A 55,045-nucleotide genomic window follows, 5' to 3' on the forward strand; every position below is an offset into this window, starting at 1 on the left:
GAGAAAAACTGGAAAAATATAGACCCCAAACAAGCAAACACCCAAAACAGGTGGATAATATGAGGGGAAAAGGTAAACAATAATGGGTAGATGTTTTTGACCTATTTTCATCAAGTGGTCATTATCTCAGCTTAAATGAATGATCCCCACGACCCAAGGGAAATTTGGTGACTCCTGCATAATAGCGACAAGCTGGACTATGCCTGGAACCCAGAGAATTCCCCGGGATGTGTTCCTCTGTCTGATATTTCTAGATAACAAAAACTGCAGCCACCCAATGAAGCTGGGACCCCATAGACTCAGCCCCTCTGCCTCTGGGAATGAAGGCATGATTCATCCCAAGAAAGAACTCTGTCCTGCTGAGGTGCCAGTAGAGATAGAGGGAAAGTGGAATGGAAGAAGAAGGTCACGATGACTGTGAATGCAAACCTCGTGACCAGCTACAGAAGCCAGGATCATGGCAGATGTGTTTTGTGTTCTTTCATGCTTTCTCTACCTGCCTTCCCTGAAACATACACGTTATAGGAGGAGCCCGTTGACAGTGGCTAACACTGTAGGTTTCAGGTGCGTCCAGTTCAAACTTCTGTTCAATCTCCTGGCCTCCTAATACAACTCAGATATCTGCTTTCTCTGATCCTAGGACACCAGCATCCACATAAACAATCTGTTTCCTCCATGCACCAACCGAGGACGTCAGGGACACATTAGCTATTGTCACCAACAAATTCCAAACTTCATAGTTGCACAGGCATGGTAGAAGTTTATTTCTTGCTTTTGTAAAGTCCTCAGTGGTTGTTTCTGGTTGACCGGAGTCACCTCTTCAAGGAGTAATTCAAAGACTGAGGAGTGGCTGTTTTTTCCCACCTGCCTTTTTTAAAAAGGTAGCTTCCAAGGTCCTTCTACTCATCTGTATCAAGTCGGTAAAAAGAAAAGAGATAGATATGCATACCTGTCTGCTAAGCTTCTTGACCTGGAGGTGACCGCAGGTTATCTGTATGTGCAGACACTGCGGAAGACTCGTCACATGGCTTCCCCTGGAATCTCTGTCTCTCTCTCTCTCTCCATCTTCCCCCTCCTCACATCTTCCAGCTTCACTGTGTCTTATCTATTTCCAGATCCTCTTCCTTCTAGCTCACATTCCACGTGAAAATCTCCAGGTAGCTCTCCAGGCAAAGTTATATGGTGATTTTTACATTTTTTGGGAAAAAGAATGGACGCCTTCATTAACAGAAGATAATCATTATCTAAAGAAAAGTAACTCAGGGTCATTACATCCTTTCCTTCGAGATACTACCAATGCTTTCTGTAGGAACCTTGTTTGCTTACGCTTCTGCTTCAATTAGCAGGTTAGAAAGGAAGTTATCCTTTAATATCTCAAATAAGACAGAAATCTTTGTTCATGGATTTTCCCACAAGACTCTTGGAAGGGAAACATAAGGTCCTGCCCCAGGGAGAGTAATAATTATGACCATGATACACCTTCTCTTTTTAGGTAGAGTAGGAGCCTATGAAGGACCAGGCTCAGGCGGCCACCGAGGGGTCACAGATGCCTCCGCGTCATTTCTCGCCGGTCACCGAGGAAGCCCGAAGACCCGAACTAGTGGAGGGGTCCACTGCATCTCCTTCGACTGCTACATTTTATTGAGAAGAAAGGAAGTTCGATCCCCTTGACAGCTCTTTTTTCATTAGTGTTCAGAAATTTCCATCCAATTGCTATTTGAAAAATAATTAAACACAAACCCCTAAACACTCCTCCCTTTATAATGTAAAGCAGTTCAGCCCCACTCCCACCCCTATATCCAAATTTACATATGCACACAATACTCCACCAAAAAAAAAAAAGTGGGGGGATGGCAGTCAACCCCACAAGGGACAAGCGCTGGACTGACAGGGCAGGGGGCAGCATCCTGCCTACCTGAGCATGCACGCTGCCCTCGCTAACCCCCCAGAGCTAACCAGCACATTTCCTCCAAACAAAACCAAACAACTTTCCCCAAGGAGAATATTCTAAGCAGCTGCTAAGAGGAAAAAACCAGAAACATTCCCTATCTTATGATACTAACTTCTATTGCTTGAATGTTGTCTCTCTGCCAACCAGTTTCTTAGCAGCCTTTTTTTTTTTTTTTTAAATTATTCAATGGCATTTAACAGATGGAAAAACCCCAGATCACGGAGAAATGCACACATCATAATCATACACAAACTTATCAGTCTCAACAAAAACAGTCTTAAAGGCCTTAATCATTTATTTACAAAGACATGAAAATGTTTTCCTTGGGAAAAATAGGCTAAGTGACATAACTGAAGAATACACTTATCAGTAACAAAGCAGATCAAGTAGGAATAGACACATGGTAAAATAACTTCAATATAATTAATGTAAACTACAGAAATTCCCCATTTTAAGTAGCACTGAATCCACCATTCTCTCCACTATCACTACTACTTAAAAAAAGAAAAAGAAAAAAAGAAAAAGTGTTTGGAAGGAGAGTTGCTTTGTAAATACGTGGACAGAATAAAATTTTGTCAATCTTCTCCTGGGCGTTCTGAGTCTAAGGCATTCACCCAAGAAGCTCTCCTAATATCTTAAATTTTTGAGTCAAACAAGAAAAGAAAAAGAAAAGCAAACCTCAATTTTTAGTTTTTCCTCCCTTGAACTATTAGCAATTTGTGAAAAGTTATTGCAGGTTATTGGATGTAAGAGTCTGTAATACTTCCTGCTCTGCTAGTTTATTTGAAATCCACTACAAGACATGTAGACTCTCATAGGAAACTTCATCTGCCATGATTATTCGTTTTCAAAATGAATTACCAAAAATCGGAATGTGTTACTGTGCCTTTTGCTAGTTAGCTACCTCACTCAATTCCTACCAAATTCAAATGAAAGAAAATGATGGCTTTTGGAGGCCATTAGGAATAATTATCCCTTCCACAATCTATAATTTGATCAGGGATAATTATGTGATGTAACAATAGAATAATTAGACCTGCTTCTCTATCTGTGTTTGTGTGTGGCCTCGTCACGCCACGTTTGCTAAATTATATTTTTATATGACCTATTAAACTTTGTTGACTTACAAATGTCATGGCTAAAAAGATATAAATAATTGCAATGTATGTGATACTCAAGATTGTATTTTAGTGTCCTTCTTTAGTACTAGGAAAATTAATCCAATACAAGCTTTTATACCAAATTATTTCAATGGGCTAGACACTGACAGGAGATAAATAACCAAGCCTGACATGGAAATCATCATGGAGCCCACCATCCTGGGGAAGAGAAAGACATTCTCAAAAATGACACAAATAAGTACATATTTACAAACAAGGGTAAATATGATGAAAGAAAAGCACAGACCCTGTGAGTATAATAGGATTTCAAAGTTTTTCCTGAAAGAGCAATCTGTGAGCTGAGGTGTTTTTTTAATTGTAGTAAAATGCATGTAACTTAATATTTATCATTTTAAGCACAATTCAGTAGCATTAAATACATTCACAATGCTGTGTGATTACCACCACTATCTATATCCAAACATTTTTTTCATCTTCCCCAATGAAAACTCTGTACCTGTTAAACAATAACCACTTCTCCCTCTCTCCTCCCTCCCAGCCTCTGGCAGCCTCTGTTCTATTTTTCTGTCTTTATGAATTTGTCTGTTCTAGATACCTTATAAAACTAGAAGTGTAGAGTATGTGTCCTTCTGGATCTGGCTTATTTCACTACGCATAATATTTTCAAGGTCCATCCTTGTAGCATATATCAAAATATGGTTCCTTTTTCTGGTTGAATAATATTCCATTGTGTGTATATACCAATTTTTGTTTATCCATTCATCAACAGGTGCTCGGATAGTTCCCACACTTTGGCTATTGTGAATAATGCTTCTATGCACGTGGCTGTACAAATATCTAGTCCAGTGCCTGCTTTCAACTCTTTTGGATATATACCTAGGCGTGAAGTTGCTGGGTCATGTGGTAATTCCATGTTTAACTTTTCTAGAAAACCGACAATATGTTTTCCATGGCCGCTGCACTATATTACACCCTCGTCAGCGATGCACGAGGGTTCCAATTTTTCCACATCCTCACCAATACTTGTTATTGTCCATTTTCTAAATTCTAGCCATCCTAGTAAGTGTGAAGTGGTGTCGCATTGTGGTTTTGATTTGCATTTCCCTAACTGAGAAGAGAGGCTGAGCATCTTTTCATGTGCTTATTGGCCATCTGTGTGTCTTCTTTGGAGAACAAAAGTTCTTAATTTTGATGAAGTTCAATTTCTCTGTTTTTTGTTTTCATGCTTGTGCTTTTGGTGTCATGTCTATGAAATCATTGCCAAATCCAATGTCACGAAGATTTTCGTCATTGTTTTCTTTCAAGATTTTTATAGTTCTAGCTCTTAAGTTTAGGTCTTTGATCCAGTTTGAGTTAATTTTTGTATCTACTGTAAGATAAGGTCCAACTTCAGTCTTTTGCATGTAGATACCTAGTTTTTTCAGTACCACTTGTTGAAAAGATTGTCCTTTCCTCCTTCAATGGTCTTGGCACACTTGCTGATAATCAGTTGACCATAGATGTGAGGATTTATTTCGGGGCTGTGAGCTGAGATTTTAAGAATAAACAAGAGGTAACTAGATGACAAAAGAGAGAAAGTCCCTCTAGGTAGAACGATTAGTTTGAGCAAAAGTATGCTTTTCTTTTCCAGAGATGTAAGCATTAATATATCATTTTTCTATTTCTCTTCACATACTACACTAAATTAGTCTGGTATTTAAAATCTCCATTGGCGGGAATCCTGAATTATTTGCTCTACTCTGGAGTCTCTAAGAGAATAATACAGGGTGGCACTAAATCCATTTTCCTTCTTCATCTTATAACCAACGTGAGTCATTAATATGCCACTTTTTTCTTCTAGTATCCAACAGGTAGCAGGGATTCAGAAAAGCACAACTCACAAGGCCAAACATTAATCCTTATAGATAGTACAGAACAAAATTGCAAGGAGGAAAAACCTAATTATCTAACAATTAGTGAAGCCCACCTTGCCTGTAATAAAATTAGTAATTACGCTATTATGGAGGACAGTGGCAGCAAAGCTGCTTCTGGGCGATAACAAGACCGGGGGAAGGAGGAGAGGGGAAATTGGTATTGTCAGTAGAGATTTAATGAGATTTAATATGGGAAATTTCTGTAATTTACACTAGTTTTATTTAACAGTTTATGTGTCAAACGTCTGTACGTCGTTAATCTACCTTGAATGGAATGAACGAATATAATCCAGTTAAGGAACATATTCTCTCCTCCAATATAGAAATAAACAATTTCGTGTTTTAATTTAAAATGATTAAAGTCTTTAAGCCTATATTTTGTTTGAATTTGAATGTGACTATACCACGATTTAAAAAAAAATCATCTCCCACCTTCACGCTGCATCCTCTTGGGTTTATAATAAATAAAAAGGGAGCTCATTTCTAAGTTTTATCTCTTTTTGTGATTGCTACTTTAGCTACACAAAGACTCAGATGAAGCCTGAAAGTTATTGCTTACAAGAGCCTAATCAACTTTGTAGACAAGTCAACATCTTCTTCCCATCTCTCCTTGGGTTATGAGGGTGTGGGGAGGTGGGAAACAGGGGAAGAATGGCAATTTTCAATTTTCTCCTTCCAGTTGTGTGTGCGGAGGGGTATGTATTTCTATTTCATGGCTTAAATATTTCAAAATTATATATATGTTATATATATTATATATTATTATATATTATATATATGTCACTGAAAGTTCCATTTTCATTTGAGAAATTAAAGGGTCAAGTTCCTCCAAATACTGTCTCATTTATATAAATATTTTTAGACATGCAAAAGACAGGAGTTGTTTCAGTGTATTATAAAATGTAGAAGAGACTTTCTGTTATTTGCTGCATGGAGAAATTTCACAGCGTACTTATTCCACTGACTTACCGTAGAAGTTGGTCTAGACTATTACGTTTATTAGGACATTGTACTAGGCTTGACATCTGTCACTTTAATTTTCCTTTCTATATTTTAATGCTTCTTTGTGATCTTTTATCTATGTTTCCTTGGATAAATGAAATATATCCATTTACTTACAGCTTTTATCTATGATTTAGAAGGTTAACGCTCTATTTTAAAGATAATCTTGCATGATTATCTTAAAACATTAAAGTTCTTTTTGACTAATCATGCCAACAATAACTATTGACTTCTTTTGATGGGCATCAAGGAAATTAACACCAATGATATCCACATCTTTGCTATTTCCCTTTCATATTTTGCAGGCTGCTAATTTGGAGTTAAAAATCTCCTATAAAAACAAAGACTTTCTTACTATGTTTACATTGAGTATTTTACTTCTGTTGCCATAATTACCCTCAATTACTGAATTTTCCTGTTGTTATTAGTGTTTTGCAGGTTTATATTTTGTTTTGTATTTTATTTATCCTACAATTTTAGATAGTTTCAGTGATTATAAACACTTTTTCTCAATCACAACCTCCCTAATGAAGAAAGCAATTGCTTATTCATCTCTTAATTATTCAGAGTACATTTGTTGTGTGTCTTAATGGAAAACAATCTCGAGTGGCAAATGTTCCAAGAATTTGCAGATCTGAGAACGACCCCAGCTTGATGTTTAAAAAGAATAAGCCTTTGGCTGGGGATATAATGTTTGAGTCTGTACCCGATACAGATATATGAAGCTAAAGGTAACAAAACCCACAGTTACAGATGTTTATTTATCTCATGTAACAAAAAGTGTACATCGTTGCTGGCTTTGGCTCAGCTGCCAGTGTGGATGCTGACGCTCCAGCCATCATGTCTGTGGTAGGCAGAATAGTGGGGGCGTCCCCCCAAAATATCCACATCCCAATCCCTGGAATTAGGATGTTATGTTAGCTTACATAGTGATGGGGAGTTAAGTCTGCAGATAGAATTAAGGTTGCTAATCACCTGACTTTGAGGTAGAGAGATTTTCCTGTGTTATCTGAGTGGACCCACTACTACCACATCTGGAAGAGGGAGACAGAAGAGAGTCAGCAAAAGAATTCAGCTCCACATTACTGGCTTTGAGTTTAGAGAATATCAGTTAAGGAATGCAGTGGCCCCTAGAAGTTGTACTAAAAAATGCAAGGAAACAGATTCTCCCCGGAGCCTAGGTAAGGAACACAGCCCTGCTACAGCTTGATTTCTTTTTTTAAGGTTTTATTTATTTATTTGAGAGAGAGAGAGAGAGAGAACATGAGTGGAGGAGGGGAGGAGGGGAGGAGGGGCAGAGGGAGAGGGAGAAGCAGACTCCTCACTAAGCGGGGAGCCCAAAGTGCGGCTTGATCCCAGGACCCTGGGATCATGACCTGAGCTGAAGGCAGATGCCTAATGGACTGAACCACCCAGGGGCCCCTCACCTTGATTTTTTTTTTAAAGCCCAGTTTAGACCCATTTCGGACTTCTGACCCAACTTCAGAACTGTAAGATAATATATTTCTGTTGTTTTCAGCCACTAAGTTTTTTTTTATGGCATTGACATCCCTATACAATGTCCAAGGGAGGATTTCAAAGTGGGACAAGGGAGAAAGAGCCACATCGGTCAAATCTGTCTCTTTATAGAAATCCAAAAGTTTTCTCAGAAGTGCTGCCAGCAGAATTCTATTTTCTTCTTAAGACCCAGAGTCAGGCCTGGTATTCACCCCTAACTGTAAGAAAGACCAGGAGGACAGTTAGTTAGCCCCTCACCTCAACACTGGTGGGGAGCTAAGGAGAAGAGCTGGGAATGGTCTTTGAGAAACTGATCAATAGCATTTTACACTTTTCTTCTGAAAACTCTGAAGGTATTATGCCACTACCTTCTCATTAATCAGTGCCCCAGAGAAGAAATATGAAGGGATCTTGATTTTAACTATTGTTAAATATAAATTCTGTGTGTGTATAAACTTATAAGTTATTCACTGGAAAACTTTCTCCAGAATGTATGTTGGCATTGATTTCTGCTTTTTGGGTTTGCTTAAAAGATGGCAAAATCCCTAAATTTTCAATCTCACAATTTTTTTTATTTAATTCAACTATTTAATAAATATTTATTAAATACTTAATATGTGCCAGATGCTAAAATAAATTTTGTTAATTTTGTCTTTTTTTCTCTGTTGTGTATTTGATCTTTCCCATTCTGGAATTATTGTTATTTCAAGGTTCAAATTTCCTACCATATTTTCCAAACCTTTTACCATCTCTGCTATTTAAAAACTAATCAATTTATTTCTCATATCTTGAGTCTTCCAGGTTCATGTTATATTTCACTGTTTGTTTTTTTCCAGAGTTTTGTCGTTTTTTTTTTTCTTTCTGCATGACTAAGATTTTATTTTGGCTGTTGTGCTTTTCTTTTTTTTTCCACTCCCTTTTTATTCCAACATTTTAAAATAGTTTTTGTGTCTGCTTTTAACTCAGCAAGAATATAAGGTGAAAACATGTTCTTTAAACTCTTACACTGTTATTCCTTTTCCACTTTTCCTCAGATTTCTTAAAAGGCTCGAGTTTTGTTGGTGGTGTTGTTTACTCATTCTTGATATTGACTTGTTTCCTTTGTTGGTGCTTAAAGGTCTGATGTGAGACGTTCCCGTATAAATGGAGAGAGAGCTTTCATCTACGACAGGGCACATCTAGCAGCCCAAGAACCAGAAGATGCTTCAGCCAGGCTGGAGGCAGATCTTACCGTAACACAGATCACCTTTCCGATTTGGGAGGATGCGGGTGTCTTCAGAGAACACTATCCGGGACCAGAGCGAGAGGACAAGACTGCATTTGACTGGAAGAACAGACGAGGCGATCATCTGCTCCGTGTCGCGGATCATCACATCTCCTGTGTGGATCTGAAGAACGAAGATGAAGCGGACAAAGGAAGGAGCAGTGTGGTGTGGAGTGCTTATCAACCCCGTCTTGCCCATGGGGACTGCCCCAATTCCCATTAAAATGTAGAATGTTTTCAACTCTGATTGTTTATATGAGTAACTGCGGAGGATTTGTTATTTTTCTTTTGAGATGATGTCATGGTTATTTTAGGGATAGGAAGCTCTTAGCATTTCCATTCACTACAGTGACTCCCTAGAAATCACCTTTGAGCATTAAAAATATGTATTAACTATGATGGTCTGGGAGGAAAATACCAGCAGAGATGCCCTACAAAAAGCTTCCGTTTTATAGATTGCAGGAAAAGATGTACATAACTGTGATCATCTTTGCTCATTTGTGGCAGAGCCTGTTGGCTGCCTGTCCAGTGTTCTTTCTCGTCTCCCCTCTCACAAACAGAACTTGAATTTTGTTTGGTGCAGCATGCATTTCCCTGTCTCTTTCCGTCAGGGGTGGTCACACAACACAGCGCCAGCCAGTAACATACAAGGAGAGGGCAGTGGGTGGGGCTTCCAGAAAGGTTCTTTAAAGGGTTCTGATTCAGCCAAAGCTCTGCTCTTGGTTTTGTGTCCATCTTCTCATTCGGGACTGAAGCGCTGCTGACGTGCTGAGACCCGAGAACAAGGCATTGCCTGAAAGATAGAATGGCAGGAACCTAAGTCTTGTTGACCTGGATCACCCAATTTGTTTAAACCGCTGCTGTATGATTTTGCATTTATTCTGCACAATTCCGCTGCCGCCTCATGCAGCTGAAGTCAATCTCTGAGAAAACATTCCATTATGAGAGAAGAGCCCTCCTTTCTCTCTCTTTGCACTAATACTTCTGAATGTCTTTTGGTTATTTTTTTTAAAAGACATTTATTTGAGAGAGTGAGAGAGAGCACATGAGAGGGGGGAGGGTCAGAGGGAGAAGCAGACTCCCTGCTGAGCAGGGAGCCCAGTGCGGGACTCGATCCAAGGACTCCAGGATCTTGACCTGAGCCGAAGGCAGTCGCTTAACCAACTGAGCCACCTAGGCGCCCGTGAATGTCTTTTGGTTATTGCTTGGTTAAAGTAATGTCAGAGTTAAGGCTCGCATGGGGAAACTTTGAAGATCACTCACTTTGACTGAGCGTCCAGGATGTCAATCACCATCAGTCTAAAATTCAGTTGCCAAAGCTGTACTGTAGAAAAACCCTAGAACTCTCTAGAAAGTTTCTGAACAGAGGGGGTTAAAAAAAAGGTTGAGTTGTATAAATGGTCACTTGACATTTTGATTGGGCAAATATTTGGAGACCAGACACCAGCTTTTGGGAAATAAGACTGCACTTAGAGGCCACAGGGCCTCGAGACAGTTCAGGGAAGTGCCTGGGCCCTGTGAGGTTGTGTATCTGGAGTCTCAACTAATGTTTTGGGGTAAGAGATGTGGGGGCTTAGCAAATTCCTTTACTGATTTTTACTCAAATGATAATCATGGAAATTACTTATAAAACTCTTGGTTTATAATAACATCCGCCTGCATTAGTCGTTCTAAAGGGAAATAAGGAAGAAGGAAGAAATGGACCATCCTTGGGGATTGAAAGATGTTGAAGAGAAAAGCCTGAGAAGGGGCAAAGACAGAAAAAGAAAAGACGCAGAATCAAGGGCCCTCCCAAGCCACCTGGAGCTGTGTACTCTGGAGCTTCTTTTGGCTGCAAATTTACATTATAGATGATTGTGTCTCAAGATAATGAATTCTGTGAGCCACAGACTTTATTAGTCCTGCCCCTCAGCACAGAACAAGTTTAAATATTATTATTTTTTATTCACTTATTCTGAAACACTTCTAAGTACCCAATGTGTGCCAGGCACTGAACAAATTATAGCAAAGATTTATGTTCAACTTTAAAAAGGGATTCACTACTTTGCTTTTTAATAGCTGCAGATGACAGCATAACTTAACAATGCATTCTGTGCTACCCACCTACCTTTAAAACTCAGTTTAACACATAGGAGATGATGATACAGGGCCAATTGTAGTCACATATTGAAACCTCATTCCTTCCAGAGTACAATGGAGCTTTCTTTGAAGACTGGATGTCTCTCAAATGTTATCAACAAAAGAAAAATACTCATTACATAAGCCTTGGACAACAAAAACTTAATTTCATATTATAGGCACCTAATGGGCAGTGTAAACAATGAGATATATCAGACAATAGAAAAGAAGAGGTATTTTTTCTATAATGTCAATATATGGCGCACTGCAAATTACTACCGGAATTTCTGGGGTTTATAAAGTAACTGCTGTTTTTGCTTTGTTGATACTTTTAACGTAATTTAATCATATGCTTCTTCTAAAAAAGTTTCCAATTTACCCAAAGCTTTCTGGCAGTCATGTTGTTACTGTAACTAGGATCATGAGTTATATAATATCGTATACAATGTAAATGCAGGTTTCTTCACAAAAGTGTTTCAAGGCCTTGGAGATAACTGATTTGGAAATGAAATGAAGGCAGCTCTCTACCACTGAATTTCAGAGCCAGGGGAAGAAACAAGATAGAATTAGACTCACCAGTGCAAATGGACGTATTAAAAATGCCCAAATGCAGAATCATTCAACATCATTAGGCTTATTAATTGACTGCAGATATCGAGAGTGAACAATCCCTCTGCCAAGTGGGGACTAGTTCAGTGGCCTATTTCCATCACTCATTCAGCCAATTCATTAAAGCCTGTTTTTTCTCCTAGGTGCCTCCTAATGAGTTTCATTGTTTTGTTTATTGTGCCTGTTGGCTCACAGATCTCTTTCACATTTTTCCTTGGTTTCTGAATGCTCCTTAAGTACCAGTTTTGATCAGCCCATTTCCAGCTAGTGCTTTACCTGGTCTTGAATAAATGAAGTAAGTGGGAGAGTAAGAAGCAGCACGGTGATATGGGGAGGGGGAAAGGCCCGAGGGAATTCCACCAGATGCCTGTGTTCCTTGAAAGAACCAGCAGGTGGTAGCAACACGTCGTGGGAAGGCCCCAGCTTAGGGCTGTAGGACCGGAACAATAGACCCCAAATCCCGTCCTCGTTGGAGAAAAGGCTAGGGGTGGGCGGAAACATTTTTCCTCGCGGCGGCCCCTCGGTTCCTCAAACCTTCCAGGCACCCGCTGAGTACCTCCTAACGCCTCAGATCCCTGTGTTCTCCCCGGGGAGTGGGCAGAGGGAGGAGGCACCCAGAGGTGCATGACTTGCCCGGGCAATGCAAAGCCAGGCACCTACATCTGGACTTCCCCGTTCAGACCCAGGCTTCCCAGCCCTTTGGGGAGGGTGGAGTCAGAAGCCCCAACGTTGACCAAGATCCAGGGTCACGAAGAGGCAGAAGAGTTTAAGGCTAGATCAGAGACACTTTCATAACCTAGATGCCCCCCCCTCCCTGCTGCTTACCCATCCCCACCCCACCCCCGTACCCTCTGAGATTTCTCAGTTTGTCTTTCCCTCCACCCCCTTCTTTTCCTTCTTTCTCTTCTTCACAGCTCACGCCCACCTTAGTTTAAACCTGAGTAAGAACTAAAACAGTGGGTTTAGTTCCTAGAGTTGAAGCAGAAAAGCAGGGGTGGGGAGAGGGCGCGGGTGTTCGGGCCGGCTGCTGCGCCGCCCTGCCCTGCCTCGCCGTGCCCCGCCGTGTCCCGGGCATCGGCCGCCCGCCTGTGCGCTTTCCCTCCCGGGGAGCGGAGCCCGCGCCCGGCCCGGGGGTTTGAACACCTCTCCCCGCCGCCCGGCAGCCCGCCCCCTCCAGGCCCCCTCGCGCGAGCCTCCCTCGGTGCCCGCCCTGCGCGCCCGGGAGGAGGAGGCGCCCCCGCCCCAGCGCACAGGCGGGCCCAGGGCGAGCCCCGCGCCTCCAGCCCGCTCTCCTCCGCGCCGGGCGCCGCGCATCGCCGCCCAGGCCGGGAGGGCGGGCTCGGCTCCCCGGAAGAGGGGAGAGGGAGGGCGGCCGCAGGGGCCGGAGAGGGGCGGGCCGGGCTGGGAGGGACGCGGAGGGGGCGGGCCGGGCTGAGCTCGCCCCTGCCGCCGCTCCAGAGCCGAGCAGCGGGCGGCGGGACCCGCGACCAGGCGCGGCGACGGCGAGCGCGACGCGGGCCCCGCAGGATCCCCGGGAGCCCCGCCTCTAGAGCAGCCCCTGCCGCCAGCCACCGCCCCCCGGCCGCCCCGGAACCCCAGAGACGCGCCGCGGCGAGCGGACCCGGGTCGCGAGGAGCTGGGTCCCCGCACCCGAGCGTAGACTCGGGCGGCGCGGCTCCATCGCGGGGCCTCCGGGGGGCGCAGACCTGCGGAGCCTGCGGCCGGCGGAAGGTGAGCCCCGGGGTGCCAGGCGGTCTTGGGGGGTGTGGGGGGCGGTGTGCCTGGGGACAGAGGCATCAAGGTTTGCGAAAGTAGAGGGGCCCTCCAGACTGGGCCTCTGCAGATCCTTGGGGGCCTCCTGGGGTAGTACTGAGTATCCTTCCCCAAGGCGACGGTGGGTTCGTGAGTGGTGCGAAACTGGCCAACCTGGCTCCCCGACCTCTGGCCGGCCATCATTGACACCCCCATTACCCTTGCTGCTGCGATCCCCCACTGTGTCTCCAGAGATACTGCTCTTCTCTGGCTTGGGTGGGGGGTGTCCTGATGTAGGGGTCCTTGCCAAGGCCGGACTCCCAGCGTTCCGAAAAGGATTGCCCACCCTTCTGACTCCAGTGGCATCTCTCCAATCCCCGCGGAGCTGGGAGGAGCAAGGAGGTTGATCCCACACCTGCCCCCAGCTCCCCCACCCCGGTTACCACCCATAAGCCTTAGAGTGGAGACAGGGCTTGGTTCATGCTCCCCAGCCATAACCCCCAAGTTGCAACCAAAGTCGGCTGCCTGCTGCTGCCCCAGCTCCACCCCCTCGCTTTACATCTGGGTGCTTGGCCCTACCTGCCCTACCCCCCCATCCACCAATCTTGGCTGTCTGGCATCCTCTCTCCTCCCAACCCTGGGGGAGCTGGCTGGGGCCCAGCATAGCCGATGTTGTAATGTCCCTGGCAGTGCCCATGGAGAGAAGCGGCTGGGCCTGTTCCCAATAAGTTAACCAGGGCCAGGCCCTCTGCCCGCCAGGAGAACTTGACTCAGGTTCTAGAAGGAGAGATGCTGGTTGGGTGGGAAGGAGCTGTGACATTGTTGGCAGTGCAGGGAAATCTCCAGGTAATGGGGCGTTGCAGGATTGAGAGTTGTTGTCATTTGTTTGGTGCCGTTCAGAGGGGCCACTTGGTTCTCTCGGGGCAATGGACCTTTTTTCCTCGCAGGAAGATTAGGGTGGGGGGCTTCTGTGTAGCGACCTAGTGGCCGAGAGAGGAGGACTCCTTTGGTTGGTTCCTTTGGGATGCAGAAAGAGGGCTGGCAGTGAGCACTGTGTCCCCAGCGTGCCTAGGAGCACGAGGCAGCAGGGGTCTGAGCATGGCAAGGGCAGGAACATTCCTCCTCAGGGCCAGCTGCTCTCCCAGCTCATCACCATCGCCCGAGCTGGGGGGCCCTGAGTCCTGTGTCCCCAGTGCACTGCCCACTAGCGGGAAGGGGGATGGTGGGGTTTGGGGGCTGGGGCAGCCTCGGGTTTCCCTTTCTCTACTTCCCTGTTCAGCTCCCTCTCCCAGCCCAGATGTTTCTGCAGCAGCAACTCCTGGGGCAGAGAGCGGTTGACAGGCTGGCTAGGGGGAGAGTAGGGACAGACCCGGAGTGAGGCGAAGGGCTCATGGGCGTCAGTCACCCGTATGAGAAGCACTCAGGGTCTGCTCTGGCGTGCATGCTCACACACACACACACACACACACACACACACACACATCCGTCCCAGCTTGCGTGCTGCTCCATACCCATCTCACCTCACGCACATTCCCTTACATACTCTCACACTTGCTCCCACGGGCACTGGTCCTGGCTCTTGGGGACTTCCACAACCTTCCACTTACTCATCTCTCACGGACACGTACTGACTGTCCCAACACCCCCCCCCCCCCATGCCCTTTTCCAAAGCCACGCATATCCCCGGTCAGTGCACAGCGACAGCGGCTCATGCTAAGTGGCTGCCTGCCACTCCCAGATACTGCCTGCATCTTAAAAGCCTCCCCCAGCTCCACAGCCTGGGAGTGGGAGGCACATTCGTCTGCATCTGCGTGCTCTGGGGGACATTCCTGGAGGCTAGAGGCCTCAAGGGACACAGGACTCTCCTCTGCTAGGTAATCCACAAATTGGCTTCTCGAACCAGGGCAGCAGGGGCCAGAAGCACCGGAGGACGGCCACCCCCTCACTGTCTGCTCTGGATGCCGCTGTAAGGGCAGATGGGAGCCTTTTCGAGCGGGGCGGACAGAGCTCCAAGAGACGGAGACCATCTCCAAGGTGGAGATTAAAGGGTAGCAGCATTAAGCTGAGCAAGGATTATACTGGAATTTCCTGGGCGTTTAACAGCTGCAGAACAGGACAGAGGACAGGGCCCTTGGTGCTGACCCCTCCCACGCTGACCCTGTGGCTGACAGGTGTGAGGGCCAGCTCAGCAGCCACACCACACGTTAACCATTGGCCCCTTTGCCCTTGGGACCTCCTTCGTCCCGCTGGTCCCTGCAGCCTGCTTCGCCTCTCTGAATGTTCCTGCCTGGGCTCACTTTGCAGTGATGCCCTCGTCAGGTGTCCCCAGCCCCCCTGGTGCCCCTCGCCCCTTTAGAGCCGAAGTCCTTTGCTTGACGCCGAGTCAGAGAAGCATGATATCATCAGTGGGGCCATTTGAACTTCTTCAGAGAGAAGCTTAAAGAAAATCCAGGGATAAAAGTTATTTTGCTCATTCATTCCCAACTCCTACTGCCTCTGTATCTCTGCTTTCTCCTTATAGATAAAAATTTCTAGATTGTTTTGAAACCTAGAGAGAAAAGGGAGGGGAGGCTAAAATGTAAACATACGCTATGCTAGTCTAGGTTTTAAAAATATTTTCCCTTTTTTTTGTTTAGATGATAATCATGAGATTTTGTTTTAATTGTAAAAATAAGATATGCTCGTTGTAACAAGAAAACCCATTCAAACATATGTAAGACAGAATTAATAATCCCCCCCTCCCCGCCCGCCAAACCTTCATTTCTGCCTCCTACAGTAACCAGTTTTAATGGCCAGTATATTTTCGGCCATACCTTCCTCCAAGCTTATTTGGCTTGTATTACTTAACTTTTTTAAAAACTCATTTTGTGGATTGAGGTGCATAAACTATTTTAAACCATCTCTGTTCATAAAATTGTCGTATTTAGCATTTCAATTTGAGGACAGTTAATTTTTTAAATTCCTACAGATTTACTCATTTAATTTATTTTTAAATCTTTCATTCTTATAGATAACAGAACTCAGAAGCTATGATGTATAAGCTAAGAGTCTACACATCTTTAATCTTTGCCAGTTTCTGGAAACAAAACACAATTTTGATGCCTACGGACTGTCATATTTTTATAAACCAAAGAAATGTAGCAGGCTTGTGGATGCAGTGTCTTTACTGTAGCAAAAAGATGTAAAGTGATATATGTAGAAAAGAAGCTGAGAAAAAAAATGTGAAGTCATAGAATGCAATTTTTGTCATCTGAAATTTTGTCAAATCAGTCTTATTTTCTGAGCTACCATTTTCCATCCACATTTCTGCTGCTTCTGGTGTGTTATATTTTTAAAACCATATACACATCTGAAATTTGAATGTTTTCCTGATTGAAGTAAGTCTTCAACTCTTCGTGGGTGAGAGGATTTCTAAACACTGACCAATGCCTTTCGCAGGCTAGAGAAGACAAGAGGAATCTGAAGCAGGCCTGTCCCCCTCTGTGTTTCAGGAGGGACACATTGGCTGCTTCCAGGACGCTCTCCTAGACTAAGCTCAGACAGATGCCCTAGTCCTCAACCATTGAAGGCACCTTTGAAAATCAAGTTCTAACTCCTGCTTGTTCAGTATTCCAGGCATGTGGATGGAGCTGCGTGTTCTTGTCACTTACGTTTCTGCCTTTGAAACTTGTTTCCAAAAAATCTGCAGGAGTAGGAATTAGCTGACAGCAATTTCTTCCACATCTTAAAGTTTCATCTTTTCTTGTTTTTATTCTTGTTGTAGAGGTACACCCGAGTTCTTTTTATATATATTAAAAAATAAAAGGCTCGAATTTATCTGTTTTGTTTGACAGGCAAGAATTGACCTCACTTCCTAGTCTCACTCAACCACAGTTGTGTTTTTTTTTTTTTTTCCCCTGAAGGAATTTGTTTATAACCTTCAGTCTCTGGATCTAAATCTAAAAGCGGTCCCTTCAAACAGCAAGGAACACTTCTGGGCACTTGAAGAGCCTCAACCATTTTTTTAACTGAATATCTTGTTTCTTGGTAGAAAAATTTTAACAATTATGAAAGTGGCAATCTACACGCAATGTCTCCACTTAATTCTTTTCTTTCTGATGCCTCTTGAGGACAGAAGCTGAGTGGCTTTAACATGTTTCGTAATTGCTTTTGCCCTTTTCTGGATCCTCTGGAGAGAGGCCAGCTTCATGTTGTCATTAAGATGCATGCTGAGGCTATGCATACACACCCTGCTGCAGCCACAAGCTACTGTGTTGCTTGTATTGTGGGTCATCAAAGCAAATACTTTGCCATGCCTCATCTTCTAGAATGTTCCATAGAGCACAGGGCATAGGATCTGCAGTACATATCTTCCCTCTTGGTTTGCTGTCTCTCAAAAAAAAAAAAAAAATCATTGAGATGCATCCGAAGTGTTTATTATTCCTTCTCCATGATTATCTGTCTAGTTATAAGTTTAGGAAGATGCAGTGCTTACCGTCTCCTTTTTGTACAGATTCCAGAATCCATCCATCTTCTGACTGAAAGAGGCTATTTTAGAGCGTATCTGCTGGGCAAATGATAGAATAGCTTTCATTGTTTAAAGACATTTTTCTGGCATTTTCAGTTCTTGATAACAGCATTCCTAAAGACCCTATGGCTCTGGGTGTGTCAAGCATGTCTCCAGCGTAGGCCACTGAGCATTTGGGGGGTACATACAACACCTATGACTTCAGGATATTTATTAAACAGCCATTGGTGATGGGGCTGTGCTTTGTTACTTCACGATCTCCCTGTCCTTCTCTGAATCATTTCATCTGTGAATGATTCTAGGAGCATTCGGGACAGTATTGGCAAAGAACCTCTGTTACTTAGGAATCGTTTGCCATATAGAAATGCTTCCTTTTTTCTGGCCTTATGGAGATACAGTTGACATATAACATTGTGTAAGTTTGAGGTGGACAACCTGGTGATTTGGAAATGCTTCTTGCTTGCCTCCATACACTATAAGTTAAACTCTGTCTCGCAAGGAGGGTTCTAATGGCATGAAAAGTGCATTTCAGTGGACAGTGGCCTGATGCCCATTATACATCAGCCCACCAGCTGTAACATCAGCGCCTTTCCGTGATAACCACATACAGGTGACACCGAAGGCTTCATCTCGCAATAGAGCCTGTGTTACCAGGAAAAGTTAGATTAGCAGGAACCCAGTTATGATTTTCTGATTGATCAAAGTCAAATAGTGTCATAGTTTGGTTTCAGCTTCATCGAGAAGTGTGCAGTTTTCAGGAATGCTGCAGGCCACGTGGCTACAGCTCTCATGGTGGAAACAGATTCCAGTTTCCAACTGCTGTCTTTCCCCCCTCTCTCTCTCTCTCTCTCGCTCAGGTTCATGTCTTTGAACAACCTGCCTCTTATTTTCTTCTCAACAGAAATAAATGGAATGGACTGCTCTGGTCCATGCAACTTACAGACTTTTGAGACTCAGTCACAGGGGGAGAGATCGGCCACCACTAATCTCTAGACCGATGAACAAAGGAAGGTCTGAGCCCATTTGTCTTCACTGTGGCCCTGGAAGCAGCCGTGCCCCCACAGTCATATGCCTGTGAGCCAGAGGGGGTGCTTGTATGTGGATGGCCTTCTTAAATTAACCAGCGGGGACCATACTTGACACTGTTCTGCATGGACTACTTTCACTTGGGAAATCCTTTTCATAATCAGTGCATAAGCAGTAGCCCTCACTCTTTTTTAAGGTTGTGCCGTAATTTATGAAATATCTTCCCGTTGACGGACAGTTGCTTCCCAGTCTTTTCCCTTACAAACAATTCTGCAGCAAATATCCTTGTTTGAACATCTCTGCAAACAGACCTAAGGATGCAGTACCTGAAGGACAAACTCTTAGAAGTGAAGCTACTAGACAGACATCAGCGACTGTCCCTCTAAGAAGATACACCAGTTTGAAACTCATAAGCCCTGTGAGTAGAGAGCCCAGCTCTCATACCTTCTTCAACCCAGTGCATTATTAATCTCATAGGACAAGATGGCACTGTTGTTTCCACATTCTGTCCTTTCATTGTGAGCAGACTAGAAGCATTTTTTCACATACATCCATTTATTTTTCTGTAAGCCATCGAGGAAATGTGCCCCTTGGGGAGAAAGGACCATTGCTGACAAAATGTAGGCATGCCAGACCCATGTAGCTCTACCCTTTCTCTCTGCTGGCGCCCTTATCAGGTGGAATCTTTGCGCCCATGTTCTTCTGGCTCCGGTTCTCCCATCTTCCCTTGCATCATACCCCACAGCTCTCTTCCGTGGTCCCTCTCACTCCACTGCCTCTCCGTATTGTCCAGCGTGTCCAGGTCTGAGGTGGGTCAGGAGGTGTTGGGGAGGGGGGATCGTGAGTCCCCAGGGAAGGAGTAGCTTCTACTCTGCTTGTTTTAATGAGAAGAATCTTCTGACTTCCAATACAGGGTGGCTCTAGGAGGAGGAGGGAGAGTTAAGTGGAGAGAAAGAACTGAAATAGCTCCTCCCAGAAGAAAAGGGTAAGACTGGCCCAGAACTCGCCTATGCTCTAAGAGGGAGGGGCTGTAAGAACTGCTCAGAGATGCGGCACCTGCAGGACGTAGGGAGGGAGTGCCCTAGCACATGGCCCTCTAAGATGGTGGACTTGGCACAGGTCAGGAGAAAGTCTGCTTCCGACAGGACCTTCCCGTGTGGTTGGTGGTTTGTGAGCTATCTGTGTAGCAGTGTAGTTACCTGCCACCCGCTTCTTCTGGTCCTGTGTGTCTCCCTAGGAAGCAAGCTTGGCTGCAGACCCCAGTCTTACAAAGCAGCAGCCCTGCCTGGGAGCAGGGTGGTGGCCAGGGCAATGGTGGGAGCCCTGAAGACGCCCCATGGCTGCTGAGGGGGCTGCCCGGTCAGGGAGCGGAGTGGCGGGCATGGTGTGCAGTCTCTGGGTCCTGGTGCTGGGGTCCTCAGTTCTGGCACTGGAAGGTAAGAGGGAGGGGAGACTGAAGAATCCCTAGCTGCCAGCACAGGTGGGGAATGGGAAAGACTCAGAAAAGGCAGAAAAGAGTGAAGACATCAAGAAGGGGAAAGGAATGGGGAGGGTTCCAGGGAAAGGCTCCTGACACAGAGCTGTGCCCCTGCTGGTGAATTGAAAGGACCAGGGAGGGAAAATTCCTGTTTTCCTCCTGGGGTGGGGTGAGGGTTAGCAGCCCTTGCTGGAGGCTTGGCCGCTGAGTACCCCTTCTTATCTCTGGCCAGAGGTACTGCTGGACACCACTGGAGAGACATCGGAGATTGGCTGGCTCACCTACCCACCAGGTGGGGTGAGTGTCACTTTCATTCCTTACCCGGTGCACCTCCTCCACCTGGCTCCTTGTGTGGGATTTGGGAAGGAAGCCCCGGGTAGAGACGAAAGGAGCAAGACTCCTTCCCCCAGAGGAGCAGGACTTTGGGGTCTACTTACCCGGTTTTGCCAGCTGACAGGGTCTCCCCGCCCTCCCTGCAGTGGGATGAAGTGAGCGTTCTGGACGACCAGCGACGCCTGACTCGGACCTTCGAGGCATGCCACGTGGCAGGGGCCCCGCCAGGCACCGGGCAGGACAACTGGCTGCAGACACACTTTGTGGAGCGACGAGGCGCGCAGAGGGCACACATCCGACTGCACTTCTCCGTGCGGGCATGCGCCAGCCTGGGCGTGGCCGGCGGCACCTGCCGGGAGACCTTCACCCTTTACTACCGCCAGGCCGAGGAGCCCGATGGCCCCGACAGCATTTCCGCCTGGCACCTCAAACGCTGGACCAAGGTGGACACCATTGCAGCGGACGAGAGCTTCCCCGCCTCCTCGGCGTGGGCGGTGGGCCCGCGCGGGGCCGGGCAGCAGCGCGCCGGGCTGCAGCTCAATGTCAAAGAGAGGAGCTTTGGCCCCCTCACCCAGCGTGGCTTCTACGTGGCCTTCCAGGACACGGGGGCCTGCCTGGCCCTCGTGGCGGTCAAGCTCTTCTCCTACACCTGCCCGTCCGTCCTCCGCGCCTTCGCCTCCTTCCCTGAGACGCAGGCCAGTGGGGCCGGGGGCGCCTCCCTGGTGGCAGCCGTGGGCACCTGTGTGGCTCACGCAGAGCCAGAGGAGGATGGAGGCGGGGGCCAGGCAGGGGGTAGCCCCCCCAGGCTGCACTGCAATGGGGAGGGCAAGTGGATGGTAGCGGTTGGCGGCTGCCGCTGTCAGCCAGGGCACCAGCCAGCCCGCGGAGACAAGGCCTGCCAAGGTGAGGTTCTGCTCCCGTGCACTTGCCCAAGACCTCCCCACCTGGCCCCCAACCTTGGGACACCTCTCCTGAACACCCCAAACTTCATTTTGTCCCCGAAAGGTCAGGAATAAGCTATTTTAGGAAAGGACTCTTGTTTTCTCCAGATTTATTTTCTAAAGCACACAAATTTGGTGTCATATGCTCATCTCAAATTTCTGGAACCTTCTGGAGACTTCCACAGCCATTGCTGAGCATCCTAGGGCTGCAGGCCCGAGAAGGGATGGAGATCAAAAGGAGTTAAACTCCTCGGTCATTTTGGGATGGGTCCTCTGTCCCTATTTGCCATCTAGTTAGGAAGGGATCATCACTGCGCCGGGTGACCAGGATGCGGGTAGGAGCAGGCAGTGGAGACCAGCTAAGGGGAATCCTTCTGCTGCAGGGTGGAGGCTGCAGAAGGCCTCTGCACAGGGAAGTCATACAATCAGGCCAGACGCCTCTACCTGGTGCTTGGCTTGCCCATAGCCCACTGCACCTCACTTTTTCCATCAGCAGAAATGCAGTTCTGCCCCAGTAATCTCTGCCTGAGGGAAGGAAAGAGGGAAGAAGGGAAGAGAGGGGGTAGGTCCAGGACGATTGGAGAAAGAGCCCTGGGGAATGGAAGGCTGGGAGCATGTCTGTGTGCAGGCGTGGTGGGGCTCAGGAGGCGGTGGATGGAGTGAGCCTAATGTCTCTGCCCCATTCTGTCCCCCCAGCCTGCCCTGAGGGGTCCTACAAGGCCTTGGTTGGGAACATGCCCTGCTTACCGTGCCCTCCCCGCAGCCATGCCCCCGATCCCGCAGCCCCTGTTTGCCCCTGCCGTAAGGGCTTCTACAGGGCCAGTTCAGACCCCCCAGAGGCCCCCTGCACCGGTGAGTCCCCCACCAGCCCCAGGGATGGAAATGGGACTGGGGGGCGGGCAGAGAAGGGGAGGCTGAAGGCAACACGGTGGGGCAGGTTCACATTTGCAGTGACTTTTCTCCTGTTCATTTTCTCCCTCCACTCTCCGGCTTCTCTCCCTGACCCCATCCACACTGGCCCACCTCCTGCCTGTTTTCCCACCCGCCTCCATGGCTTTCTGGTCCCCACCCCATGCTCTCTGTCTCCTCCCCTCTGGACCACCCCCCTCCCCTGCCTCCTTCCTTCCTCCATCATCCCCACCCCTCCTCCTTCACCTCGACTCCCACCACTCCCTCCTTTCCTGGCCCTTCTCGCTGCCCCCCCCCCCGCCGGCTTCCCCAGGCCCTCCATCAGCTCCCCGGGAGCTTTGGTTCGAGGTGCAAGGCTCAGTGCTCATGCTGCACTGGCGCCTGCCTCAGGAGCTGGGGGGACGAGGGGACCTGCTCTTCAATGTCGTGTGCAAGGAATGTGGAGGCCACCAGGAGCCGGGCACGGGCACCGGGGGCGCTTGTCGCCGCTGCAGGGATGAGGTGCACTTCGACCCCCGCCAGAGGGGCCTGACCGAGAGCCGAGTGTTAGTTGGGGGGCTCCGGGCACATGTGCCCTACATCTTGGAGGTGCAGGCTGTGAATGGGGTGTCAGAGCTCAGCCCCGACCCTCCCCAGGCTGCCGCCATCAATGTCAGCACCAGCCACGCAGGTGAGCCTTCCGCTCTGCCTGATGCCTTACTTACCTTGCCTCCTTAGAAGCCCCTCCCCTACTGCTGCTGCCGGGCCCCTGGAAACCCTCCCGCTGACCGCCCCCCCCCCCCCCCGACCCCAGTTCCCTCTGCAGTCCCTGCGTTGCACCAGGTGAGCCGGGCATCCAACAGCATCACGGTGTCCTGGCCACAGCCGGACCAGACCAACGGGAACATCCTGGACTATCAGCTCCGCTACTACGACCAGGTGGGGAGGTGGGGGCTGCCCAGCAGGGCTGCTGGGAGCTCGCAGGGCCCCACGGTGGGGCTAGAGATGGAGGAGGTGGGCCAGGACAGAGAGGCGCCAGGAAGCCTGAGGGTGATGGAGCAGGGGTCAGGAGCTGGGGTTGGGCAGCAGGGAGTGAATGGCTGTCACCCCCAGGCAGAAGATGAATCCCACTCGTTCACCCTGACCAGCGAGACCAACACGGCCACCGTGACACAGCTGAGCCCTGGCCACATCTATGGCTTCCAAGTGCGGGCGCGGACTGCCGCAGGCCACGGCCCCTATGGCGGCAAGGTCTATTTCCAGACGCTGCCTCAAGGTGAGAGGAAGCCTGGATGAGGTGGGGAAGCGCCGCGGGGTAGGGAGGAGAGGCCCAGCCCCGCCCCCCCCCCCCCCCCCGCCCCAGGCCTTGAACCCTGGTCCAGCACCCTCCAAATTAGAGGCCGTGTGGGACAGGAGGCTGTGAGGAGAGTCTCCTGGCTGACTAGCTGGCCTTTGGGTCTGTGGGTGGGTGTGAGTGGGCGCATGGGGGGGGCGGTGTAGGTGCACGTGCTTGTGAGGCCTTGGCCTCGTGTGATCTTGGCTGGCTGCCTCCTCAGGTGAGCTGTCTACCCAGCTCCCAGAGAGACTCTCCTTGGTGATCGGGTCCATCCTGGGGGCCTTGGCCTTCCTCCTGCTGGCGGCCATTACCGTGCTGGCTGTTGTCTTCCGGAGGTGAGGCGCCTCCCAGCTGTGTCCCCACCCCACTCACCCTGCTGCACCACCCCACATCCTGGCAGCCCCAAAGCGCATTGCAGAAACCACGTCCAGGGCCCACCTCCCACCACCGGGCCCCTTCCCTTGGGCCCATGCGAGGCGGGCAGGAGGCATCCAGCAGCCCTCACTCCACAGATCCCTGGCTGGAGAGTCGCCTGCATGGGGGTGGGGGATGGGAGTGTCATTCCAGGACTCTGGTTTGTCCCCAGGAAGCGGCGTGGGACAGGCTACACAGAGCAGCTGCAGCAGTCCAGCAGTCCAGGTGTGGGGGTGGGGGGGCTGGGGGCTGAGCACAGCAGGAAGCCTAGGTTCCCCGAAGTCTAGGGGAACCCCTCGGCCCTGCCGATGTAAGTAAGAGGGCATGCCTGGGGTGTGGGGGCAGCCTGGCCTCGTACCACACTCTCATCACGCACCCCATTTGCCTACAGGGCTTGGGGTGAAGTATTACATCGACCCTTCCACATACGAGGACCCCTGCCAGGCCATCCGAGAATTTACCAGAGAGGTGGATCCTGCATATATCAAGATCGAGGAGGTCATTGGGGCAGGTGTGCAGGGGGTAGAGGAAGGGGACCGGAGGGACTGGAGCCCCCGTGAGACTTCCCCAGCAGGAGCCCCTCTACACAGGGCATGACGCCGCGAGCCCAGGGTCCTTCCTCAGTACCCTCCCTCCTACACCTGTTCTCCCAGGCTCCTTTGGAGAAGTACGCAGGGGCCGCCTGCAGCCCCGGGGACGGCGGGAGCAAGCCGTGGCCATCCAGGCCCTGTGGGCTGGAGGTGCTGAGAGCCTACAGATGACCTTTCTGGGCCAGGCTGCAGTGCTGGGCCAGTTCCAGCACCCCAACATCCTGCGGCTGGAGGGCGTGGTCACCAAGAGCCGGCCCCTCATGGTGCTGACGGAGCTCATGGAGCTGGGCCCCCTGGACAGCTTCCTCAGGGTCAGTGCTGGCCTGGGGGTGGGCGGGGGGGGGGGGCCTTGGGTCCAGGGGCGTCTGCAGTTCTCAACTGTCCCGGAGACAGGAGACAGAGCCCTGCATCTGTGCTGCCCCACCTGCGTTGGTCTTCAGCCTTCCTTCCCAGGCCATTTTCTGACTGCCTAAGCCGCTCTCCCTCTCCTGCTGATGTCCACGGCGCAGTGTGCGCAGGCTCCCCACCTGGCTGCTGGCGGCTGACCTCTGCCCCCCGCCCCCCAGCAGCAGCGGGAGGGCCAGTTCAGCAGCCTGCAGCTGGTGGCCATGCAGCGGGGAGTAGCGGCTGCCATGCAGTACCTGTCCAGCTTCGCCTTCGTGCACCGCGCACTCTCCGCCCACAGCGTGCTGGTGAATAGCCACCTGGTGTGCAAAGTGGCTCGTCTTGGCCACAGTCCTCAGGTGAGAGCACATCTCGGGGGCTCAGCCTTTTCCAGAGCGTGCCGGCGGATGAGCCAGGCTCCGGGGAGCGTACCACTTGGGGGGGGGGTGGTGTGTGTCGTGGTGTCTAAGGGAATGGAGCCCGTGCGGGCTCCCTCCAGGAGCGCACCCTGGGCGGACATCGGAGCCCATAGGAGTTGCTCAATAAACGTGACCACTGCTGTAATTATTGTTATCGTTCCTTCTAACCCCACGCCTCAGGGCCCAAGTTGCATGCTTCGGTGGGCAGCCCCAGAGGTCATTGCCCACGGAAAACACACCACCTCCAGTGACGTGTGGAGCTTTGGGATAGTGATGTGGGAAGTGATGAGTTATGGAGAGCGGCCCTACTGGGACATGAGTGACCAGGAGGTGAGCTCTTGACCTAGACATTGCAATACCCCAGCCCCATCTTTCCAACCCACCAGCCTCACAAGCTCCTACATTCTTAGCTTTTCTTCTCTGATCCACTGAAATTTTAAGTGGTCTTGGCTTCTGTATTTTTAAGTTCCTTCCCCACTCCGACTGCATGTTCCACCTGATCCCAGCCCACCCGCTGACCTAACAGACAGAATACGCCTTTCCGCCAGCAATAGCTTCCCATCACCATGTTCTTCTACTAACCCCCAGGTGCTAAATGCAATAGAGCAGGAGTTCCGGCTTCCCCCACCTCCAGGCTGTCCTCCTGGACTACATCTGCTTATGCTAGACACTTGGCAGAAGGACCGTACCCAGCGGCCTCATTTTGACCAGCTGGTGGCTGCGTTTGACAAGATGATCCGAAAGCCAGACACTCTGCAGGCTGACGGGGGCCCTGAGGACAGGTCTGGAGGTTGGGGCTGGAGCCCGGGACAAGCAGGGAGGGTAGATGCAAACCGTAAAGCAAACTGAGGAGAGGGGGCTAAGATGAAGGGGAAATGTTGACCCCCCCCCTTCCCCCACTTAGACCCTCCCAGGCCCTTCTGAACCCTGTGGCTCTGGACTTTCCTTCTCTGGACTCACCCCAGGCCTGGCTTTCGGCCATCGGACTGGAGTGCTACCAAGACAACTTCTCCAAGTTTGGTCTCTGCACCTTCAGTGATGTGGTTCAGCTCAGCCTGGAGTAAGCGGGGAGAGGCGGGTGGGGGTTCCGCTGGGCTCCAGGCTAGGGGGTCCTGCCGGGGATCTTAGAGAAGCCGGCGCAGACTTGACCCACTCCTTCCCCACCACCAGAGACCTGCCCGCCCTGGGCATCATGCTGGCTGGCCACCAGAAGAAGCTGTTGCACCATATCCAGCTCCTGCAGCAGCACCTGAGGGAGCTGGGCTCAGTGGAGGTCTGAGGCCTGGGCGGGCAGCTGTGAGTGGACGATGCCTATGTCCCAGCCCCAGACACAGGTCCAGGGAGTGACCGTGCAACACTAGAGCCCGTCTCCATCATGGCCTCGGCAAGAGGACCCCGCCACACTACACCCAACCCTCTGGACACTTCACTCCCTAGTCCTCCGCCCTCCTCCGCCCTCCCCCCCGCATTAAAGGGAAAGAAGAAACTTTGCAAGTTGGAGGTGTGGTGAGACCTCAGTCTGCAAGGAAGGGCTGGGAAGGCCTTGGAGGAGGAACGCAGGGCCATTGCCAGCAGGCGACACCACCCAGCTGAAGGCACAAGGGTGCAGAGCAGGGAACGACTTTATTGGAAGGTAGAAGGTGGCAAGGCTCAACCAGCTTCACCCCACCCCCAAAGCGGTACCTGTCCCCCCTCACTCACGCTTTCCACAAGTCTCCCTCCCAACTGTCTGGAGCACCCTGGGAAGGGCTCTCCCCTTCCCACCGGAACACTGGGGTAGAGACGGCAAGCCTGTCCTTAAAGTGCTTTGCTCTGACAGTGCAGAGTACTTCCGTAAGGCCGAAGAGCCACGCAGCCTGGTCCCCCTGCTGGCACCAGCCCTGTGCACGGGGTGAGGTGAGGGCCACCTCCCTCCTTGGTTTCTGTTCGCCCCAGAGCTGAGCGAGTAGTGGTACGTGGGGCCGTTACTCCCAGCCGGCGTTCCTCAGAGTGCATTCTGCTTCCCCCTGGACCTGGGAGATCAGACCTCTAGGTGTCTTGGTGGTGTCTTCTGATGCCCCCAGGAAAAGGAGAGCAGCCGCCGGGGCAGCGCACGCTCAGATCTGATATTCCCAGCCTTCCCCATCTTCCAGAGCCCTGTTGGTCAGCCCCCTCAGTTCCCTCCTCAGGGTGCCTTGCCGGAGCCTCTCCCAGTTGGTGCTGCTGTGGGACGTACTGCGAGACACTGAGGGGGTAGAGAGGGACAGGTGGGGGCTGAAGGGGTGGCCCAGCTGCAGTTTTTCTGAGGCTTTGTCCAAGTCGTCGGAGCCCTGGCTGTGGAAGGCCTGCACATAGCGCCGCACTCGCTGCCGGTTGAGATCCTGTCTGTCCTCCACCCTGTGGAGCAGGAGGCCATGAGAGGCAGCCGGGGATGGAAGGGCTGGTTCCGAGCCCTGCCCGTGTCCTGTGCTCACCCCCTCCCGCCATGACTGGCCTTCTTCCTCGTGTGCGGCTGGTGTGGGCACAGGAGCTCCAGCCCCTCACCTGCAGCCCCAAGCACCTCGTGGGGCCCCTCCCTTAGCAGCAGGGATCTGGTGTGGGGACCTCAGGTCAACACAGGTCAGTGGGCAAGGGGCCCAGGGAGCGGACAGCCTGCACAGGGCCCTGGGGAGCGGGAGGTTGTCTGAGCAGAGGGGCGCCCGGCCCTGCCCCGGTCACTCACCGTAGAAACCAGCGGTCCCCCAGCCCATACTCGCGCCCGCAGATCCCCGAGCGAGGCCACAGGCAGCGAGGCAGCTTCCGCTCCAGCATCACCGTGGTGGCCACCACCTGTGTGTGGGGACAGGTGGGGCCGTCAGAGGTTGGGTACAGAGAGCGAGGGGTGGGGACAGGATAGGGTGCTGGGCAGAGGAAGGACCGTTCAGCAATCGCTAGGAAAGGCAGGAGCTCATGGTCTCCAAGAAGGGACAAATGACACCCCCAAGCTGCGGGGAGTGGTGGAGTCAGCTTGGTTGACCCTCTTCTGTGGGAGAGAGTCAATGGGACATGAGCCCCACAATTCTCTGCCCGGTGACCTGACATCCGTACTGATCCTGCAGGAGGTTGAGAGAACTTGCTCCAAGGAGACAGGAAGGAGGGCAAAACAAACAGAAAGGGATCCTCAAGGCCACAGGATATTTTGACCCTACCGACATAAATGCCATTTAAAAATGCTAACATCCTCCTGAGAAATCTAATATCAATACATTTGCATGGAAAACATATTTTCCTGAGGAAACCCCATTTAGCCAATTTAGGGCCTTTTAACTCTGTTTCCTACACAGCATAGCTAGGCGCCATTCAATTTAGGGGATTTTCATTTTTAATTCTGCTGAAATTATTTTCTAAAGTATATTTTCAAATGATTTGATTCATGGAACGGCCTTCTGTCTCCATCATGATGATCTGACTGAAGATTACTTCTGCTACTCTGGGAAGTTTTTGTAGCATTTTTTTTAAACCCGTCCAATTTTTCTGGGTCCGATTTTACAGACTAATTTACTAAATGTCCTTTTAGTCACCATTAGCTTTATTTCTTGTTGGTTGATTTCTTGTGGACTCTTCTAGAAAAGCCTGAGGTTTTACTTTTTGAGAAAACTATGAGGATTCTTTTCAGCCATCCAAGTACTGCTCCGTTTTAGTGCCAGTCCAGCTCTTTTGGACACTCTGCATTATTCTGTGTACTGCGCAGCAACCACGTAGACACATGTCGGGTCAAAATATCCTGTTTCTGTGTGAGCTCAGCCCCGGTCCCTGGCTGGGAGGGAACCACCTGCAGTAACCCTCCCGGCCGCCAGGGGGCTCACCTGTGCCCTCCAGAGCTCATCTCGCTCGTGGGCCACCCGCCAGTGAGTATCACCCATCATGGCTATGAGGAGGTTGAGCATGAGCAGCGTAGCAATGATGGCGAAGGCAGCGTAGGTGATGCTGTACATGAAGGGCAGATCCACGTCGTAGTTGGCAGGCCCATCGATGACGGTGAGGAACAGCTCGAAGGTGCTGAACAGTGCCATGGGGTAATCGTAGAAGTGGCCCAGCTCGTCGGGGTCCTCTGTCTGGAAGATGATATAGAAGGCTGCTCCACCCAAGGGGATGGAGAGTTACCATGGCAACCATATACGGGACTGGACCGCGGCCAGCTCTCTGCTGCCCAGTTCAGTGCCGCGCCCCTCATCTCCGGCCCTCCATGGCTCCGTCCTTTGCGTTCCGATATTCCCTTATTTTCAGGATGCCTTATCCTGATCCCAGGACCCACGTCGCCAGAACACTCCCAGCTTTGTCTCCCCTCCGAGGGATGTTCCATCTTCAGACATAACAGCCTTGTATCTTGGCCTTCCCTCCCACCTCCCCCCAGGTTTATCCACAGCCATTCTGCGCTCTCTGGGCTCCTCTAACCTCTCCCCGCCAGGGCTCCATCCCAGACAGATGACTTACCTGAGGCAAAGCCCAGGATGACTACGGCCATCAGCCAGCAGAACCGCATCAGGTCGCCAAAAATCATCTAAAGGGAGGAGGAGAAGGAAAATACCTCCACCCAGGTCCCCTGAGCAGTTGCCCCTTGCAGCCTCTCACAGGTCTAGCCCCGTGAAGCCCAGCAGCTCCACCCTCCAGGGGTTAGACACTATGGCTGCATGCCAGATCCACTTGGCCTGTTTGGGCACGGCCCTCGAACTAAGAATGGTTTTTACATTTTTAAAGCATTGAGAAAACAACAAGGCGGAGGAGAAGGATATGCAGTAGAGACCATATGCGGCTCGCAGAGCCTGCAAATCTGTTATCTGGCCCTTTACGAAAATGTTTGCAGCAGCCCCTGCTCTAGGACCTCTCTCTAGAAAGCTTGGGGGGAGGCACAGACCTTCTGGATCATGATGGTGAAAGGGCCCAACATCTGGAATCCTCGGGCGAAGTACATGACATTGCACCAGCCCAGCACCAGCGCGAAGGACATGGGCACCACCTCCCCATTGGCGTTCGTGAGCCGCATCACCATGGTCACCAGCACCATGCAGGCGTAGGTGATGCTGAGGGTGGGGAGCAGAGGGGGGTGTGAGAGGACACTGGGATTATCTTGGGGGACGTAAGAGCAAGAGCGACTGAGGGAGGCACCACCCACACACTCAGATTTGGCCTTCGCAAGTTCAATGACACAGGGCAACACGCATCGCTGGAGAAGGCTCTCTGGACTTAATTTTCTCCAGGGATTGTCCAAGGGGTCAGGAATCCAGGGAGGGAGGGAAGGGATTGGGGGAGAGACTCACATGAGGACGTGAAATGGTCCCCCAAGGATGGTCTGTCCAAAGAAGCGAGTGACCCCCACCCTGAAGATGTCTGGAATCTGGAGAGGGGCCAAGAAGACACTAAGGTACTTGCAGCCTGGGGCTCAGGCTGGATCCCTGGGGCAAGCAGCCTCATCCTAGATCCTGCCCACACCTCACCTCTGCAAGCAGAATGATCACAGCTCCGATGACGGTCACCAGCTCCCCCACCAGGCGGATGTCATCCTTGCGGGTCACGTAGGCCTCCTGAGAGGGAAACACGGTCAGAACACTCAGGGCTTCCATACATCTGCCCTGCCTGCCTCTGGGCACAAGTCAGTGTCCAGTGTGTAGGGTCACTGGTCCTGTCAGATTCTTTATAACCTGTTAGGTTTGGCTATCTCGGACTCTGCTTTTTGAGCGCAGGTGTGTTTCCACCTGTATGTTGAGTCTGTGCCTAAGTGTTTGGGAGCTGGGCATGGGGAGAAACGGGGGTTGTCAAACAGGAACGTGACGCAGGTCTGAGAAAGGGCAGAGGGCTGACGCCTGCCCTGAAGCTCTGCTGCTCCTCGGATGTCACCTGAAGCAGCTTCTGCTGTAGGATGGTGTTGTCCCGGGGACTGGTGTGGTTACTGGTCCTGGGCTTGAGTGGGCGGTAGATGCAGCACATGGTGAAGCAGATGATGTACAGCAGGTAGATGGCGCCCAGCATGCAGAAGTATGGCCGCCCATATCTCTTCCACTTGAGGCTCACCAGCTCTTTCACTGGTGTCTGGTCGAGGATCTGGCGAGCCTTCAGCGGAAAGGAAAGAGAGCAAGCAGCTCAGAGACCCCGACTCCCCTCCCTGGCTGCTTTCCCACCCAACCACCCCTACCTCCCGCTTCTTGGTGGTGATGATAAGTTCCAGCAGAGACTGCTCATCCCCGGAGGAGTCGATCTCCGTGAGGTCGTAGAGAGTGGACGTCAGCGGCCCGTACGTCCACTGGATGTGCTTCCGCTTCTGCATCAGGTGCTGGAACATCTGGGAGGACACAGCGGGGAGTCCGAGCGTCAGTGGGAGAAGCGGCCGCGGGAACCACGCCACCCGAGGGGGCTGCTGCCCGCTCCTCGGCACTAACGGGCAGTCAGCGATGCCCACGCCTCTGCTGCGTGAACTCCCTTTAGTTTCTGCTTCTCCTTCTCTCCCACAGACCCTCTAAGGACCGGAGAGAAGAGGACAGGCCAAGGGAACAGCACTTCGGGTCACCAGAGCAGAGCTCCTAGAGCGCCACTCTCCAAGCTCCCGGTCAGGGAGGCTGCGCGGTTAGCGGGGGAGTGCGCGGTAAGGGACGCCGCCCCGTGGGGAGCTCGGGGAGAAGGAAGGGTCTTTAGGAGGACGCCCTAGGGCCAGGGCAGCATCCCTCACCACAGTGTTGCCCTCCACTCCGGCCAGCTTGAACGGGGTGAGACCCTGGTGATTGGGCACGAGGTCCAGGGACTGCAGGTGGTCCCTGCGCCCATCGTACGAGAGCAGCAGGTTGTACATCTGGCAGGCAAAGGTCTTGTTGGGCTGGAGGATGAGGATGTGCAGCACGGTGTTTCCTGCGGGCAGGACGCAGGTGTCGCGCGGCCATTGCACGGAAGGCCCCGCTGTTGCCCGGCCCACCCGGGGCCCTGCCCTCACCGCCCCCGGCATCCCGGCTCCCCTCCCGACCCCAGCTCTTACCCAGGGAGTCCTGGGCCCGGATGTCAGCTCCGTGCTCAATGAGCAGCCTCACGATCTCCTCACTGCCCACGCAGGCAGCAAAAGACAAAGGGTGCTCCCCTGTGGACACACAGGGCTCCGTGGCGTGAGTGCCCGATGGGACGGGCAGTGTCCCTGAGCGACCGCCTCCTTGCCCCCCACGTCTCAGCTCAGGGCTTGGTGACGCTTGTCAGCAGAACCAGAGGCAGGGATGGAGCGAGTGCCGGTGGGGAGAACTGGCTCTGGCCTTAAGCCCTGTAAGGCCTGACCCCTTCCAGCTTTCCCAGGGCCTGGAGCCCGCCTCAGCCCCCCTCCCTTTGCTCCTGCCCGCCTCCCCGCGGCCCCTTCCTCCCAGCCCTGGCCCTGCTCCCACCAAAGTAGATGAGGTTGCGGGGGCTGCGGCGGAAAGCTGTGCCTGTAGCTCTTGCAGAGACGCAGGCGCCGTGCGCAAGCAGGGCTCGCACCAAGTTCACGTTCTGGTTCACGATGGCTATGTGCAGTGCAGTCTGACCTGGCCCAGAGACAGCTCTCAGTCACGGGGTGTGGCCCCAGGACCCTGCAGGGGTCCCTCCCTTATCTACACCCTGTGCTCCTCACCAGGGCAGCCTGAGGGGGGGGAGGGAAGAGGAGCCCCTGGGCTGGCAGGGTCCCCGGGGAAGCCAGCTGCTCCCTTCTCTTCCTGCTCTAGGCCCCTTGCTAGGTCTCAGGGGGCTGGTGCTCTAGTGGTGTGCAGTGAGGATGATGAGGAAAAAGGGAGACGGAGAGAAGCATGGAAACTAGGGGTCTCAGACGCCCTCTTTGGTTTCCCCAAATGATCCGCCACAGAGACTGACTTGAAATATGCAGCAGGTCACCCCTTCCCACCACCCTGGGCCCCTCGGCCCCTCACCCTCATACAGCTGGGATGTCATGGGCTCGAAGACCAGCTCCGGGGCGGCCTCCATCAGCGCCATGGCAGCCTCCAGGTTGTCATAGAGGGCTGCTACGTGCAGTGCCGTCTCCCCCATGGCTCCTGGCATTGACAGAAAGAAGAGTCATATGGCTTCTATGGAGCAGGGGGATGGTGACAATAGGGACTTGGCGGCCCACAGCAGAAGGTGCTGGGCCATCCTGGGAGCCATGTGTGTGGGTCTGACAGGTGCAGAGGGCTCTGCCTCTTACCTCTCTGGTGCACCTCGCACGCCTCATACTTGAGTAGCTTGTTGAGAGCCTGGACATTGTTCTCCTTGGCAGCTAGAAGGAGAGGAGACTCCCAGATCCTACAAGGGAAAGGGATCAGAAAGGTGGCAATGGCGAGCATGCCCAGTTGTACAATGAGGGGTGATGTCTGGGCTCCGTCACATACAAACATGTGCACCTCAGCGGCATTGAACTTGATCCAGGGAAGTGAGGCCATCGGGCGCAAAGGGCTGTCTGATTTTTTTTTTTTCTTGACCAGTTAGTTAACCCAAACCAACTATTCCCCCTTTCTGCTTGTGGAGGAGAGCATCAGCACTGGTTTCCTATCCCCTGGGTGCTGGGACCAGAATGAGTGTGAATGTGTTATCTGTGCATATCGAGCATGGAGGGGAGGAGTTTTACGTAAGTATTCATTCACCTCCTGACCTACTGACCTCTGGAGCAACCCTGTTTAGCTTCACTAAGTGCCCTGTGATTACCCCCCAAGATAAGCCTTGTTTTCATGGACTAAGGGTACAAGGAATTCCTCCCTCATATTTGTGAAGGAAGTCAACATGTAGAGGCTAGCAGATTTCCTCCAGTGGTGCGATGCTCTCCTTTCTAGACCTTCTCAGCAACGCCCCTTGATCCCGGCACTTTCCTCCTGACAACAGCCTCCTCAGAGTTCCATCAGAAAGGAACAGTGGATCCTTTCTGTTCTGACCCCTAAGTCAGAGTATACTCTCTTCCTACTTCCTGTCTGCTTCTCCCTTGTTTTAGGCCAAAAAAAAAAAAAAAAAAAAAAAATCGTTTTCTCTGACTCACCAGATCCTCTCTTGAGTTTTATTCCTACGATGAACTAAAAACCTAGATTATAATCACAACTTAGCCCAACTAAGACCCATGGGGCCCCCTTTATTCAATTTCTCTCTTGGCCCAAAGCCATGGTCTTTTTATGGGAGCTAAATGAAATAACCCCATTTAGCCATAGATGGCCCACTGTGTGAATGGGAGCTCACACACTCAAGGACTGGTGGCAGGAAATCAACTCCAAGAGCTGGGATTGGGGGGCGGTCAGGAGAGGAGGAATGAGCACAAGACTCACATCTCCCCAAATGTGGGCCCCAGCTCCCCACCCCCCATGCCTCTGTCACTTCAACATTCAGTGTTCTCTCCCCACCCAAACCCTACCTCCTGGTCCCTGCTGACCCTCATCAGTTCATGTCTTCATTCGCTATTCTGCCCCTTGTTAGCAAAATATTCCAACTACAGTTTCCCTGTGCCCTATTTGCCTCCGATCCATCTTTCTCCATGCTGCCAAGGTGCCCCCTCTAAATGGCAGTACCATCATGGCATAGGAAAGTCCGCCCTTAAATGCCCACAGAAAAGGAATACAGAGGTCCTTTCTAGACTCTGTGCGCCTGCCTTTCTATTCTCTCCTCCACCCATTCACTCCCTATGCCTGATGCTCCAGCCTCACCGCCCCCGAACACCCTAGTCTCCCGATACCTGCGCCACACACTCTTCCACCTGGAACCCAGCGCCTCCATCTCACCCTGTTCATTGTCTGTTCTGTGACCCCAATGCCTCGGACTGTGCTCCGCACGTGGTAGACACTCTCCCACTATCTGCAGAATGAATGAATTTGTAGCAGTGCCAGAGGGTAGTTTGGCCTTACTGCCCCTCCTTATTATCCCCATTGGCCACCCCTGAAGCCAACCTTAGGCAAACATAGAATCTAAGTAAAAACCAGTATGCTTGATATATAAACACAGCTGCAAAGAACATTTTCTACACCCCCTTCCCCACCGCCGCCGCTGCCTTTCCGACAATTTGCCCAAACCCCTCCTCTATAAATATTCGAGAGCCAGCTCTATCCCCCAACACACACAAGCACCCACAGGCACCGTCCCCAGGAAGTTTTCCATACTATTCTCTGGCCTTTCATTTTTGCATCTTTCACTGTGTGTTGTGATTAGACTGTCTCTTCCTCTCTACTAGGGGTGCGTAAGGGCAGAGGTCAGTCACTTTCTCATCTTTATATCCTTTCTCTGCCCTCCTTCAATTAGCTTCTGGCTCTATGCCCTATTCGGACTAAAGTTAACGGCAAAGTTAGAAATGGATCCAAGGGGGCTTCTTACCCTAGTGCAGAATTCTGCTCTCTGCTCCCTAAGACATGAGTGGGGAGGCTAGTTGGTAGCCTGACTACAGACACCCCTTTTGGTCCCTACACATCTCCGAAGCCCACAAATGTCCCCCACAAACCTCCCTTCCTACGTGCTCTTTGTCTTGCCTTGCCGACCGCCCTAGTGACCTGGGGAACGAGGAGTTACTGTCCGTCTGGGCTTGCCAAATAAAAATTCAGATGCTCCATTAGATTTTAATTTTAGGTATGCAAACAATAATTTTTTAATATAATTATGTTCCACGTCCAATATTTGGGACATACTTACACTAACACTTTATGCACCATTGATATGAAATTCAGATTTAACTCCGTGTCCTGTACTTTATCTGGCAACCCCAGTCAGACTACACTCTGGGTGAAGAATCACCTTATGACCCAACCCAGCAAAGTGTGTAAAGAACTGGTCTCTTCTGGGTGGCAAACTCCAGAATCCAGCAAAAAAGGGGGCAGCCTATGTATGAATGGTTCTGAGGGGCATCAGAGAAATTACTTGTAATAGCATCAGGGGACCACCAGGGGACAGCAGAGAAAGCCCTCGGTCCCGTTCTTGGCAGTCAGGCTGAGCTCCCAAAACCTGACTACCCTTGGGACCCATAAAAAAGGCACAAGAGCAGACTCATCCAAAGATCCCTGTGCCTGAGATACGAGTGCCTTCTACCATAGCAACCCAGCACAGAAGTTTAGATCTGGAGCAAAATCTATGCATCTTCACAGGGTCTCTGCCACACACCTCCCTAGGGCAGGAAGAGGAGATACTGATTAAAAAAAAAAAAAAAAATGTTCTGGTTTGAATGGTTAAATTATACTCATTCCCTTCCAGGGGAAAATTTTACTTCATTTAGTAGAATACTTAACATTACTGCCAGAATCTCTGATTCACAAATGGTGGTTTGGAGCTGTGGTTCTCAACCAGGGGTGAGCCCCTTTCCCCTCCCCCAAGGAATTTGGCAATGTCCAGAGACATTTTTGGTTGTCACAATGGGGGTGGGGTGGAGGGGTGCTCCTGGTGTCCGGTGGGTAGAGGGCAGGGATGCTATTAAGAAGCATCTGACACAGGCCAGTCTCCTGTAACAAAGAATTGTTTTCTGTCCAACATGTCCATCCTGCCAAGGTAGGGAAACTCTGAGCTACAGGCAGAATTATTCATAAACCGTCTTTTTGAAAAGAGGATTCTTCACATTAAAAAGAATGAGAAATTCCCTATATGTGTTTTCTTACAAATGGTTAAATATTTAGCTAGGAGAGAAACAAAAAGGTAAAGTCTTTTAAGCACTCACTGATTAAGTAGCAAAAATAAATTACAAAGAAAATCTGAAATTATAGCAGTGTGGATGTAGAATGTTTTATTTTCTGACCATTAATTATGAAAACGAATGGTTTAGTTTAATGTTAAACCGGTAGAAATTGTACTTCAAACCCTCACCCATTCTTTTGACAGTACGTAAAACCCCGTCCTTCCCCCTGAAATTCCCTCTGGGCCACCACATGAGCATCTCTCCCTTCCTTTCTCCCTGTTCCCTGCACTTTGTCCTCTCCGCTGCTCTTCCTCCTTACAGATGTGTACACGGATGTGTACAGGTCTATGTGCGCACAAGCAAAGTTTTCTATTTGGTTGCTGGAAACAAGACAGAATCCAGAGTGCCTGGGAGGAGAATTCAAATCAGAATTTTAGAGCTAGGAAGTTGCTAGAAACCTGGTCTATCTGTTCATGCCCCAGATGGAGAAGGAGGGCTGGAGTCCCGAGGTGACCTGTCTAAACAAGTCAGAGGCAGAGCTGGGAGTGGGACCCCCTTTGGCCATTTCTCTGTCCCTGTTCTCTGGGTTGATCAGGCTTTGGAGAGGGCTGAGAGGCACAGGGGGTTGTGTCCATGGGCACCCCTTCAGACAAGCATACCATTTGGGAAGGAGAGGGCACACACAAGGCGGGAGCTCAGGGTACAGGTTCCCGGGTGGATACAGCTCTGAGAGGAGAGGTGCCCAGCCCCTCGAACTCCTGCCAACATCGGGGGTTGCCTTTTGACTCCCATGGTTGTTTTCATCACAGTAAATCCCATTTGTTAAGTGTGCTTTTCAGCTTCCAAAGCAGCATCTTCCTTATTATCCCTCTTGCCCCTTACAGCCCTGTGACACAGGCTGAATGATTCTTTCATTTTTCAGAAAAGGAAACTGAGGTAGCACAACCAAATTGCTGCAAGGAGATCACGCAGAGTTAAAAGCAGAATGTTTGGCCAGGAACCTAGCCTCAGGCTCTCACCACTCAATTATGTGGTTCTTCTAGTTTTATGGCTCTTTCCAGTCTTTCTCAGGGGGAGGGGGTCAGCCCAGAACCATGACCACAGACGCAGGAAAGAGCAGTCCTGTGTGAGGAGGAGGCATGCACCGGCCACCTGTGGGCCACTTCCCCCCAGCTCGGGCTCTTGGCGACTGGATGAGGAAGCCAAAGCTCAGGGGGAAAGCGGTTATTTGCAGACTTGGAGTCGGGCCGTCCTTCTCAGGGCTGCAACTCTAGCCCATGTGCCTGCAAGCATGCATCTGCGTGTATTTACTGAGGCACGAAGTCCCAATAGACAGGAGAGCCCCAGAGCTTACTTTTCCCAGACACGTCACTTCACACATATTTTTACAGGTATCTATCCAAACAGAGAACTTCCAGTGATCATCACTGCCTTCCCACCGTCTAGAGGGAGAGAGAAGGTGCCAGCAACAGGGTTGGGTGTGAGCCTCCGGGAGCCGGCCAGCATACCCCCCCACGGGGCAGAAGCAGATACCACAGCATCCTCCCCTGTGGCCCACGGCACTTGCTTACACCCTTCTTGGTGAGGACATTCCCCAGGCTCCCATGTCACCCGAGCAGATGCATACTGGTGCGTTTTGCCCAAGAGAACGTGAGCTCCTGGAGAGCAGGGATGTTGTGTTCATTTTCTGCACATCTAGCAGAGTGCTTTATGCTCAATAAGTAGTTAATACATTGAATCTCAGGAAATAAGACAATTCGAGGTCCAGGGAGAGAGGAAGAAGAAATGGGAGAAAGGTATCGTTCAGCTTGGGTCTGACAATGTGGATTTAAGCAGAAGTGGTAGTGGGACTAAGACCCAAGACACATCTGCTAGAGAGGGAGAGGGATGCTGGGTTCCTAATCATCCTGGAGAGACCATAAAGCCTGCCCCTCTCACTGGACCATGCTCTGGATTCCCCCACCCCACCCAGAGGCCCCCTCTGAGCTGTTGGCACGAATTCTGACTTCATCACTAGCTCACTCTGGGCCTGCCTTATTCCCCAGGGGATAACAGGCCCTGCCTCCCATAGGTTTGGGGTTATAGAAGGTGAGGTAGGTGCTCGTCATGTTGTTTGCTGCTTTCTGCCATCAGCCCACCTCCTCGCCCGTCAGTACTGTCCTCACTTACACGGTCCTCTATTTATCTAGTTGCCTCCAAGTCTTCCCTAAGGTTGGCTCACCGCACAGCCTAGGACGCTTCCCTTTCCGGCCATTTCAGTTTCCTTCCTGGGAGTGCCCAGCTAGTGGGGAGTCAGTACCCCAGGCTCTGACGGGGAAGAAGAGGGCCAAGACACTGTGGAAGCAGGCAGGGAGATCAGGAAAGGAGGGGATCCCTCCAAGTGGCAACATCAGGCCTTCCTGGACCAAGGCTGTTAGAGCAGGCCCCGTTGATGGTCTGGAGAAGAGACAGGGGCAGAGAAGACTAGTGGAAGCAGCCAGGCTGTGGTCCTTCACTCGGTCTTTGCTTTGTTGGCACACAGAGCAGCTCTGCCGCCCCTTCCAAGCCCCAGGCCTTTCTGTGCTCTGTGTCTGGCTCCCCCAGCCCCGGGGTCCTGAGTGGGAAGGGAGGAGTAGAACCAGGGATGGCCTATTCTCCAACAACAGTGCCATTCTGTGCCTAAAGACGTCATCAGCCAAACATGCGCTCAGCCCCTACTCTCCCAGGCCCGGGGGGAGAGAAGTGGGCGGCTGGTGTGAGAGTCAGGGAAGCCAGCACTCAGAAAGGAGCACGCCCCCCAGCCCAGAATCCTGGGGCAAAGGAAGAAGAAACACAGGCACTCCCATCAGGCTTGGGCAGGCCTCTGCTCTCGGAGATGGAGAAAGACCCTCAGGTACAAAATCCTTGGGCTTTCCTCTATGAATCCCACGTATTATCTGCCTTGTTAGGGACCCTGGGAACGCCCCCACAGGAGCACTTCCTGCTAGCCTGCCAGGTCCGGGCTGGGGAGGCCCAGGGAGTCTTCGGAGAGGACATCTCATGCGGGGAAGGCCTCAAGCTTTCCCCTCTCCTCTCCTCTCCTCTCCCTGCTGGGGAGGGGGGGCGGTGGGGACATCAGAGTTCAGGGACGTTTTCAGGGGCTGGAAGCAACAAGTGCAATATCCTTGGGGCTCAAACTTTAGAGCCTCCTCTCCCATTCCTTGGCCTGAATGAGAGAGTGGGTGAGCACTCTGGTAACGTGGCCAGGCACCCACACCCCTCCCCCCAGTGGAGAGTCACGAACCCCAGGGCTGGGTCCCAGCTTTGTTCGGCTCCATGTCCGCCCAGTGCCTGGCATTCAGCAGGGCCCTGGGCAATGGCTGATGATGGTGATAGTGCACAGGAATGACAACTGCAGCCGCACTTTGTTGTCTGTGGCTCCTAGTGTCTGCAGTTCCTTCCTGCCTCATTCATTCACTCCCGCACACGTCCATGTATGTGTTACGTGTTTCTGCAGGAAAGACTGCTCTAGGGGCAGGGAGTAGAGATATCGGGCATTGTCCTGACCCACCAGCACCTCTGGGGTGGTGTTTCCATGATGCCATAATCTTTCCAAGGCCCAGCAAGGTGGCTGGCCTTTAGGGAAGTGCAAGAGGCTTGCATACTTGAATTGGACCTTAAAGATAGTAGGCACCTGTGTGGGTGCCAGCCCCCTCCCCTTCCACCGGGCATCCTGGGGAGCTAGCCCCACAGGCCAAGACCTTTGAGGCAAAATAATCCCAAGGAGCCAGGCCTGGAAGCACAGTCTGTTCAAACAGAGGTGCCAAACAAAGACTGGGGGAAGGGGAGGGGGAAAGGGGTGGGGAAGGGGGAAAGAGGGGGAGCTGGGAGGGCGTGAGGGGCACGCCCGGGGGGTGCAGGGGAAGCAGATTGAAGCTTACCTCTTCTGCTGCTGCAGGTTCTGCTCATCTCGGCTCTGAGCCCACGACTCCTGTCTCTGGAACCATCTACAGAATTTTCTCCACAGGCAGAGAATGAGCCCCTTCTCTTTGGGCAGCGGCAACCCCATAGAGTGTAGGGCCGGCTCCTTGGGGGGCTGAGGCCGAGGCCAGACTCTGACAGGACTCAGCCTTGGGGCCACATCAGCCCCCCCAAGGGCCGGCCTGCCCTCTCCCTGTAGAGGTCCCGTCTCCTAGTCTCCTACCTCCCGGGGTCCCTGCGGAGTCTCCCTGAGGAGCCAGAGCGGGACTGCAGAGGGCTCTGAGGTTCTTACACTTGGCAGAGCTGGGACTCCCTCCTGCTGGCTCCTCCTCAGGAGCTCCTCCTGGGAGTGAGCAGGACCTGTGCAGACACTCCCTCCCTGCTCCCAAATTACCTGAGATTTAAAGAGACAGGCCAGCAGACCGGCCCTCAAGCTGCGGCCTGGCTTTCACTCCTTCCCCACCTGGGTCTCTCTCCCTGCCCCAGGGGCCAGTCCAGGAAGGGGAGGCCTTCAAAGAGTGGAGGCGTCTCCCTTGGACTTTGGGACACCTGGTGACCTTTTATAGAAAGACCTGGACAAGTCAGACTAGCCTGAGAGACTGAACGAGGGAGGAGGGGAGGAGTCAGGCAGGCCTCAGGGATTGAGGGGCCCCCGTGGGGAGTGAGTAGCGCCCACCTCTGTTCCAGGGTCTTTTCTGGGCCTTTCTCTCCTGGAGATTTAGCTTTCCTTCACACTTCCAGTTTAATCGCTAGCCTGGCCCAGAATAGGTATATAAACACAGTGTGGATCAGCAAACTTCTTCCATAAAGGGCCAGATAGTACATGTAAATATATTAAGCTTGGCAAACCACATAGAGGCATATAGTCTCTGACACACATGCTTTGTTTTGTTTTGTTTTGTTTTGATAACACTTCAAAGACGCACCATCCATTCTTAGCTCCACAGCCAGGGCATAAAATGAAGCTGTGGGCAGGATTTGGCCCCCTGGACTTCACAGACCCCTACCCTGGAATTCTAGAACCCCTCCCCAACACAGCATATATGTATTGGGTTACCAAATAAAATACAGGACGTCCAATTAAATTTGAATTTCAGATAAACAATGAAGAATTTTTTAGTATAAAAAATATATAAATATGCCTCCGGTATTGCAGGTATGTTCTCTTGCAACCTCTGGGGGGAAGTAGCCTCTCTTCACCCCCTATTGCCTGCTGGGCCCAGCTGAATGTTCCCATGTAAACTCACATCCAACTTGCAAGGCAGGTATTATTGTCCACATTCTACAGATTAAAAAGCAAAAAAAAAAAAAAAGAACAAAGCCCAAAGTGGTAAAGTAAATCAGCCACGTCACACAGCCAATTTGTGGTGGTGGCCAGATTCAGACCCACTCCCACATCCAGTGGGCGGATGGAGGCCCCAGGGGGGCGCGCAGTGGCTTACACAGTCACGGGGAAGAACGATGCCCATCCTGGTCCCACCGCACCGAACTCTGACAGGAGCAAGCTGTCATGGTCAGCTAGTTCAGCCTTCCTGCTGGAAAGAGACCAAAGCCTTGGCTGATGTGCAGTCCCATGGCACAGGAGGGGCCTGGGGCCTGGGTGTCTGGGCATTTAGAGTCACAGGTATGTGTGGGTCACTCCCTAGCTGCAGAGTCTGTTTTTTACTACCTGTCTCTGATTCAGAGAGCTGGAGGACACAGTGGGGGGGGGGGGGGGAGAGAGAGTGTGTGTGTGTGTGTGTGTGTGTGTGTGTGTGGTATGTGCACGCGTGCATGGGTGTGTATGTGTAAGGGAGAGAGGGAGGCTGAGGGGCAGGGGTGGGGTGTGTCTGGGAGCAGGGCATAGAACGGCTGCCCTCAAATCTAGAAGGAAAGCCACACTCCTGTCTCCTCTGTTGGGCCCGAGGCCAGGCCATAGAGCCCTGAGCAAACAGTGCAATTCGATTAGCTGCTTTCCCCACCCACCCAAGGGTCAGTGGGTTCAGGTTGGGTGGTGGGGGGGAAGGTCCTGGGACCCAAACCAGGACCTTTGTGCCCATTAAACCGGTGTGTGTCTGCCTGCTGACCCGCCCACCTTCTCTTTACCGCTGGGCTCCAGGCAAAGACCCCAGTTCAGTCCCAGGTGGGAAAGGGAATAATGCAATGCGGTGTTTGTCCTGTGGAGGAGGGAGGCTGCAGGAGGACAGTCATTCCCAACTTTCTTTTCCTTCCGCCACTTCCTCCACCTGGTGCTGCCTCGGCATGGGGCACCATGACTTATGGGAAACTGAGAAGAGATTCAAAATGGGCATGGAGGGCTGGGAGGGGTGGGGGCAGATGGCTGGATTCGAGCTTCTGCCAACAGTGTCCTCTTCGTGCTTGGAGCCAACATCCTGTGCTTGGACGACGGGGAAGGCGGGCCTCGGGTTGGGTGTCGCTGTCCACACAGGTCCTCTCACATCTGAAAGCCACATCCCCTGTTCCTCCCTGGGGTGGCTGGCTCTGAGGGGACAGGGAGGATGCCCTGGTGCTCCTCCTGTCTTGAGGAGCCTTGCATGGCTCCCCACCCCACTCCGAGTCCATGCTGGGTAGCACCTCCTCCCGGGGGAGGACTCGGTTGCAATGCCTGACAAGTATGCAAATACGGGAGGCTGTGGGTCCAGGGGCTGAGGCGAGAGGGAGACTGGAACTCAGGGGAGGCTGGGCACGGCTGCTGAGGTCCTCAGGCAGAGGGGCAGTGGTCTACCAGGGTATGATGGGCCCCTGGCGAGGGCCATGCTGGCGGGGCTGCGGTGGCTGGGGAGGTGATGTGTGTATCCGTAAGGGCAGGACAGGAGCACAGCCCTGCAGGGGACGCAGATGCTGCATGCGGCTGACTTCTGCATTTCCAGCGTGGTTTCCCAGCCGGGGCACTACTGCTCTTTTCAAACAAGTAATTCTTTTTTGGGGGGGTCCGTCCCATGCATTGCAGGATGGTTAGCTGCCACTCACCAGGTGACAGTAGTATCCCCTTTCCTCAGTCGTGATGACCAAAAACGTCTTCAGACATTGCCAGGTGTTCTTTGGGGGCCAAAGTCACTCTCCACAGAGAACCACTGATTTAGGGCAAAAAAGCGTATACATTTCTTCTTTTCTGGTTTTGCCCCTCTTTTTGTTTGTTCTATGTCTATCGATGTTTCCCTCTGTTTTTCCTCTCTCGTTGGCTCTCTTTGCAATTGTATCCGCTCCGTCGGTCTTAGACTGTGCTAGCCTGTGTGGGGTTTTTGTGCATGTGTATGTTAGGCGTGCATGTGTGTGTGGCATGTGATGTGGGGGGGGTGTGTGTGTGTGATGGTCTATAATGTGGGATATATGCATGGAATATTTAGTCATGTGTCCATGACTCTGAATGATCTCTCTGGAATGCTCGTTTTTTTTCTTATTTTGATCTCTGCTCTTTGTTTCCTTGTCCGGCTGACTGCGTCACCCCATCCCTGCTCCCCATGCCCTTTGGGAGGGTGTTTCCTTTGCTCTGCCGGTGTGGTGTGTGGTATGTGGTGTGCATAGGGCTGCCGACAAAGGAAAAACAGGAGAGAGGTTGTGAGGATGGAGCCAGCACAGGGCAGCGAGGTCAAAACCGCTGCTCACTCAGCTTGGAGTTTGTTCCAGTCACTGGGTTCACAAGCCCTGTGTGCCAGCTCATAAAGCCTGCATGGAAGCGGGTGTCAGGTCAGCAGGTGAACATGGGTGTGCACACCCACCCCCCCCCACACACACACGCATGCGCTGAGCACTGCCCAGGGACGCTGCGGATGGTGGACTGCTGAGCCGCCTGACTGGGAGCCAGGCGTGCTGGCCTCTATCCAGGGCCGGATCGGGGGCTACCTGGGGGGCAGTTTGTGCTCAAAACCCTCCAAGGTCCTTTTCAACTCAAACATCCTATGATTCCAAATGAAGAGGAGTCACCTGAGTTCCTTCAGGTTTCATAGGTCAGGAGGTCTACATTGTTGCAGAAGGGTCACATACTTTCACCCAAAATGTGACCTTCGTCCCCAGCCCCCTTTCCTTGTCCCTGTTGCTACCCGTGGCTCCATCCCTTTGCCCTCATTTCCTGCACCCTCCAGCCCGGGCCGGCCTATGTGCTCACACCATCGGGGACGCTGGGCAGGAGCTCCAGCCTCTTTCTGCTTGCTTGACAACATCTGGTCAAGGCCCAGGGGAACACGATTGGGGCGCTGAGCTGGTGGCAGAAACAGGGCCCGGGAGGAAGGGCAGAGGCTGCGACAAATGGCATCTTGCTGCTGGCTCCACCTCCTCGGATAGGCATGGGCACAGTATTTGGCATGTATTTATGCATGGAATATTTATGTCAAACGGACCAATGTGTCATAGCAAGATTTTAGAGCAGCTCTGCTGTGTGTGTGTGCATAAGTCTGTGTTACTGGTCTGTAGATTTTCAAATTCACAGGTATTGGTTCAGTTCTCCTGGACCTTGACCCCATATTCTTTGCAGAATATGCCCGAAGGGCATAGGTGGGCTGTGGGACGGAGGGGAGCATCCTTCTTGACCCATGCCCATGTCCCTCCACTGTCAGCCATTCTCCCCTCCCCTTCCATCTCCCCTCAAATGGAAGATTTTCTGAGTCAACGCTTGAGAGTTCTCCTTGGGCTGGCACCTCCTCAGAGCATCTCGTCTCCTAAACCCCGCATCTGGAAGGTGAAGCTTTAGAAGGAGCCCCGCCGAGCTCTGCCCCAGCCTCCTGCTCCTTCCTCCCCAGACCCTGAGGTCTATCCCTCCCAAACCCAGACCCCTCTGCTCAGCCACCTGCCCCACCTTCTTTCGCCCCACCTTACCTGGAACTTAAACATTCCTCTCCAGCAGGTGCTTCAGCCAGCCACGAAAGAGGCTGAAGGGTGTGTAGCCCCCAGAGACTTTTCCAAAGATGCCAAATGTGCCATGACGCTGGTTTCTGGAAGAGGTGAAAGAGAGCAAGATGTGTAACCCAGATGGCTGCATTCCAACCACAGTTGGACCAGAAATCACTATGGGACCTCGGCCAAGTTACTTACCTTTGAGTTTCCCGATCTGCAAAAATAAGGACTCCTCGGTTCTCAAGTTTTCCTATTCCCTTCCACACTCCACTCCCCCAGACAGCCCCCCTCAGCTCTAGGTGCAGACAGGATGGAGCTCAGAGCAACCTCCTATCTCTCAGGTGGAATCTGTCTGTCTTTCCCTCTGCATCACTGAAGCAGATGTTCTACCAAGCAGAGGAGAGAGAGAGAAGCTCAGCAGGCAGGACTTGTGGCCCCATGGCTTCTTCTGATCACCCTCTAGCCTTATAAATGGCAGGATCCCATGACCCCTGAAGTTCTAAGTGGGGAGGGGCTAAAGCTCCCCAACTAGGACAATTCCCAGAGCGCTGACAGCCAGAGACGAGGTTGTGGTCATCCGCCAAGGCGGGAAGGGGCCGGCTCTCCACTCCACCCCATTGCACTCTGGGCCGTGTTTTCCATGCTGGGCTCGGGGGGTGTGCGGAGGGAGCCGTGGGTCCACTGGGCCCAGAGTAAACAGCATTGGTTTGGGGCTCAGGAGAAAGGGTCTAGCCATTATCCCAAATTGGATCACTGTTATTTAAAACCCCAACCAAAAGCGTGTGCTCAAACTGGAAGCTATAGCCTTCTCCACAGCGGTCCTCGGTGGCAGCCCTTTATCAGCGAACTGGCCCCAGACTTGTCCCCACCTGCACTTCTTATTCTTCCTCTGTCCCCACCCCAACAAACTCAGTGAAAGGGCAACGGGCCATGATAAGAACTCTTTCAAATTCTATTTATTTAGCTCAAGCACTCACGCAGACACCCCAGCGCCTTCGTCATAAAAAACAAGCAAAATGCCAGACTTGTTCTCAAAGTAGTGGCAATTGTTCAATGCATACATACAGGCATGTGCACACTGGGAGGGGAAGGTGGGAGCAAGCGGTCTGCTTTCTCCTGAGAGCCCTGGGTGAGGACTCAAGGAGCAGCTGGGAAGGAGCAGAATAGGGGAGGCAGAAGTGGGCTGGGGTTCGGGTGCAGGACTCTGGGAGGCAGACCTGGGCAGGAGCTGGGGCTCCTCTTCCCAAACCTGGGCTTGGATGGACTGCAGCGAGGAGAATGGGAGGCTTCCCCACATGGCAAGGCAGGTTCCGGGGCAGATACCTGAGCAGGGCGTGGTGGGAGGCTGAGAGCTAGGTGGAGAGGCAGGGGCCAGGGGGCCAAGAGGTACAAGGGAGGGACTGAAGCCAAACAGAGCATTCTGCAGAAGGCTGTTGGGCTATTCCAGACCCACCTAGGCACCAAGGGCCTGAGGTCATTGGTCAGGCACTACAGCAAGAGACACTAGGAAATTAGGAAATACAAGGATCTTCACTGTCATGAGCCTCCCCCACCAGCCGTGCCCACAAGGCATGGGCTTCCCCCCGCCCCATGGTGCCCGCCGTGTGTGGGACCCTGTGCGCGTGGCAGTGTGGCTGGTACTGGTACGTGCATGGGAGCGCTTGGTGGAATCTCCTGATAGGGATCGGCTCACAGGCCCTGGGGAATCAGCACTGCCATCCACAGGCTGTGCCCTGGGGACGGTTCTCAGGCCACCGGGTCCCCTCCCTGATCCCTCCCCCTTCTCCTGGCCTTGCTGAGGTTCCCAACTCCAAGAGCTGACTTTGATGTGTCCCCAAGCTACAGGGAAGTCCAAGAACCATGACGCACTCAGGGCTGGGCCTAAAATCCTTACACACAGACCAGAGTACAGGAGACATCAGAGCACAAGGCTGCCTGTCGGAGTCTACGTGGAAAGTGCTAGCGTGTGATTCGAGGTTGTGTGCCCATTGTCGAGGGGAGCTGATGGATGTATTAAAATGCTTACTGGCTAGGTATGCAAGTGCCATGAGCTAGCATCTCGCCTGGGCACCTCTGGGTTCTACCCTCAGTGTCAGCCCTCACTGCAGGCTGGGTGTAGAGGGTGGCGCCCCTCCCACCTGGGTTGGATTTGCCCATCTGTCCACACAGGCGAGCGAGGGAGCCATTGTGGGGATAGGTCTCTCCAGGGGCCCAGAAGCCCAGATTATTGTCCTGCTCTGCTTTGGTGAGATCTGTGACCTCAATCCTACAATCTCTCCAAGAATCAGCTTCCTTATCAATAAAATGAGGATAGAAATCTTGCCCTATTTACTCCACAGGGTTGCTCTCTGGGTTAGAGAAGATAATGGGCACAGAAGACTTTATGTGCCCCAGTGTCACATGAATGCAAGTCATTTGCTTTATCATCTTTGCTTTGGTGGGAGTATTTGAAATTGAAACATCCAGGAAATAGCTTTCTAGTAGAAACGTTAGACTCTCTTGTTTTAGGGGCCGTGAATCTTGTAGGGGAAAGAGCACGGGCCTTGAGACCAAATACATTTGGGTTGCAGGTCAGACTCTGCTAATTACTAGTTGAGCTTGGGCAAATTAGGCCACCCCTCCGAGCTTCAGTTTCCCTGTCCATAAAATGAGCACAGTCACGCTCAGGTGACCTTAGGCAAGGAGCTGCCTCTCTTTGGGCCCTCGTGGCCTGTCTATAAAAGGCTGACAGGAGTTGGCTCACAGGCTCCTTGTGAGCCCGCATGAGGCTCCTGGCCCACAGCAAATGCACAGTAAGAGCCTCTGTTCCTAGTCCTTCGTCCCTCTCTTCTGTTGCTGTTTTTGCGTCCTGGAGCCCTTTCAGTAACCAGCTTACCCTCCCAGGGGCAAGTCCCCCCCCCCCCCCCGCTCCATGGGACCCCACCTGCACTTGGGACCAGTGCAGCCCCGACCTCGGGGCGTTGCCACCTGCACGGAGTGGATTTCTGTACCGTCCATCCCACAGACCTCACCCCTTGTCCCTCCCAGAGACAGTTCCATCGAACTCCCTTGCTCACCGCTGAACTGAGCAGGGATGAAATAGGGTCTGTGGCATGTCCTTTACACCAGCCCTTGGAACCCCATCAATCCTGCCCCATTTCAGCAAGAGACCTCACATTAATTATCTGGCTCATAGACTCCAGCTCATCCCTTGAAGCTTAACTCAAAATCACATTGTCTCTTGTTTTGCCTCTGCCAGGGCTGGTCCCGCCTCCTCTGTGCTCTAGCTTCCTTCTTCATGCCCTGTCTGAAGGACAGGACTGCGTGAACACTGTCCCCTACCTGCCTGTCTCCCCCAACTGGCAGAGCCTCACAGGAAGAGATTAGAGCACATCACAGCTTCTTTCTCCCCATCAGAGCACCTGGTAGAGAGTATATGTTGAACTGTGTTTTATGGAGAGCGATCTGTGCTGAGGGAACTGCAAGGTGTTTAGTGGGTACATTTCCATTCCTGGGCCCCGAAGGCAAAGGTGGGTCAGTGTGTGGGAGAGGGGCCCTGAAGGTGACGGGGGAATGAGGGGGCGTGGCAGGGGGCCCTGCAAGTGTATGTACGTGTGTGTGTCCTGGGAGGAGGGGGGGGTTTGTCAATCCCCAGCCCACACACAGAGAAAATGACTTCCGCCGCCCTTGGAGGATTCATTAGCCTACAGAAGGTGGGGAAGGGGGAGCCCCTGGGATGGAGGGGAGGGTGTGGTATGTGAGGCAAAGCACCTGGGGCAGCAGCCACTCCCTCCAGCCCACCCTCCTACTCTGAGCACCACCTCCCCAGCTGGCCGGGGACCCCAGGGGAGGGGTGACCCCTGACCTAAGACCTAGAGGATGCTGGGACAGAGGCCACGGGGACTGGGTGCTGTCTTCTTGCCTACCAGGTTCACAGGAGGAGGGAGCGAGAAGGTGAAGAGGCAGACACTTCCTCGTGCCTGGGCAAAGGGAGAACAATTTGCCACTGTCCTCGGTGGACCTGGTTTATGTGGGGTGAGCAGGTGTCGGAGTCTGGGAGTGATGTTCTCTGACCCAGCGTGGAGGGAGTCTTTAAGGACTCAGACAGAGGTCACCTAGTGGATCCACAGTCACTGGTTTCTCTCTCTCTCCCTTACCATCTTGTTTCTGAATCAGAAGGAGGTGCTCCGTTAGGGTTGAGGAACAGCAGAGGGAGTGACAGCATCAGAGAAGTGAACTAGGGGAAGGCAGAGATACTGCCATGACAACTGGTAACCTCCAGACGATCTTAGTGACCCACGTGCTTCCATGTGCGTGCCGCTATTATTGCCACGACCATGGCAGGACAGGTGGACGAGGCAGAGGTCATCAGCTAGTACTACGGCAGAGTGGGGGAACCGAAACTGGGTTTTACCTGCACCCGTCGTCCCTAAAGGGCTCCACAGCCTGGTCAGGAAGCAGTTAGGGAAACCCGTCCAGCAGCAGGAAGGGAAGCAGAAGGAAGCACGGCTGGAGGGAGATTGGCCCTTTGAGAGCCAGCTCCGGGCACGCGCGCATGCGCAGGTCCCCCGTGACCGGAGCCCAGCACTGCCTGGGCGAGTGGGGACCCACGCTCGGTCCCTCCAGCTGCAGCCTGGCCTTGCACAAGCCTCGCTCCCTCGGGCCCGTGGCCATAACTGCCGCCTCCTCAGCGCCAGGGTTAACAAAGAAGTGGCACAAACAAAGGCAGGTGTGTCCAGTCCTGCCCCGGGTGGCTCCTGCCTGGCTGCCCCCCCTCTTCCCCGGCAGAGACAGGGGGCCACGTTACCCGGCCTCTCCTGTTGGTGTGACACCGGTCTAGGTATTTCTTTCCCTGCACATTTCTTATTTTTCCTTCATTAGCCTTTACCAATGGGCTTGGCCAGGAGAAGTCAAGGATTACGGACACCCCGTCAAGCACTTTCTCAGCTGTTCACTGAGTGATCTCGGGTATGCAGGGGCCTAAGGGGTGCCACAGTTTGCCCTTCCTCGAGCTCCAGTTCTCTGCCTGTCTCTGCCTTGCGCATCGGCCCCGGGGACCTCCAGAGCCAGCCCTTACTTCCCTCATCGCTCCCTTCCGCTCTCCCTGCTTGGTGGGTCTCAGCGCCCCCGACCTTACCAGCACAGCAGCACCAGGGAGGGACCTTGACCTCTGCCCTCGCTTCCCAAGGCCAGGCAGGCCATTCCCCCAGGGCTACCCAACCATTCTCACCAGAACCCAGCGGTGTGCCAATAAAACACTTCATCAACAGCTAGGAGAGGACGTAGTTTTCAAGTCCAGTGATGCCTGTGGGAGCAAAACCTCCTGTGCCTTCCTGCCTCTGGTCTGTGAGGCACCCAGGAACAAGGATTTTCTGCATTCTGTATTTTGAAGTAACCAAGGAGGGAGGAGACAGGAAGGGAGAATGGTAACCGTTTGGGGTACCCAAAGAATTCCTGAGGCAGGAACATCGGCATTTCTTTTGCCCTGTTCCCCGTCCCTGTTCTGGAGCCCCGTGAATAAACCTGACATCTGCCTGGCAGCACAAAACATGTGCCAGCTATTTTAACCCTTCAGCACACGGTTCACTAGCTGCATCTGCTGTACACTACACCGATGTCCGTGCAGGCTGCTTCTTGCTCACCTGGGCTCCAGAGGGCAGGGGCAGAATCTTGTATATTGCCTCGAATGCTTCTTTCAGAAGGACCCACATACCAGAGGTTCAGTAAGATCTGTCCCAGAGCTTTGCTGTTGGGGTTCTTCCCTCCTTTCCCTCTTCCTTATGATATTCCACACCTCCTCCTCCTCAGCCTCCTCCTCCTTCCCTCGCTCCTCTCTCTCTCTCTCTCTCTCACAAACACACAGAAGCATCTTTAACCTGGAAAAAAATGCCCAATAATCACATTTGCATTGGTTTTTATCCTTTCCAAAGGATATCCTTACCCATATTATGTGCTTATCTTTGATTATTACAACCCCACTCAAAGGCAGATATATTTTTTTTACCACCTTTGACAGGTGGAAAAAAACTCAAGTATGGCCAGTGAGAGAGCTTAGAATAAAAACTGGTCAATCATTCATAGATCTAGTTAATGAATATTTATTGCACACTACATTGTACCAGGAATTATGCCAGACACTGGGAACACAGTGATGAATAAGTAGGCACTATCTCTGTCTTTGTGGAGCTTACAGTCTACTAAAGAAGACAGACATTGAAACAAATAAGTATGATAAGGTGTAAGATGTGTGATAAAAAAGAAAATGTAGATAGCCTGGAAACATAGAGCAGGTGGACTTGAACCTAGCCTACTGGTCAGCACCCCCGCACCCGCACACACAACCAATGGACGACCATGAGGCTGAGACCAACAAGATGACTAGAAGTCAGCAAGATGGAAGGGAGAATGCACACGGGGAGGTAGAAAGGTCCAGAAATTGTGAGGGCCAAGAAGAAGAAGAACCCAGCACTATCCAGGAACTAAGAGAAATCCAGCTTGGTGAAATAGAGCCTGAGAGAAGAGGAGGCTGGAGCGTTGCCTGGGGTCAGCTTAGGGAGGGCTTCCAGAAGACCACACTTGGGGGCAGGACTTGTGTCTTACAAAGACCCTTCTGGCCATAGTGTGGATGATGGATTGAAGACCAAGACTGCAGGCAAAGAGAGCCGTTAAGAACCTACTCCTGGAACTCAGTAGGGTTCAGAGGAACTCAGTAGGGTTCAGAGAGGCAGAGACAAATGGAAGATTTTATATTGGTCTGGAACAGTCTTCAAAATGTATTAAGTGAGAAAAGCAAAAACTGTTTCTAACAAGCTGTACCATTACATGCTTTTTTAAGGGGAATATATACATACATATGCTTGGATATATACAGAGTATTTTGGGAAGGATTGTTAAACTTTTATTAATGAATGTCCCTGGAGAGAACACCAGATGGGCTAGGACAGAGGCAGGAAAGTTTTTTCTCCTGTATATCTTGTGTGCTTGTTGAATTCTGTGCTATGTCATGTATGATCTAATCAAAATTAATTCCTTTCAAAGCAGATGTTTTAGGGAACAGAATCCACAAGATTTGAGATTTACCGGATTTGAGAGTTGACAGAAATGTGTTTAAGATGGCATCCAGGTTCTGGCTTAGGCAACGTTGCCTATTATTTGGTAGGGAACTCTGGTGGAGGAGCAGGTTTGGTGAGGAAAAAAAAAGCTGTTCTGTTTGGGACATGTTGAGTTTGAGGTGTTTGTAAAATATCCAGGCTCAGCTGTCTAATAGATAGGCGTCCAAGCTGTTCATGCCTGGAGCTTGAGAGACAGATCTGAACCAAAGATAGGGAGTGGGGAGTCATGAACATGTGCATGTTAATATAATCTGCAGAAGCAGGTGAGACTGCCCAGGTGGTGAGAAAAACAGAGAGCCTTGTGGACCAAAAATATTTATGGGATTTTTGTAGAAAAGCAGCAGCCAGCATGGTAGGAGTGTGTGGCACTAATGTGCTGAGAGGTGGTGAAGGGTCGACTGTAGTCTGAAGGCTACCGAGAGTTCAAGCAAGATTGAGGCTTCCGTGAGCTTAGCCAGAAGTAGATAACATGAGAAATGGCAGTAGCATGGAGATGCAAGGTCAAATCACAATGGGTTGAGGACTCAGTGTGAGGTCAGTAGACAATGGAGTCTTCTCTGAGAAGTTTGGCCCTGAATAGGGAATAGAAAAGAGGGCAGTAGCTGGAAGGAGGGAGAAGGGTTGAGGGAGGGTATTTGCCATTTCTTTGAAGACGGGAAAGAATAGAGCATGGTTATTTGCTGACCCCCGGAGCTAGTGGAGAGGGAGGGGGTGAGATACACAAATGAGAAGATACACAAAAGGGGACAGTGATGGACACGGCTGTCTGAAGAGACAGAAAGAAAACTGAACCTGGAACTCAGATGGGAGTTTAGCTTTACACAAGAGAGGAAGTGCTTCCATTGTAAGGAAAATAAGAGGAATCATGATGACTGAGCACTTTTAGAAACTCTGCTACCTGTGGCCTAGTGTGTAGGACCCTATGCCTGTACGTTCGTGTGATCCCTCACTGTTCCACACTCATCTGTGCTTTGTATGAGTATCTAGAAGAACCTACCAGTGGTTTCATAAATCCCACGTACCTTTTTGCTATTCCAGACCACAGTCCTCCTAAAAGATATTATGGCTTTCGGGTAAAGGTGATGATAGGGCTAGGGTGAGGTGCAAAGGACTGGAGACAAGAGGGAGGCTGTCACGAGCCCAGTACTGGGTGCCTTGGACACTATCTCCCAGTTTCCTCCCTAGATAGGGATGGCCCATCCTGCATTGTTGTTGCCACCCCACAACTCAGCACAGGGGCAGAGGGAAGTGGGGGTGGAGGATGGCTGCTGCAGGAGACGTAGCCAGGAGCCTGCTACCTCCATGAACAAGGATGATTAGCTGCTAATGAGCCACCTGAGGGACAGACCAGGGACAGTCCCATAAAAGAAATGATGGAGCTGTTCAAGCACAGAAAGGCATAATTTGCCACACTTATTTAAACATACACCTGGACACAAATAAGATACAAACACGTTAGACTGTGAGCCTCAAAAAGCAAGGATAAGACAACTAAAAAACAACAAAAAAAAACACAATTTAAACAGAGATGAAGGACTTGAATAGATATTTCTCCAAAAATAAATATAGAAAGGGCCAATAAGCATATGAAAAGATGTTCATTGTCATTAGTCATTGGGGAAATACAAATTGTAACCACAATGAGATACCACTTCATACACATTAGGATGGTTATTATGAGAAGAAGAAAAAGAAGAAGAAGAAGAAGAAGAAGAAGAAGAAGAAGAAGAAGAAGAAGAAGAAGAAGAAGAAGAAGAAGAAGAAGAAGAAGAAGAAGAAGAAGAAGGAGGAGGAGGAGGAGGGGGAGGGGGAGGGGAGGAGGAGGGGGAGAAGAAAAAAGAAAAACAACGAACAGTGTGGCAATTCCTCAAAAAATTAAATAATAATTGCTATAAGATATAGCAATTCCACATCAAGCAATATACCCAAAGGAATTGCAAGCAAGGACTTGAAGAGAATTATATACCAATGTTCATAGCAGTGTTACTCACAATAGCCAGAAGGTGGAAACAACCTGAATGTCCACCAGTGGATGTGGTCTATCCATACAATGAAATATTATTTG

The 55,045-nt window shown here is 51.5% G+C and overlaps 2 protein-coding genes across 8 annotated transcripts; one reads left to right on the forward strand and one right to left on the reverse strand.

Moving 5' to 3' along the window:
- Window positions 1–12,914: 12,914 nt before the first annotated feature.
- On the forward strand, window positions 12,915–27,040 carry EPHB6 (EPH receptor B6). 7 transcript variants are annotated; one of them, XM_028106401.2, is made up of 20 exons: window positions 12,915–13,206; window positions 19,070–19,178; window positions 19,438–19,569; window positions 19,674–19,745; window positions 19,998–20,196; window positions 20,470–20,534; window positions 20,717–21,473; window positions 22,208–22,363; window positions 22,734–23,090; window positions 23,214–23,338; window positions 23,513–23,675; window positions 23,956–24,070; window positions 24,322–24,374; window positions 24,541–24,660; window positions 24,803–25,050; window positions 25,306–25,482; window positions 25,723–25,872; window positions 26,131–26,324; window positions 26,447–26,602; window positions 26,713–27,040. In XM_028106401.2, exons 5-20 carry the CDS (start codon window positions 20,097–20,099, stop codon window positions 26,819–26,821), a joined length of 3,045 nt encoding a protein of 1,014 aa, XP_027962202.1. In that variant the 5' UTR covers window positions 12,915–13,206; window positions 19,070–19,178; window positions 19,438–19,569; window positions 19,674–19,745; window positions 19,998–20,096; the 3' UTR covers window positions 26,822–27,040. The 7 variants fall into 7 exon arrangements, with proteins under 7 accessions (XP_027962202.1, XP_027962205.1, XP_027962207.1 ...); XM_028106404.2 differs by lacking the exon at window positions 19,070–19,178; XM_028106403.2 differs by lacking the exon at window positions 12,915–13,206 and having other exon boundaries at window positions 16,245–19,178; window positions 19,438–19,562.
- A 598-nt stretch (window positions 27,041–27,638) lies between these two features.
- TRPV6 (transient receptor potential cation channel subfamily V member 6) lies at window positions 27,639–41,147 on the reverse strand. Its single transcript, XM_028106411.2, has 15 exons — window positions 41,020–41,147; window positions 33,701–33,798; window positions 33,429–33,551; window positions 32,913–33,050; window positions 32,522–32,620; window positions 32,222–32,397; window positions 31,691–31,837; window positions 31,396–31,608; window positions 30,996–31,082; window positions 30,819–30,895; window positions 30,416–30,581; window positions 29,995–30,061; window positions 29,367–29,635; window positions 28,244–28,350; window positions 27,639–27,918 (listed from the first exon to the last, which is right to left on the reverse strand). Exons 1-15 carry the CDS (start codon window positions 41,145–41,147, stop codon window positions 27,639–27,641), a joined length of 2,175 nt encoding a protein of 724 aa, XP_027962212.1.
- Between the last annotated feature and the right edge of the window lie 13,898 nt (window positions 41,148–55,045).

The sequence above is a fragment of the Eumetopias jubatus genome, unplaced genomic scaffold, assembly GCF_037043125.1.
Source record: "Eumetopias jubatus isolate StellerSeaLion01/CBP00866 unplaced genomic scaffold, mEumJub1_p1.0 scaffold_14, whole genome shotgun sequence".
Lineage (NCBI taxonomy): Eukaryota > Metazoa > Chordata > Mammalia > Carnivora > Otariidae > Eumetopias > Eumetopias jubatus.

Coding starts and splice junctions, on each gene's coding strand:
- EPHB6 (XM_028106401.2), top strand. CDS start 20,097: ATGGCTGCTGAGGGGGCTGCCCGGTCAGGGAGCGGAGTGGCGGGCATG. Junction 21,474..22,207: donor CGGAGACAAGGCCTGCCAAG/GTGAGGTTCTGC, acceptor CTGTCCCCCCAG/CCTGCCCTGAGGGGTCCTAC. Junction 23,676..23,955: donor TTTCCAGACGCTGCCTCAAG/GTGAGAGGAAGC, acceptor CTGCCTCCTCAG/GTGAGCTGTCTACCCAGCTC.
- TRPV6 (XM_028106411.2), bottom strand. CDS start 41,147: ATGGGGTTGCCGCTGCCCAAAGAGAAGGGGCTCATTCTCTGCCTGTGG. Junction 31,838..32,221: donor GAGTGGAGGGCAACACTGTG/GTGAGGGATGCT, acceptor GTGTCCTCCCAG/ATGTTCCAGCACCTGATGCA. Junction 31,609..31,690: donor TCACCACCAAGAAGCGGGAG/GTAGGGGTGGTT, acceptor TTTCCGCTGAAG/GCTCGCCAGATCCTCGACCA.